Source organism: Callorhinchus milii, unplaced genomic scaffold (genome assembly GCF_018977255.1).
Source record: "Callorhinchus milii isolate IMCB2004 unplaced genomic scaffold, IMCB_Cmil_1.0 Scaffold14, whole genome shotgun sequence".
NCBI lineage: Eukaryota > Metazoa > Chordata > Chondrichthyes > Chimaeriformes > Callorhinchidae > Callorhinchus > Callorhinchus milii.
Window position 1 is genome coordinate 2334927 of NW_024704755.1, and position 60948 is coordinate 2395874.

At 48.3% G+C, this 60948-nt stretch overlaps 1 protein-coding gene across 1 annotated transcript; it reads left to right on the plus strand.

Moving 5' to 3' along the window:
* Positions 1 to 17880: 17880 nt before the first annotated feature.
* gse1b (Gse1 coiled-coil protein b) lies at positions 17881 to 60327 on the plus strand. Its single transcript, XM_042340290.1, has 16 exons — positions 17881 to 18181; positions 41163 to 41381; positions 45149 to 45348; positions 46767 to 46933; positions 47456 to 47641; positions 48160 to 48333; positions 49016 to 49347; positions 51854 to 52166; positions 54212 to 54819; positions 55428 to 55540; positions 56194 to 56464; positions 56884 to 57000; positions 57416 to 57784; positions 58708 to 58980; positions 59150 to 59253; positions 59594 to 60327. Exons 1-16 carry the CDS (start codon positions 18145 to 18147, stop codon positions 59726 to 59728), a joined length of 3618 nt encoding a protein of 1205 aa, XP_042196224.1. The 5' UTR covers positions 17881 to 18144; the 3' UTR covers positions 59729 to 60327.
* The last annotated feature ends 621 nt before the right edge of the window (positions 60328 to 60948 follow it).

The window sequence follows — 60948 nt, forward strand, 5'->3', positions numbered from 1 at the left end:
CCTGGGCCCTTAAATTCTTTTAATAAAAATAATAATAATAATAATGATAATAATAATAGGACACTGCTGTGTGCCGCGTTTTGCCCACAAAATCCACAATCAATTCACTTTACAATATATCCTGTGAAACGCTTTGAGACGTCTCAAGAACGTGATGAGGCGCTATATCAAATGCAAGGATTATTATGATTATTATTACGGTTATTGTATTCACTCCCTCTTGCATGAGCCTAAACACGTGCATTTCTCACAGCGCCTCATCTCAAAGTGCTTCATTCTTTCCTTTTCAGCTATTAGTCTAAAGTCCTTTTTTCTTAAAAAAACAAAAAAACTCTCGGTTGATTTCTGCTTTAGTCAAGGAATTCCAGTTCCTAATAACGCTCGAGAGAGAGAGAGAGAGAGAGAGATATACATACAGTATATATTATATATAGATAAACTATTGTCTTAACCTCCGCCTTAGTGTTTTGTTTGGGAATTTATTCGGAGTTGAGGTACAGATCAGCCATGATCTAACAGAATGGGGAACCGGCTCGAGGGGCTGAATGGCCTCCTCCTGTCCCTATATGATCCAGCTCAGCTTTACATCCCCGTGGGTTAAAACAACACTGGGCGTCTGTTTGGCTGATGTTGAGTGTCAACCGTCCCTTTAAAATCTCAGGCTTCGAGTCTGGTTTCCCGGGAGCCCAGGGTGAAGAATGCTAGCGATTGGCGAGCACTTGATGTGTCTTCAATGGGTGGCTCTTATGTGTTACACAGCGGAACGACAAGCTCCTCACGCTTAAAACACTATAAAATACACCTTCAAAGCTTCGCTCAGCCTCCCTGTTATTGCAGCCGAGGGATTTTTTTTGTTTAATTTTATCATTTCTTTTTTTCTTTTTAGGCAAATGGCTGATTTATTGTCTTTCATCTCTGGCTTTGAGTAGCTGTAAGAGGTGCTTTTTTCAAACATCAATTACAGCTCAGCAATAAATCAGGGCCACTTACACTCAGCCATTAGAGTCCCCTTCGATATCAAAGCTCAGGCATCAAATATGAAATGGAAAAAATGTGTGTTTTTTTTTTACTGACGTTCACTGAGATCATTACAATTGCATCGCCAACACAAAGGATAAAAATTAAAAAACGTTTAATTATGCCCTCTTGAAAACCAAACTTGATCTGGGTGGAGTTCTGTGCACGCGAGGCTCAATCTCTCTTCTTTCCCCCCTTCTGAACATCCCCGTGGGTTAAAACAACACTGGGCGGCTGTTTGGCTGATGTTGAGTGTCAACCGACCCGTGAGTTTTTACCGGACACCGTCCTGTTACGGCTCAGACCCTTGGGACATCCTCCCGACATGAAAGACGCTAAACAAATGTAATTTGACGTTCTCGTTGCTCGCACCTGAGCTGTGCTTTCTGCCCAATTCCCAATCTCTTGCCCCCTGAAGGTAGTGAGTGGGACTTGACTTGTCCACTGCACACAGAGGGGTGGCGAGAAAAAAAGCCGCGGTTGAAGGAAAAAGCATTTTAAGATCTATTTTAAGAGAAAACATGACGCAGCGTTGAGGGACAGGGGAATAGGAGAGGGTGGCGGCTTGTGTGGATTATGAACACTTTCGCGGACCAGCTGGGTAGAATGGCTCTTTTCCGTGTTGCTCTCATTCAAGCGCTCTGGGACGCTACCCTGCGTGAAGAGCGTTAAATAAATGAATGCGAGTTGTTGTCATTTAACTCTGCGTAACTCTTATGTAAATCAGATTGGCAAAGAAAGTCGATCATCAGTGGGGGAAAGTTGGCACGTCAAAGCCCAGCCTGAAGTGTCCTAATATTTGCCTGCAAAAACGTGCTATAAATGGACGTCTGTGTGAGTGTGGTTAGAATCCCACACAGCTCCTGTGTGTGGGCCTGGCCTGGCCTGTGTGGGCGGGCGGGCAGGCAGGCGGTCGGTTGGTCCCCCGGACAACTAACTATTTGTTGCCTGGGGTTTTATCTCCCATCAGTCGAGGATGTGGTGCCCTCTCTCTGTGTATCTTTTGGTTTTCTGCTTGGTTTCGCTGTCGCTTCCTGTTCCTCTCCTCGTTCAAGCAACACCACGACGCTTTGCAAGTAAAACGCACTGACAGACACTATTAACGTCTTGCCCAACACATCTTCCAGCTGCCGGGCTTGTTTATCTCTGCTCGGCAGAGTGCGGTTATCAAGTTACCACTTTGTTGTCATGTCTCTGTCATTTTCTTCAGCTGATCTTCATGATTTCCTGTCCTGGGTATTACAGCTTGGGTCAGTGCATGTCAAGATAGTTAACTCCATTTCTTGCTACATTAAGCTGCTTTGCCTTTGTCCTGTCATAGAGGGAAAAAAACGCAAGTTTTTTTTTCCCACCCTGGTATTTTCTCCTTCATTGCTTCCTCTCTCTCTCTCTCTCTCTCTCTCTCTCTCACTGCCTCCTCTACGTTGCTCGCTCCTCTCTCCCCCCCAATTCTGCTGAAGGACCCTTTACTCACCACCAAACACAGTGTGGGGTGAAGGTGGGGGTGACTGGCTTGTGCCCTCGGGGCAAAAGCTGCTTTAGTATTAACGACTGGAAGTGAATAAATACAGGGATTTAACGCTGTTTTCAGATTCCTCCTGGATAAAACGGTCACTCACTTCATGGCTGTTGCTGCGTGTGGATTGTCTGCCGAGTTCGCCTTCAGCTAAAACAGTCACCGCACTTGACAGAGACCGACTGCCTGTCCAGAGCTTGGAGACGTCCGGATGTGCCGGGGACGTTGTACGAAACGACAACAACTTGGCGTTTCAGAAGCGAGCTTCACACGGGACAGCGTCTCAGAGCGCTTGAACGCTCTCGTGATGACGTCCTTCGGGCCGGCACAAACATGTGGCCTATTACCCCGTTTCTGATCCAGATAAAACGGGGGTTAAGCCCCTGCCTGCCCACAACCTCTTCCTTTCCTGTTAGTTGGGCCCTGCTGTTGCTGTGTAAATGAAAGGAGGGAGGATTTGGGTTGGGATTGAAGCTGGAGTCGGGCGGCGTGTGAAACCCATTTACAGGTTGTCTCTCTCCCCCATTCCGCTTGTCCTTTGACTTTTTCCCATTTCCCAAAGCGTCGCTTTTGCCGCTTCAGTGCCCCTCTGTGCCTCCTGAGCGGGCAATAAATTTCGCACAAAAGCCTACGGAAATCGTGTGGGGGGAAACACCACAGCTTTCACTGCAACCTTTTCTACGTAAAAATGCTGCACTTTCACTGTAATAATTCATCTGCAGTGAGAAAGATTACAGGCTGATTATTAAGAAACGTGTTTAATTTTAACTTGCTATTTCGGGGGGTTGGGGGTTGGGGTTGGAGCAAAACCTATTTACTTATCAATGAGCAACAGAGCAGGATATGTATATGCAGCCTGCAGGCTATAATCTCCCTAAACGTGGGGTAAGAGACTGAAATCAGCTTCAAACTGTGCTGATTGTCAGTGCTCCTAACATGCGACGCCATGTGTAAAGCTCTAATACAAATGCAAGATGTTGTTGGCTGTTGAAATATATCCATAATAATATAATAATCTCTCAGGAGCATCACTCAGGCCAGTGTTCAGTGCAACCAGATTACGGCAGATATTATATTACAGCCTCATTAACCTCTGTTGATAAATATTACAACGATTCTTCCATTGGATGAAGCACCTTTAATGTCCGAAGGTCTCTCGGAGTTTTGAGGTCAAGTGTAGTGACTGTGAACGTTTGCACCCAGCGAGTAGGCAGCAAGTGAATGATGAATGAATTCAATGTGGAGGGTTATTAGCCAGGATACACCGAGACGATCTGAAAGAAGCCGGATTAAGTACAAGTTGTCGACGTCTTCTGGGAGGGAGAGGAACGAGTGGGTTTTTAACGTCACTTCAGCTAACAGCCGCGCTTCCGGGAGGGAAAATCCTTGTGGGTAATCGCGGATTTCCCACGTGGCTGAATGTGGGAATCGATCACTTTTGAACGTTATCACCGTCGGCGATCTCACCGTTTATTATTGCTCTTGCCGAGCGGGAGAGTCGGGAGGGAGTGAACCACAGAGCGCTGCCTTTAACAGATTACCTGTGGGGAGGGAAGCTCGGCAAATGTGTGCTGGTTAGCGAGGGGTCAGAAGGGAGTCTCTGGGGGTGGGGTGGGTGGTGGGGGGAACCGTGTCATTTCACGCTGAGGCTTTTACTCGCTGGAGCGATGATAAATGAAGACAGGCGTAGTCTGAGTGGAGGAAGGGGGGGGGAAGCAGGGTGAGATGGGGGCGCGGGTTGGGGGGGTGGGGGTTCAGAGATCACTATGTAAATGAGCGGCTGTCGGCGCAGTGGTGTCCTGGTCTAATGAGAACAGTTTGTGTAATTAGCTTCAACAGGGCCTTTGAGCTGGAGGCTGGCCTGTGAATTGGGGGCAGCAGAGAGATCGGCTCAACTTATTCTATACCTATATGAAATTCCACCTGGCCTTCGCCGTGAGACCGTTTGCCCAGTTGCGGAAAATGGCTTCACTATGCTTTTTTGGAAAAAGCCTGGCGTTTGATACCTAAAGGGGTCAGCCTTGCGTTTTGATGGGTCTCAGCACACATCCCTCTCCTCTCCTGCTGTATTCTAGGACGGCAGAGAACGCATTAAACTAAAGTGAGATCATTGCATTTCCTCAGACCAGTCAGCCTGCTCTTTGGAACAAAGGAGAACAATATTCCTTTGTTAAATCTACAGCTGCTGGAGTTTTTTTTTAAAAAAAATCTCATCTCGACCTTTTTTTTAAAAATGTTGTCACAGTGATAAGCACTGGGCCACAAAACCAGCTGTTAGTTGGAGACTCAGAATATTGTACTCCAGGATTCAGAGTTTTTTTTATACATACATACATACATCACATACATACACACAACAACACCCCCCCCCCCCCACCACCCTCCCCTCACACATACACACACATATCCCCAAAGGCATTTCATTTAACCTGTTGAATGCTCAACGTTCTTTGCAGCCATCAACATATGGTTGCCATCATATGATATCTTTGAAACAAAAAGTGCCAGAAATTCCGTGTGGGATGTGTTAGGAAACGGGAGCAGCGAATCTTTCGTCTGCGGAACCGACCGGCCAAAGTGGCTTTGCTCTCTCTCCCCCCCTCTCTCTCTCTCGCTCACTCGCCTTGCGGGGGACGGCTGGTTTCAGATTGAGTGGGACAGTCGAACGTTTCAGGAATCTATTGTGGGACGGTGGGTTTTGAGCTGATCCGGAACTGAAAGGTAACACAATGAACAGTTCAATCCAACTCTCGGGTTTGGTTCTCCTTAAACCAAATTGCAGCGTGCAAACTACTCGCCATAAATAACGGGATCTCTGTGTCATGTCTTGCCTGCGAGCACCTCTTGACATTACTGTAGCTCAGTGGTTAGAGCAGTCGCCTCGCAAGCGAGAGGACCCGGGTTCAATTCTGGGCGGGGGCGAAACCTTAGGCAAATTTCCTTACTCCGCACGCCTCTGTTTCCCTGGGAGTAAGTAGGAACCCATTTGGTTAGGCGATTGGCGTATTGCTTTCCGAGGATAATCATGCCTCCCTCCCCAAAAATTTGGTTACTGAATCCACGACTGTTTGTGGGACACCGCTGTGCGCAATTGACTAGGGCGTTTCTCCCATAAAATATGCAGTCGATGCAATAAGGCACTATATCAAATGCAAGGAATATTATTGTATTATTTTTATTATTGCAGTGAGCTCCTCCTCTCCTCAACCCTGTGTCGTATCGGACTGTGAGCTCAAGTCCCGATGTAGGGGCTCGAACCCACGACCTGCTGACCCAGAGGTGAGAGTGCTGCCTTGGAGACAGGCTGCCGCGCTGCTGTTTTTATTGAAAGACCCAGGTGAAGGGTCAAGGCCCACATCACTGCGCGGTGCAGAGCAGCAACAACAGGGCTAAAAGGAACAGGAGAAAATACGGACCAAACAGGGAGACAGGGCTGTGGTGATGCCAAGTCTACATCCTTTAGAAGTTCATAGAGATTGCAGGAGGGAAGAAAGACTGATTCCCTGAGCGGAAATGTCTGTCGTCATCAGGAGCGGGGAGAATCGCGATTGAGGTCCATTTGGGGGGAGATTATATTATAATAATCCTCCCAGTTTCGCCCACAGTCAGTTAACTTTACAGTGTATCCTGTGACGCGCTTTGAGACGTCTCGATGACGTGATGAGGCGCCAGATCAAATGCAAGGATTATTATTGTTATTATCTGAAATGGCTCCCTATCACCTCGGGAAGATGTCTCAAACCACTTGAGAGGATTTTACAGTCAAGTGTGGCGACGTGTGTTTTTTTTAGGCAATGCGTGTGGGTGCATATGTGTGTTGTGAACGATATCCATTGCCAATTGTTACGGTATCCACACACACTCTGGCATTCTGGACCCAAAAATAACACGCTGCCTAATTGTTGCACAACAGCGTTTTAAATCTTTCCCGTCTGAAGTCAAACTTAATTATTTCGCATTTAGTCTGAATTATCTCTGAGCAGCTTTCCCTCGGGACGTCCCATTAAAAGCATTTGCTTTATATCTGGCTCCAAGGGTCCAGCGGTTAATGACATTGTGCGTTTCAGGGACGAGGTTGATGGTTTTTAACACGTATGTCACTTACCGGCAACCACGCATGGGTGGGGGGGAATGTGTTCACAGAAAGAGAGCGTGGGATTCGGAACAGGATTCGTGTTTGGTCGTGTGTGGGAGCTTGACACATCCTTGAAAGCCACCAAACCTCTTGAGATGTCTGGTTTCTGTTCACCTTGTACAGGAGTGAAGCGAGAGGACCGAGGTTCGAGTCTAGCACGGCGCGAAACCTTAGGCAAGCTTCCTTGACGCCACACGACTCTGTTTACCTAGCAGTAAATAGGAACCCAGTTGTTAGTTGATTGGCAGATTGCTTTCTGAGTTTAATAATCCCTCAAAAAAAATGCGGTCACTCAATCCATGACTGTTTGTGGGACGCTGCTATGCACAATTGGCTGCTACTTTTCACCCACAAAATACACAGTCAATTCACTTTACAGTATATTCTGTGACGCGCTTTGACACGATTCAACAATGTGATAAAATGCTTTATCGAATGCAAAGGTTACTATTATTATTGGGCAATGCAGGATGAGGAGAATTTCACACGCGCAGGGCTTGTGAGCAGTGGGCAGTATCTCTATATCAGTGTGTGACAGGAGATGGGTGGGGGTGGGGAAGTACTGATATGAGCAGTTCCTGAAATAAGGAAGTTTGTTCCTGGAAGAGAAAAAGAGAACTCTAAAGAAATCAGCTTCTCCTCTCCCTCCCCACCAACTCACCAGCCATTAACAGACGTGGCCAGGGAGGACTACATGACTAGATTCAGACAGAGTTTGATATTTGATATCGCGCCTTATCAGGTCGTTGAGACATTCTCAAAACGCAACCTAGAATATACTGTAATAAGGTGAGTGCTCTAACCACTAAGCTACAGGACTCCAAATCAGGACGTTTGTGGAAAAAATGCGGGATTTCAGTCTGTGAAGGAGCAGCTTGGCATCGCCCTCGGATGATGCCTGCTCACTGACTGTGTAATAAAGTGAAGAAAAATCCCAGGGCAGAAGAACACATTGCCTTTAAGCAGCTGCTCATTGCAGTCGTGATTGGTCTTAGCTGGCTTACGCTGCTCATCTCTCCCCCAGTGGGTCAGTGAGTTAAATACATATTCTCAGTGTGCTTCAGAGCAGCACAGGCACAGAAGGAAAGATTGCAGGCTTGATCTCTAGTCCGTGACCACTGAGCCCACCCTAGCCGGGGAGGTGCGAGTGAGGGGTGGGGGGGATTTGGGGGGAGAGAGAGTCAGTTTCCGGTTTATATAGCATCTTTTCAGTTAGGGCCATCAATACACAGCTAAGGTTCCCAGTCCTGAGTAATGTAGAGTCACCCAAGCTAGAGTTAGTGTGTGAGTGTATGTGTGTGTGTGCCTCTTTAATGTATGTGTTTGTACATGTGTGTACTTGCGGGCGTTTGAGGGTTGTGTGTGACTCTGGCCGTGTGCCTCTTGTGTGTGTGTATACGTGTCTATGCGTGTGCGGCGAAGTGCGTGAGTGTGTCTACATGTTTATGCACTGGGTGAGGACAGCATGGACAGGACTTGACATGAATAAGGCCCGCACGGTTTGCTGACCATCTCGCTTCACCATGAGGACTGAATAAAGGGCTCGACCACGGAACCCTCTCCCGATAACCTTTTGGGGGGAGAAAGGCAGGGAGGGGGGAGAGCGGAAGACTCTTAAAAGTATCCCAAACACTGTGATGCAAAAGGAAAGGGTAGTTAGAGCCATCCCAAGACTATAGTCGACCCTAACCCTAACCCTCACAAATGATCTCAAAAATGATTTATGGAACAATTAGCCATGACAGACCCTGTGCACTTTGATGAGATCAAATGCTTGTTAAAGCTCACAAATCTATTATTATAATGTCGCCTCATTCCTGGCTGAGGTCACACGTTAGTTAGCACTCGCTGCCCAGCCCGTCACCACGGTAGAATCAGAACCGTGTGTCAATTTGGCTCGGTTGGTAGAACTCTCGTCTCTGAGGTCAGAGGGTTGCGAGTTCGAACCCCGCATCAAGCCTTGAGATCACAAACCGGGCCGGCATACTCGGTGCTTAATTTTTAAGGAGCTCTTCCCCACGTTAAATCGAGGTCGCGGCTCTGAAGGGGTTAAGGTCTGACCAGGAGGTTAGATAAACACACGTTATTTCCTGGTTTGCTACATATCAAAGGGTGCGCCAAGAGATTTTAAAGTGTACCTCATTAGGATGGCTTAAGAAGCTGCTTGCAAGCTATAAAATTATATGGTAGCCAGAGGCCATTGGCCAGTGCTGTAGCCCTGGATCAAACAATTTTTACGTGCGGGGCAGATTTCCCATTGTGCCCTGTGTACAGAAACTCGCTGTTTCATATTTAAAGTAATGGACTCAATATTACAGGGATGGTAATAGAGTGATTTCAGAGGCGATCACTGCAGGCTATAATGAGGTGGCACATTATTTTCCTGCAGCGAGTTATTTTTATTTGGGGTGGGGGTGAGAGAGAGAGAGAGCGAGAGTGTTTTTTTTATGTGTTGTACTATAAGGCTACGATTGATCTGCAGGAATCTTGAGTCTTAAGCCTGACCCCAACACACATCAAGAATGAAGCATCAAAGGAGATGAGGGAGTGGGGGGCAGAGTGGGGGCGGGGGGGAGTGGTGGTCGAGGGTGCTTTACAAAGAGATTGTGTCGCTTATCTGCCCGCCTCCCAGAATTACTGTACTTTGTCTGTTATTGATTGGGTTGAGCTCAAGAGAAAATGCAGCTGTTTGCCACTAATCCCCTTCATCCACTGCGGGACTTGTTATCGATAACTCGTATGTCATCTCCTCTCTCTCCCACCTTCCCTCGAAGACCACCTGAGTCAGGTACCGCAGAGTACCTGATGCCCCTGGAACCGTAGCCCAGCATCTTGGGAAGAGAGGTTCGGATGAAGAAGGTCAGCTGGCCCTTTTGATCTCATCCTTCCATGAATCTCCTATCGCACCCCTCTCCCATTAAGGAATGAAGCAGTTTCTTAAACGGTTCCCAGCGCCCTCTCTCTCCTCAACCCCTCTTGCTGGTAACCCGTTCCAATTGTACATTACCTTCCATGCAAAGATACGGACGCTAAAGATCTCATGACGAAAAGGGAAGGGAGTTTCTCTCTCCGGTATCCTGGCCAACCATCCCCAAATAATATTGGTCATTTGCTTCATGGCTGTATGTGGGGCAACTACACAGATCCCAGAGATGTAACGTAATTCACTGCAACTTCATCGACCTTATACTGGAACATTAGACAGTATTATGCTGCTGCGTGATGATCTATTTTGACCCGTGCTTTCAATAGATATCAATCCGTCTGTATCTGTTGTCACACAATGCAGGGAAGCCCCTTTCCATTTTAGTGCATTTATCCAGCAGGGAACCTTGACACAGGAGCCTTCATTTGATGCGACTCTAAAAGCATCAGAAGTCCAAAGCTTTCTTGTGCTTAAAAGACGCCCAGATTTGCTTCCAACAGAAATCTGCATAAAAGCAACTGACTGTGGAGTGGGATGGGGGGGGGGGGGGGGTGTGAAAGAGAGGAGAAACACATCTGTGTCTGTCACAAAACATGTACATAAGCAGAGTGCCTGCAGTGCAGTTTATACAGATTGTGCCTCAAAGTGACAGAGGTTTGGGAGAGAAGCGTATTCCAATTTATATTTTGACAGAATTTGCCAGTCAGCGAGTTACCCTGGGTTACTAGCCTTTTCGACTGTGATAATTCCTGGGGTCTCCGTTCTATTGCTGAAAACACAGTGTAAATGCACTTATACAACACAGCCTGCCAGATCGGAAAATGTCTGAAGATGCTGGGGAATTGGTGGGGGGTGTGTGGGCGGGAAGAGGTGGGAGGGGGTGGTGGGGGGCAGCTGTCCAACAACAAAGTGAGAGTGAGGTTTTTGACAAAAAGGCAAGACTCTTTTCTGACGAGACTCACATTTGGCTACAAAATATACAATCACTGTGAAGACAGAAGTCTTGACATTTACTTGATGATGATTTAGGATTGTTATTTTATGTTGCTCTGAAGAGATTCACTTAAGGATGCAAAGAGCGTGCTGTTTTGTATATGAGGTGCCACTGATTCCTGCGATTTACCCCAATAGGTGACCTGCCATTGGGTTAATGGAGAAAATAAATGATACGAAACCAGCTTCTTTTTATAGGTCTGTTTAAACTTTACATTCCTGTCTTTTCCCAGAAATTTCCTCCCCCAAAAAACCCTCTGCGTAGATTTTGTACGAGACCCAGGGCCCATTTTCAAAGCATCATTGAGCGAGTATTTCTTTGGTGCCTTGGGACGTGGGGAATGAAGGGAGGAGGGAAGGACAGGGTGTGTGTGGAGGAGCGGAGGAGGAGAATTAGGAGGGGTGGGGGTGGGTGGGGAGGAGTGTGGCGGGAATGGGGGGGGGTGGAGGCACGGTCTTTTTGAACAGAAAGCTGGTGCACATATTTCAGATGTAGAAAAAAGTTAATTGAGTTTCCTGTAAATTTGCCAAGCAAGGGATTTAAAAGCCCTGTTGTTGTCACAGTGATTTTGCCATCATTTGCACGCTTAGTTATCCATCTGCTGCCTTCCATTCTTTCGCTCCCCTCCTTCCGCGCTCCCCCTCCCTCTTCCAAATCCCACAGGACACAACCTTCCACTTGCCTGCCTCACTTTTCTCCCGTCAGGTGTGATCCTACCCAACAGCAGTCTAATAACCCAGATGGCTTGCTTTTGAGCTTTGATGCCACTTTTCACTCTCTGAATTATTAATGAGTTTGCTCCAATTGCCTGGATGTACTCAGTATCACCTTCGGAGCTATCTCTATCTTGCTGTCCAACTGCTGTTTACAGGCTAGAATGGAGCTGCAGCGCATTGTTGGAACAGATCTCGTTCCCCCCATCTATCCCCTTTCCCTCCCCCCCGCCCCGACTCTACACACACACACACACACGCACACACCACCACTGCCCCAGACAGTAGCTTGCAGATTCTCACAACAATGAAATCCACATGCTCTAGTCTCTGTACCGTCAGTAATATAGATGATAAGATACCCTGGCGCAATTTACAATTTCTTGCCCCAGTGCCTGCCTTCCCTATTCCATCCCTGAAGCTGTTCACACATTGTACTCGCTCCCAGAACCCATGCTGTTTGGGGCAATTCCCCCCCCCCCATCCTTCGGATGAGACATTAAACCCGAGGTCTTGTCTGTGTCTGTTCAGATGGACTATAGGATAAAGAACCCACGGCACAACTCGAAAAGATAAGGGTGTTTCTCTCCCAGTCTCCCAACAATCTCCCAGGTAAACATTGGGTCATTCACTAGGTTCCCTTCACGATTGGGCATGCGTCTAATTTGGCCCAAGTTTGGGTACGGTCAAGGTGAAAGCATTTGAGTCTTTACTTTCCATTTAGAAGAAAATATCTTCCCTCTCCTCGCGCACCTCCCACCTAATATAATGTGTCTGTCACAAAGGCTGCAATGCCTTGTTATCCTCTGAACAAACTCAATGAAAATTGATTTTTGTGTTAAGAAGTGATCCCATTTTCTGGCTCTTTTCACAGCTCTCTGTGAAAGTTACAGCTTTACAACATAAAGTACCTTACCTCGGGAACTGGATTACAACAGCACTGAGATACAGTAAAATCCCTGTTAACTCGTTGCTCCGAGTGAAATGGGCTCAGTGACGAGTTATGAGGAGCTGGCATTTCGCCCACAAAATATACAGTCAATTCACTTTGCAGTATATTCTGTGAAGCGCTTCGAAGACGTAGTAAGGCGCTCTATCAAATGCAAGGATTATTATTATTCACATTAATAAAGAAATGAGACAAGTTAACCCTCGTTACCGCTCCACAGAACATGATTTTTGCAGTAATTGTGTGACCAGTGATTTGAGGGACATTTTGTGCTAATTACTAATAAGTAGGAACTTCCTCTGATTAAATCGTAATGGATTGCAAGCGTAAGATAGAGCTTATTGTTCCAGCCACTTTCGTCTCAATAATAGTCTGTGTGGTGATGGAGATGAATTCTGTTTTCGTTTGTAGGAGATTTTTTATCTTAAAGTAAAATGGAAGATAACTACTCTATAAACCACCCCTTGATAATTATCTTTTGAAATAACAACTTCTCGAGGCAGTGAAAATCCATACATTGTACAATTCTGAGCACAATTCTGAAAATGGACAAATCTCACTCGTGTGCAATCTCTCTCTCTCTCTCTGTTTTCTTTTGGGTGGGTTTAATTTGGGGGCTTTTCGGGTTGTACTTGAAATGACTCGGAAGTATTTCCTCACTAAAGGGTGGAAAGACAAGCTATACCTTCCGCACGTCGCCACAGTGATAACTGTTAGCGATGTGGTACCAGCGGTCAGCCTTGCTCAGCGGGCACTGGCCTGCTCCACGTCCCCTGCCCTGCCTGTCCGCCCACCTGCCTCCATCGGTACAAGCTCCGTTGCTGTGCCACAGATGCCCAACAAGGCAGTGGGTTGGTGGGGAGATCAATGCCAGCATTGCCCTTGCTGTCTCCAGCAAGAGAAAGACAAGGCAGGGTTCCCATTCTTTACAGCTGTATAGTGCCCCCTGCCAGAATGTTTATGTATGTGGATGTTGTGTGAGATAGGGCTCAGCTATTATTTTCTCCTTCCCCGCACCCACCCACCCACATAGAAAAACAACCTTATGTGAAAACCACCCACACTGGGTGGGTGGGTGGGTGGGGGCGGTGGGGTAGTGTCACATCTCTCCACCATGGCTGAAGTGACTAGAAAACTATTGATAGCTTTGCGCATGTGTGCGCGTGTTGGGGGAAGGGGTTTGCCGTATGTCTGGTGTGAAACCACAATGCTGAGGTCTAGGCGAAGCCCAGACACCCTGAAACACTGTTATATCCGGCCACACTGGCTGCTTGCTCCCAAGCTCTACTGCTTTTGACAAGATGCGTCTGTCACTGTCACCAGCCCAGCTCACAAGTAGGCTGGGATCAGCGCTCACTTTTACCATCGGTTACCGTATGATTTTGGAATGAAGTAGTTGTGGGAGGGGGAGGGGGGAAGAACAGGGTTTTTCCTCCTCACACCCAAATTTTTTTAAAAAAAAATAAAATCACACCAGGTTTCTGATCAAAAGTTGTGTGTCATATTTTAATTCTGCTTGTCGATTATGGCGACTTGTCAGTTCAGTTCACTTCACCGGTTGGCTTGTGCAAGCCACAGGCTTCGAACGGTTCACAGAGCGTGGATGGAGCACGTCACCAGCAATGGGGCTGATGGGGCTGCGTGGATTCAAAACAACCACACGCTCGCTCCCTCCCTCCCTCGTTTATTCACTCGCTCGTGGTCTCTTCCTGCATTTGTGAAATTACTAAACTTTTCAGTTAAAGCAGGATCTCAATTTGATACCTTGATAATGGCTTTGGCAATGAGTTATTTAAAGGTATCTGACCCACTGTTTAAATTAACCACTAGGAAGATATGAGAGTGTGTTTAGGAGTCAGCAAAAGTGAAAGCGTTAATTGTGGTAGTGGAGTAGGAGAGGGTGTCTCAACGTATTAAACAACCGGCTAATATGCTGGTTTGGCTGATTAATAAATAATAATCCTCGGCATTTGATACCGCAGCTTTAGTGTTGAACTTGTCTTCCAAGGGTGCTTCAAAGGGAATTGCTATCAAGTGTAGTGATTGGCTATTTTCCTTTCCGGGGGTAATAATTGCTTTTAAAAAACAATTGGTCAGTCAGTCCACGACTGTTTGTGGGACACTGCTGTGCGCAATTGGCTGCCGGATTTTGCCCACAAAATCCAGTCAATTCACTTTACAGTATATTCTGTGAAGTGCTTTGACATGTCTCCATGACCTGATGAGGCGCTAGATCAAATGCAAGGATTATTATTATTACTATTTGCTGGCGTATAGCAAAGTGGGCTTTTTTGTGTGTGGCAGCTTGATTTTTTTTGTGTGTCTTTTTTTAAAAAAAGAATGAAGTCGTGGGGGTGGTAGTGGAGGGGGGGGGCGTGTGGGGAGTGGATCACTGATCTAAAGCCCAGTACTGGAGATGTGTGTGTGTGTTAGTTGTGCACACAACCAACCAGCCATTCTTCGAAGTGGGGAATGCACACACACAGAGCCACACAGGCACAACTCTGCAAACAATGCAAGCCGAGCCACCAAAGTGTAGCAGCTGATAATAGGCTTGGGTCGACCTTCGGGGTCAGAGTCAAATAAATGAGCCAGATGCTTTAGTGCCTTGTGTTTTCACGGCCCCGGAGCAGATAATTTCACTCGATTCCACCCTCTTACTTCGAAACGCGCACACACACACACACACACACACATACATCATCATCCAACGCACACACACACACACGTCCTCCTGCAGCCCAGAGTGCTGAGCCCACAGTGTGTTAGGGAGAGATTAAATGATTGCTTATCCGTTTCCCCTAGCTGTTTGAGCGAGCTGCAGCCCTTATACACCCACTGAACCGTTAGAAACTAAAGTGTCAGAGGGAGGCAGTGTAATAATAATATTAATCCTCGAGTTTGATATGGCGCCTTATTGCGTCTTCGAGCCGTTTCAAAGCGCTTCACAGAGTAAACTGCTAAGTGAATTGACTGGATATTTTGTGGGCGAAACGCGGCAGCCACTTTAACGCTCAGCAGTGCCCCACAAACAGTGGATTGGGTGACCACATTATTATTAGTTTTTGTGTGTGGGGTGGAGGGTTTCTGAATAAGTAGCACTTTCCGCCCAACCGCACCTATATTTGGGATTGTATTTTGTGTGTGTGTGTGTAAACACGTTGCCTTTATATTTCTTTTTTAAAATAATACTAAAGACAAGGCTTTTGATGGAACACAAAATGCTTGCTGGTTGGGTGTCAACTCAAATCTGTTTGCGGAGCGATACATGCCCCAGAGGATGTGGTCGATTTCTTGATGCATTTTATTGCTGGTTATGTACTGGAGCTGCGGTGGGCGAAAAATCAATCGCTTTAGGTTGGGGGTGGGTGGGTATTGTTGTGGTCGTTTGTTTGTGTGTGTCTGTTTGTGTGTATGCTTGTCTCTTACCTGTCTGTGTGTGTTTGTGTGTGTGTCTTTCTCTTTGTGTGTGTGTGTGTGTGTTTGTCTGTGTCTCTCTCTGTCTATCCAGCTGTGTATCTTTTTCTTTATGAGTGTGAGGGTCTGTCTCTTTCTTTCTCTTTCTTTATCTGTCTCTCTATCTCTCTCTTTCTACCTGTCTATGTCTCTCTCTCTCTCTCTCTCTCACTCTGTGTGTGTGTGTGTGTGTGTTTGAGAGTGTGTCTGAGTGGCTGTGTGAGAACTCAACACACGTTTCGGTTTTACAAAGAGTTAAGGAGTAGTTTAAAGGCTCGGGAAAGAGTGCACAATGTTCCAAAAGTTTGTGTGTGATCAGATAACGCCTTGTGTGTGTGTGTATGTGTTGTGTGTGTATCAGACACCTGATTATAATGAACACAACAGGTTCCTAAAGCAGATGCCATCTCCTGGGTATCAGTCAGTCAGTGCAGACACTGAAACCCAGTCTCTAGGTTGCCTGCAATCCTCAGCTCTCTTTCTTTCTTCCTCTCTCTCTCTCTCTCTATCCATCTATCCTTCCCTAGGTTAGCTGCAATCCTCATAACACTAGACCTCCATCCTCTCTATCTCTCTCTCTTGTTTTCTCTCTTTCTCTCTCTTTAGGCTAGTTGCAATTCTCACATCACTCTCTCTCTCTCTCTCTATCTCTAACCAGCCTCCCCCTTTCCTCCCCTCCCTGTTGTTTCTGTCAGTCTTTTTTTTCTGGTCAAGCAGGGTTCCACACTGAGATCTGGAAGCTGATATACTTTGGCCCATTGCCACACACTGTGGGTCCGGCTGTTTCATCCACCTGGTGGTGTGGTGATCAGAGAGAGAGAGAGACACAGACACAGACAGACACCCAGCCACAGACCGCACTGATATACCACCCCCTCTCTCTCTCTTTGCCTCACTTTAATTTTTTTTGGGGGGTGAGCAGGTTGTTTTTATTTCGCTTGCAACAACAAGAAGGGATTTAATAATTCTACGATTTGTGTGCAAATAAAAAAGTGAGAGACGAGAGTGAGAGAATAAAACACCCAGCCACCTACTGACAGATCACACCTGGCACATCCCCTCTCTCACTCTCACTTTAGTGGGGGGTTTTGTTTTTAGGTGGTGGGGGTGGTTTTGCAACAAGAACAAGAAAGGATTTTGTTGTCTTTCTCTGTGGGAAAAAACTCCCTTTTCCTTAAAAAAAAGAGAGAGAAATTGAGCTATAGCAGCAATCGCAGTGAGGTTTTTAAACCCCTGGGCGAAGGAGAAAGAGATGAGTTGTGTGTGCAAACAAAAAAAAGTGAGTTAACAGTAATATTACAGTGAGCGAAACCCTGGGTGGAGAGAGGAGGGAGGGAGGGAGGAAGGAAAATAATCCCAGCAGCTGTCAGATGGGTTTATACCCTTACTCTTTCATTAAGAGTGACAAATCTCCTGTCAGTCAGTCAGCTTTCCAATTTACAGATAATGATTGTTGCATGAAGATTGATTGAGAATTCTGATGCCTGTTCTCTCTCTGTCTCTCTCTCTTTCTCCTGTGTATGTGTGTTGCCTGCCTGTGTTGTAGCCCAGAGGGAGGAGGGTGTGATATATTCTTTCTTTCTCTCCTCCCCCTTTTTTTTTCTTTTCCTCCTTTCTTTCTTTCTCTCTCTCTCTTCAGTCTGTGGTGGGAAGTGGACTTGACACACACACACAGTGTGATTGCCTCTCGCATTCTCTCTCTCTCTCTCTCTCTTTCTCTTTTGCAAACAGAGACACTTTGCCTTATCTCGTTTCGACTCTTGTGTGGTTTTTTTTTTGGGGGGGGGGGGAAGAGAGAGAGAAAAAGAAACTTCTCAACCTAGTGGGCAAAACTCTTCTCTGCCACAGAGGAAAGAAAGGACAACAAAAGGCTGGCGACAACCATTTTATGTCTGTATATGTATATATATAATATAATATATATATACACATATATTTCAACTCTCAACATGCAGAGTGGAGACCGTTCCGCCCACCCTTAACCTTGACATTCAGATTGGTGATTGAGGAAGGAGAAAAGATTGCACTTCGCATATGCCTTTGGGATTTAGCTCTCTCCCTCTCTCTCTCTCTTACCCTCTCTCAAAACAAAGAGGATGTTTCTTGATAATCTCAAGCGAAAGGGCTTTGCCTTTGCCTGTGTTTGAGCACTTTTGCTGACATTCAATGAGGAAGAGAAGGACTCAGGTATGGCAGCTGGTCACTGGCTTCTGAGTGCTGTTGGTAGTCAATTAAGCTCAGTGTGGATCTGGAACTGACACCCAGCGCACAGCCTTCGCTGAATGACAGACAAGAGGAGCTTTGGTGGTGGTTGTGGATTATTTTTTTTTGTTTGTTTGGTTTGTGGTGTTATGTGGGCAGCAGAAAAGGTCTGTGCGACTCGCTCAGTGCCCTCAGATCTGTCCCGGGAAGGAACAATGGCTCTGTAAGTTAGGATCATGTTTGGACTCAAGCCACCGCTGTACTATCTGCCAGGTAAGGTACAAGAGGGGATCTATCCTCGTCCTCCCCCTCTGTCTGTCTCTGACTGTCTGACTGGGTGTCTGCCTTACTTTTACTCTCTCTCTGTCTCTGTCTGTCTCTCTCTGTTTGTCTGTCTGCCTCTCTCTGTCTCTCTGTGTCTATCTGTCTGTTTCTCTGTGTCTATCTGTCTGTCTCTCTGTGTCTATCTGTCTGTCTGCCTCTCTTTCTCTGTCTATCTGTCTGTCTACCTCTCTCTGTCTACCTCTCTCTGTCTCTCTCTATCTGTCTGTCTGTCTCATCTCTCTCTCTGTATTATCTGTCTCTCTGCCTCTCTCTCTCTCTGTCTATCTGTCTGTTTGCCTCTCTCTATCTCTCTCTGTTTGTCTCAATGTAATGCTACATTGCAATTCGAGAAGTCCTGTATTGCTTGCCCCCCAACACCCCCTCCCCCTCCACCTCCCATCGCCTCTCATTCACGTACGAAAAAAAATCTCTCTCTCTTTCTTGTTTCACTCTTTTTTTAAAAAAAAAGCTGCTCTGAAATGCCAGGGGTCGGTTCTGTCTGTTTTATTTAACGCCTAGTTTTCAAAGCACTTAGGTAATCGGGTCGAATAGAGCGCGGTGTGTGTTACCATCACTGGCGCTAACTAAACATTGGCTCATCATGGCTCAGTGGATTGTGATTAGGTTTCAGGGGCCAAAGATGTAGGGCAAATAGAACTCGTTCTAACGTCAACCTCTCGTCCTGAGAGTTGGGGCAGCCCTGGGGTGGGGGGGGGGGGGGGGGAGTCTTGTTTAAGAGGCAGACCAACTAACTAGGTTGCACCCTAAGCATTGTGAGCTTTAGATCCACAGGAGAAAACATACAGTGCCTTTCTCTAAGCTATTATTTAGGAATTAAAAGTATTAGGCTGGCTTCAAGGAGGGAGTTGATCTGGTATCACTCTCCTACTCCCACTCCCTGCCCTCCACCCCTCCTGATCCCGACCTCCAGCTCGGGTGCGAAAACCCTTGACTGTCGAAACGCGCCTTGGGATGTCCTCCTGACGTGAAAGCCGCTATACAAATGCAATTTGTTGCTGTTGTGGTGGTTGTATTACTGCCCCCCCCCACCCCCCTCCTATATAACATATATGATAACATATATATATATAATATGATATGTTATCATATGTGATATGTTATCATATATGATATGATAACATATCAGTCGAGAGTAAGAGGGAGGGAAGCAACTGTACTTTGGAGTTGGAACATTGCAAATCTGTCTTTGCATGAAAAGTTTTGTCGTTTGGGTTCTGGCTGCTTTTCGCTTGAAATTGCTTCCCATTTTCCCCCCTTTTTTTTTGTTAGGGGGGCGTTTTTTTTTAATGAACGCGTCAAGGCAGAATTTTATTTATTTTGTTTTGGAGAGTTGATCCTCACCCGAGTCTGTAAAACTCCCCGGAGTTGTGATTGACGTTGAGATTTTATTTTTGTGGATAGATTTCACTCAAAAGAAATTAGCTCCGATCCACTCTGCGAGTCTTGAGCTGCAGCTGTCATGGCAACAGTCAGACACTCGCCAGGGTCTCGAATGGTTATTTGACAGGAAGAGAGAAAATAGAAGAGAAGGAGAGAGAGAGAGAGAGAAAGAGAGAGAGAATTACCACTTAAGCTGCAAAAGCAGTAATTACAGTATTGCGTGGCTGCCTCTTGACACGGCCTCTGTCTGTGCTTCGTTGGGTGGAGCTGGGAACAAGAATAATAATACTTATTCCTCGCGTTCTGAGACGGCGCCTTTCAGTTTGGGAGAAGGTCTCACGGGATTTTACTGTAAAGTGTAGTGAATGTGTATTTTGTAGGCGGAATGAGGCAGCCAGTTTGCCCGCAACAACGGCCCACGGACAACCTTGGAGCGAACTACCCAATTGTTTTTGTGGTGGGGTGGGGGGGGGGGGGAGGTGGAGAGGGGGAGGATTGACGGCCAGGATACTGGGTGTAACTCTCTTGAATCGAGACTGGAGACAGGAAGCTGGCAACTTGTGTTTTTAAAATATTTTAGTGTTTGAGACCAAATATAAGACGAAGGATGAAATTAACTCCCCCCCCCAAAAAAAAAAACCCTCTATGTTTTAAGTAAAGGGGTTCCCAGATTGGCCTCTTAATACAGTTTCTTTGAATGTCGTGAGTGCCATTAACGGCCCAGGCTTTTAGGAAAAGATCATTTTGTTTAGTCGGAGTAACCTCGATAAGACCTCGTTTTAAACTGCAATCAATAGCAATTGGTGACACCCACACCAGGAGCTGAGGCGATGGATTGGACATGCGATCCCTGGGGAGCGGTGGGGTAAAAGTTTTGTGGCGTTTCATAATGTATTCCTTATATTAATTAATGCAAATGGGGACATGCTGTCAGACTCTGCTGCAATGTTGGACCCATCGATTCCGTCTATATTTCTTTATGCAAAATAAAACTTTGCAGCTCATTTCTTTATCGGAGTGTATCGCGGGTTTCGAGTCTTGTCACCCGTGTCCCAATTTCCTCTCGTCTAACTCGGGATTCTAACATTCAGTATCAAGTCTGCTGGGGGGAGGTGGGGAGCGAAATGCAAAGAGGTTTTGCGTATACTTTGAAAACTGTACTTTATCTGCAGGGAGGGTGGCTCTTTTCAATTAGGTCAAGGAACCAGAAAGATATCTACAGAGGAATCATCTACAGGGGTGTAGAGAGGGAAAAGGCAGGTAAATGGGACTCAATGGATTGCTCTTTCAAAGAGGCGGCACAGACACCATGGGCTGAATGGCCTTTTGTGCTGTGAATTTCTATGGTTCTCGGTGACCTGGTTTACACACAAGTGATGTAATGAGTTTGCAATGTGATATCTCCGTGTTAAATGTTTGGCAAACAAGTAAAAAAGGTTTACCGTGCGCCTTTAAGGCTTTTAATGCTGCATTATTTTGATAATCCTTCGAATAGACCTTCCAAAGTTCAGCAACACATTACTCTGCCTCATTTACCAATGTCTCCGAAGTTTTTCCTTGGGAATAGGAAGCGCTGAAAATCTTGGGGTGGAATTTTGTGAGGCTTCATGGCAAACGCCTTGTGATAACCATTCCTGGCAACGCATTGTGAAATGTCAGCTTTTTAACATAAGAGAATAGTATCTCTAAACCATTAAAGCTTGGCATTAGGGAAACTCACAAAAATGCTAGAGATTTAAAGGGTTACAGTATAAAGCTGATCTGGATTATCCCGAGGATGAATTTTTTCACATACGACCTTATGTGAAGTCAGAAAAGGAATAACATTCAAATACATTGCACATTGGATATGCATCCTGTAAAGCAGCCCTACGTTGTATGTGTGTGTGTGTTGCTTTACAGTAAAAATAATGACATTCAATCCACGATGTTTGTGGGACGCTGCTACGTGCAATCGACTGCCGAGTTTCGCCCACAAAATATACAGTCAATTCACTGCAGTATATTCTATGAAGCGCTTTGAGACGTCTCGAAGATGTGATATGGTGCTATATCAAATGCAAGGATTATTATTATATTACAGTAATACAACACCAAAAATTTACTGAGCGCTGTTTGATAAGTCCACTTTCATCACTAGGATCAGATGATCATCAGTTCCTTAAGGAAAACTTCGAAGAAAACCTTTCCCTTCAATCTGATGCAGTGTATTGTAGTTGTTGACTGCAGTTTAATTCATTGTGGACGGGGGGTGGGGAGAATTTTATTAATAATAATCTTTGCACCTGATATAGTGCTTTATCACATCGAAACAACTTAACAGTAATTGCTGTTGAGTTTACTGATTGTGTGCGTGTCTGTAGGCGAATACAGCAGTAAATTTGTACGTAGAGATGTCCCACAAAACAGTGAGGTGGTGAATGACCAATTCTAAACTGGAGGATTGATGGCCAGGGGATTGGGAGAGAAACTCCCTTCTCTTTTCCGAGTTAGTGTCTCATTTTCGCACCAAAAACACATTGTGAAATGCATCAAATTTCGGACCATAGACTTGGCAAAGCACGAAGGAAGTTTCATTACCCAGACCTCCAGATCGTCTGTCATTTCCGCTCGTTATTTATCTAATTCCTTCGTGGAAAATGAACTTCTGACCATGTTGTGCAGGCAAATAAGTAGCCTTGTATATAATAATAGATAATTCTTACGTTTGATGTACAGTATTACCATATTGTTGAGTCGTCTCAAAGCATTTCACAGCAACAAGATTCTGAATTGTGAGGTGAGCACTTGTTCTTCATTCTAATGTGTTATAATAATTCTTGCATTTGATATAATGCCTTATATCGGCGAGACATCTCAAAAGCGCTTCACAGGATATACTGTAAAGAGAAACAAAAACAGAAGTCGCTGGGAAAACTCAGCAGGTCAGGCAGCATCTTTAGAGAAAGGAAAGTGAGTCAACATTTCGGGTCCACGACCCTTCATCAGAGCTGGGGTATGTTGGAAGGGAGAGGCTTTCAAGGGCTAACAGAGAGCGGGGAGACAGGGCAAGGAAGGCAAAAGGAGAAAATGGGGTAGAGCACAGGGGATGATGGATTAACAGAGGTGTTAATGATGCAAACCAAAGGGGTGTTCATGGAAACACCCCTTTGTTGTTTCAGATTTCCAGCATCTGCAGTATTTTGCATTTTGTTTATAGTGTAAAGTGAATTAACTGTGTATTTTGTGGGCGAAACGCGGCAGCGTGGATTGAGTGGAAGGATTATTACCTATGACTGTGTATGGTGTGGGCAAAATAAATTGGGCTACAAGTCGCTGATGGTTCCAGCTGCCAAATGGGTGTCCGTCACAGCTTCAGGGGCTTGTCTCAGAAGCTGTGGGCGTGCCTGATGGCCTGGCGGTTAAAGGTGCCAATTAATATAGGCCAAAAGGTCAATGGTTCAGGTCCTGGATTTCGCTGATCTCAGCAGCAGCTGAGGTCCTCCATTTGGTCTCCAGTGTCCCTCAGGCAGGGCAGGAAAACATCAACCAGGGATTGCCTGTCCTGATCATTAGCCAGTGACAAACCCCCCACTCTCCATCCCCGATTGCTCTCTATTTAAGATCACACTTGACAGACATTACTGGGGATGGGTATCAGAGGGCAGTGGAGAAAATATAACGCAATGATTGACCTCACAAAGAATCCTGACGTAAATAAAATAAATGTGGTCACTCAATCCACAACTGTATGTGGGACACTATGCGCAATTATAGTGCGCAATACAGTATATTCTGTGACGCGCTTTGAGACGTCTCAATAACATGGAAAGGCGCTATATCAAATGCAAGGATTATCATTAATTAAATACTAATGTACGTTATTTAGGACTTGTCTTGTACTCGCTGTCCCTGGCTCCCACGTAATGGCAGTGACTTCATTGAAGTTGTACCTTGGTATTGCGTTCAGGGAGGGGAGCGTTAAGTAAAGGTGCCAGCCTAGTTACATATATATTACATAGATATCCTGCCCTCAGGATGCTGCTCGTCTGTTGATAGTCGGTGTAACGTGATGTGTCTCTCTGCTATCCCAGCCCTGTTGCTCAATTCCACTGACTGGTACACCCTCCCCCTCGTGCTATAAAGTAAAATAAGCTTTGACGCTTGATCTGCTGCTGTAAATGTCAAGCATGTGATTTGGCTGGAGCACCTCCCTGGGCAGCAAGTGCCAATGGGGTTGGGCTCTCAGAAATAGCCCAGGAATTGAGACTGTCGTGTACAATTTTCAGAGCAGAAAAGAGCATTACAACTTGTCTTAGGAACCGGAGGAAGCCATTGAGCCTATCGACTAGTCACTGGGGCTAGGGAATCATCCCACTCAGCTCTTGTTAACCTTGCAAGCCAAAGCCCTAACCCTAGCTGGACAAGCAGCTTGAAAGCTTGCCAGACAGTGCTATCATTGGCAAGCTATGCAGTTTTAGCTGGTTAAACTCCCAGCAGTTACCCAGTTCCACAACCTGTGGTCCCCAAGCCTTAGCTCTTGTCAACCTGCCCCTAATATTTTCCAGAATTAGGTAAGCAGGATGAGTCCCTCCAGGGAGAAAGAGCGCATTCCATTCCAACAATTTATCTCTGGAATTTCCATGTGTAGGTGGGATGCATGGAAATCTCAGCTTGGTTTGGATACTCTGAAGCCCGGAGATGGGTTTCCACATATGTCAGACACCTGGCTGACCACAAAAAAAAGCCCATCGAGGCTGTTCTGCCAGTTTCGTTGATCATGCCAAGTTTATTAATCCCATTTACCCTCACTTCCTGAGTATCTCTTTCATCGCCTTTTTAATTACTGTTGAGCACTTTGAGACGTTTGACATCCGTGAAGGAGAAGCAAGGGATATGAAGACGATAGCACCTCCGATCCAGGGTCCATTGAAGTCTTGGGACACGATAAGGCTTTAGGAGGGGAAGGAAGGGCGTGCTTCCCAACTGTTTGTATGCTCAACACCTGAGTTGCAGACAGGCTGACCAGCTGTTTGTCCTGCTTTCCTCCCTCTCCAGCCCCCTTGGCTTCAAAGCATCTGTCAGCGGACGGACAGGCGGAGCTAAATGCCATTGTAATCAATGTTTATACTTTACTGCTGTGTAATAACACTGATAACAACAGTGGCATATGGCCCTTGCACTGATAAATACAGTCAGTCCAAAGTGTTTATTGGCTCCATGCACTGTGCACTGTACGGATGGCGTTGACGGGAAGCTGTTACTTAGTGCACTTTAAACATTTATGGCGCTATGTTGTTTTGCTAGCCTGATGCTTTTTATGAACTAGTGGTATGCGCCTATTAAAATTTTATTAGCAGAACAACACAGTTGGCACGCAAAGGCACACAGTCTCCTTTGTACCCTCGCTCCATCGTGTAACCGTCTCCTTTAATCACGGCTGCATTTTGAGAGGAATACCGGCATGTGGCATCGGTGTTTCTGTTCCCCTGCGGTCCTGAGCGCGGGGAACGCTGGCAGAGTTGTGTGTGGATTTTCCGTGCAGCAAGTTCTAGCAAACAGCGGTGAGGGAACCTGTGGTTTATCGGGAATGATTGTTGGCCGGGGAACATTGGGAGAAATTCCCATCCTTGTTTTGAACAGGGGTTTAGAATAATCTTAATGAATTAATAATAATTTTTAATGCGCTGTTTTCGAACAGACAAGCTGGAGCGATGCCAATTAAAGACGCGATGGCGGGGTCAAGTATCGTCAGAGTGTGCGGGTGTGTTGGAGCGCAGGGCTTTCCCCCCTCTCCCCTCGGGTGTTAGTTAACTAATGGAAAGTTAAAATAACCGGTACCTTTTTTTTGTGCCAGAGAGGAATAGGAACACATTCCAGCTGTTTATTCCTGCCCTAATGGAATCTGTCTCCTCTGCCTGCGGTGGCGTGAAGTTTTACTCGTAATACATAATTGATTCATCTTTTGAAGGCTCTGTGGTTGGTCTCTATGCTTCCCCTCTCTCTCCACTCCCCCTCTGCCCCCCTACCCTCACCCCCTCCCCTCGCTCTCCCCAGTTTTGTCATTAAATTGTCATGAGCTCACGATTGGACACCGACAAGCAAATACTGGCAACTTGCTGAGCGTAAAAATTCAATTAATTTTTCCAAGGAGTGGATTGAATATACAGTGAATTTTAATAACCCGCACCGAAGATTTACCACAGGCGAAAAAAAGGTTGAAAGCGATTAGGGTTCCTCCTGCCCTTAGAACAACAAATCCCTCCTCTGGTTATGATTAGTGTGCTACAACTAGAGGCATATTAGCATCAGAGGCAACGAGTCCCAGACAATACCTCTTCCTCTCTCTAATCCAGTAATGGTATGCCATTCGCCTCTGCAGTCTGGTTTATTTTTGGATGACTCCATTTAGCAAGCGCTCCCACCTCCCACCCTCCGCCCCCCCCCCCCACCAACCTAACCCCTCCCCCGGATATATGTGGTGTAGAGAGCGACTTGATTGAATGTGAGAAATCCGTGGCTTTGGTTTGCTGACGACAGAGTTGGTGACGTCTGAGTGTTGATTCTCTCTCTCTTTCTCTCTCTCTCACTTCTTTCCCTCGCTCTGCCAATGCAGCCACTTCTTTCCCTCCAATCCTTCCTTCTCTCGAGAGCCTTTCTTAAACCGTGCCCGGCATTGACCAGCCTTGATACCAACCAACCAACTAACTAATGGAGGTGAATGCCATCTACAGAGCAGGCTTTGATGGCATATGGCAATGGGTGCAACCCAATTCCCTAAATCAATGACTCAGAAAAACACTGGGAAGTTTGACTTTCTGTCGACTCTCTGTCCCACAAACAGTCGTGGATTGAGTGACCACATTTTTTTGAGGGGATTGTTAGAAGCAGAAAGCAATCCACCAATTGACTAACAACTGGATTCCTACTTACTGCGAGGTAAACAGAAGCGTGTGTGTGCAGAGGAAGGAAGCTTGCCTAAGGTTTCGCCCTGCCCCAGGGATCGAACCCGGGTCCTCTTGCTTGCTAAGGGAGCGCTCTATTAACCACTACGCTACAGGACTCCGTTCTCACACCCCACCCTATCCCGTCCCAAGCCGCCAATCACTGACACCAGTCATTCACTCCCCCTCCTTCAGACAGATTCAGTCAGCTCAGCACAGACCATCAGGCTTGTCATTACAACAGCAGGCGAGTCGACTGCTGTGTGTCTCACTCGTCTGGTAGTAATGTGTGCCACATATGTGTACTGCATGTTCCACCTGGCAGTATTCTCACTCGTTCTGTCTTTCTCATGTATAAACTCACTCCTTTTCCCTTAACCCCCCCCCCACTCTCTCCCCTCCCCAATCCTTTTCCTTTCCCCTCTTCTCCCCTCACCCACGCCCCCACCGCCACACATGCCCAATCCTTTCACATTCAAACCACAAGCATGAGATGTGTAACTCTCAGTACATAAATTGGCTCAGAGTCGTTTTAAAAGCACAGTGATGGGTTTCTGCCAGGCACTGGACAGCACACCTGACCGGCTTGTATGTTCTAAGCTAAATTTCTGACTCGATTGGTCTGTTGAAAAATTGAATTAATTAGAAAAGGACAAGGGGAAAATGACCCTGTATTTTTTTTGCGGGGGGAAGGGGGGGGAGCAGTAGCATTCTGCAGCTGGTTGAGTGGGAAAGGATGGCTGTGTGAGCCATCGATTGCCAGCAGATGGCTTTATTATTAGCAAAATCAAAATACAAGCAGGAAGTTTGCAGTTTGCCAGTGTTAATTTCGCAAACCCCAGAGATAAACCCTGCTGGTCGCCTGGTACCATCTGCACGCTCGTAAAAGCACATTAGAACGTGAATTGATTGAGTTCTGTTGCTCGTGGGTTTATAATCTAAACGGAATCGGTTGGGTGAAAGCGCACAATAAAACACACATCGCGCTGCATAGGTGTCCTGTTTGATTGCAAGAGACTTGTCCATTGTCGGAATACTCAATAATATGAATACGACATGATTCACATTGTGCTGCTCTATTCTTTCCTCATATGTGGAGTCCCGTAGGATAGTGGTCAGAGCTCTCACCTCGCAAGCGAGTGGACCCGGGTTCGATTCCCCAGCAACGCAAAACCTGAGTCAAGTTTCCTTACTCCACATGCCTCTGTTTAGTCAGCAGTAAGTAGGAACCCCGGTTGTTAGTCAAGTTGGCAGATTGCTTTCTGGGGGGTAATAATCCCTTCAAAAAATTATGATAATTTGGTCACTCAATCCACAGCTGTTTGTGGGACACCGTTGTGCGCAATTGGCTGCCAAGTTTCGCCCACAAAATGCACACTTTACAGTATATTCTGTGAAGCGCTTTGAGATGGCTCGACGACGTGATAAGGCGCTATATATGAAAAAGCAAAGATTATTATTATATAGCAGCGTCAAGCTGTTTTTTAAATGACCGTCCCTACCTAGCGTCCTGTCTTCAACCCCACCCACCCCGTTCCAGTTGTTAATTGCCCTCTGTTTAAAGGAAAATCCATCCCAATCGGTGTCTCTCTTGAACTTGTGCTCTCTTCTGCTGCCTCGGCGTATCTTAGAAGGGAGGGGGGAAGAGAATAAATAAAACGCTTTGGTTTAAACATCAGTGAAAATCATAGATCTACACAGGCTAAGAGTGCACTGTGGCGTAATCCCACAGTGCCGTGAACGGCTGCATCGAGCACTTACAATGATTTATTATTGAGTCTATTATGTATCGGGTCAGACAGACCCCCAAATAATCAATGGAGAGATTACCAGAGACATGTGGGTTGATATGCGGTCGGCCTTTTAACATCCCCGGTTGATTTGTAGTCTATACGTTTTAATGGCTCTGCAGCTGTCTAGTGTGGTGTGCAGAAAGGCTCTCGCTTCTTTCCCCGCCCCCCCCACACCCTCCCTCGCGCTCTCTTCTCCCCCACCGCTCTCTCACCCCCCCTCGCTCTCTCTCCCCCCCTCGCTCTCTCCCCCCCTCGCTCTCTCCCACCCCCCCCGCTCTCCCACCCCCCCTCTCCCACCCCTCCTCGCTCTCTCCACCTTCCTCGCACTCTCCCTCCCCCCCCTCTTGCTCTCCCTCCCCCCCTCTTGCTCTCTCTCCCCCCCCATTGCTCTCTCTCTCCCCCCCTTTTGCTCTCTCTCCCCCCCCCTTGCTCTCTCTCCCCCCCATTGCTCTCTCTCCCCCCATTGCTCTCTCCCCCCCCCTTTTGCTCTCTCTCCCCCCCCCCTTTTGCTCTCTCCCCCCCCCCTTTTGCTCTCCCCCCCCCCCCTTTTGCTCTCTCCCCCCCCCCTTTTGCTCTCTCCCCCCCCCCCTTGCTCTCTCCCCCCTCCCCTTTCCCCTGGCTCTCCCTCTCCCCTGGCTCTCTGCGCTCCCCGCGCTCTGCGCTCTTATCATTGTGACTTCATGCCCCCCGGCAGCACTGTGAGAGGCTGACAGCAGGGCGCGGATCAGGGTGAAGGTATGATAATTGATGTCCCTGCTAACAGCACACTGCGGCGGGTCAGTCATCCCCAGTGTTTTTCCTGGGCTTGCACTGGGGAGCTCCTGGGTTCTGTGACCCGTTCACTGACAGCTCATCTGTGCACTAAAATTTAATTGCTCTGCTCTGCCCAATTTGCATAATCCACATAATCACACTGATTTTAATTGCCCACAACTCCACCAAGATCATGTGGTTAAGTGGTAAATCATAATTAGATAAATAATTGCTTTGGCCATAGCAAAGCTGCTTTGTTACACCTGCCATCTGCTGGGCACTTTCATTTACTGGGAACAATACACCTCCAAAGGCAGATCATGGAGCTCGGAGCTTATCTACAGAGAGGCTGTGCGTCCTGGAAGTCTGCCTTGATGGCCGGGGTCTGTGGAATGTATCCTGATTTGGCACATTAGCCATTCATCTGTGGAGATCATTCCCCAGCTCTGTTTATTTGACTTCTTCTGCTTCTCACTCCCTTCCTTTGCCTCCTTCTCGCCCCTCCTTCCTCGGGTCAATTAAAAAATAAATTGTTGCCCAATGTCAACCAAATACAAACCCAAAAGCAGCCCAGTATTACACGTGGCTTCCTACATGGGGTAGCAGAGTGACCAGTTCAGTGCTTTTGAATCTGTGTTAAGAAAAAGACTTCAAAGGAAAAATAAACACAGTTTGCGTGTTTAAATTAAAACATTTCGCCCACAAAATACGCAGTCAATTGACTTTAAAGTATATTGTGTGAAGTGCTTTGGGGTGTCTCGATGACGTGATAAGGCGCTGTATCAAATGCAAGGATTATTATTTCTGTACGTTCTGAAATTAACTTTTGATTGGGTTGTAACCTCCTATAATAACCAGACACAAAATAGCACAATTTCTTCCTTAGTACTCAGTTGAATTTGGACTTTCTCTCTTCCCATGTTATCAATGTTCTGGTATTTATTTGGAGGGGGTGGTGGGCAGTGCTGGCAGGAATCAGAGTTGAGCTTCCTGCCTGTTGTCAACTGGCATCCACAACACACAGAGACTATCAAGTGGTGTAGAGGGGTTGGGGGAAGAGAGTCAAGAGAACAGCAATCGGGAAAGGGACCCCTGGCTCATTCATCTCCTCTGTCACTAGCCCAGCCCACTGGGACGTTACTTTGCCATCTGAGCCCTCGCTCCCTCTTCATTAGGTCTCCCCGCTGATAAATGAAGTGTAAATTAATGGGTTGGATTGAAACCTGGTGTTGCAACGCGGAGTGGAACCCGGTGATAAAACGAGAGAGGCTGTAAGGGTTTGAGATGACAGGGGGTTGCTTTGAGTGACCGAATTCTTTTTGCACTGTTTGTCCGAACGCTATAGAGCTTAAGAGGAGAGAACTTTCAAGTTGTGCAGTTTGCAGTTGATATCAGGCTTTGTTGGCGCATGACACGAACAGTGCTTAAAGGCTGTGTGTCAGCCTGGCTCAGTTGGGAGCACTCTCGCCTCTGAGTCAGAGGATTATGAGTTCAAATCTCACGTCGGGGTCTCTGAGCTCACAGTCCAGGCTGACACTCCAGTGAGATGCTAAACTGACGTCCTGTCTGTGCCTGCTTAAAGATCCCATGGTGTTCTATGCGTCTCTCCCAGTGTCCTGGCCGACAATCTCCCGAACAAAATCAGTCATTCACTTCATAGCTGTTTGTGGGACATTGCTGTGTGCAAATTGGCTGCAGGGTTCACCAACACATTCACTACATTTTGCACTGTGAAGCACTTTGAGACATCCTCCTGATCTGAAAGGGCTGTATCAAATGTAGGGATTATTGTCAAATGATTTGGTTGTGAATGGAAATTGGCCATGGGGTGAGGTCCCGGGGGCGTCTGTTTAACTGAACCAAAGCAATAATGATAGTCTTTGTAACAATAACCTATAACAATATAGCATGCATAATGGCAGTATATCTCAAAGCATTTAATGGCAATAATTGTGCGTTTGTGTGGGCAAAATGCGGCAGCCAATTTGCACACAGCAACGTCCTACAAACGGCCATGAAGATTTTCTAGGGGATTGTCAGACACTGGGGACTCTGGGGAGAAACTCCCTTCTCCCTTTTGAATAGTGTCTCGGGATCTTTTAATGCCCAGCTGAACGGCAAGGCCGGGATCTTGGTTTAATGCCTCTTCTGAAGGACGGCACCTTCCAACAATGCAGTGCCCTGTTACCACAATTTGGGAACGTGGGAACTGTGTTGTAAAACTCCAAAGTACTGCTATGGAAATGTGAAGGAGCCAAACTCCTTCAGGAGTGGAAAATGGGGCGAGAGAAGGGCTGTTGTCCTGCTGAACACAATTGGAAAGGACGGGGTTCGTGCCTCCATTTTTTTAATTCTGTACGCAGCCCTGGTCGGTGCTGCCAGTGAGGAAAAAGAAGCTTCTGGAAAAGCCGGTCGGCCGACTGGCTTTGGGAGTGGGAGCCTTGCCCCCGTCGTCACTGCTCTCTTGACTGCCATCCAAGTTGGCTGCAGCGAGGGGGGAAAAAAACTGCGGAGAACAAGTGGTAGGGGAAATAAATCGTAACTTTGTTTAGCAACAATGAGGACGATTTATTAAAAAGCAAATTGTGTTCATTCAGCGAGCGGCTCGCCCAACAATGGGCCAGTGTTGTTGAAAGTGCCCTATGACATGTCTCGCGCAGTTTACACCCAGCTCCCGGGCAGCAGCGCTGGTACATGGGGGGAGAGGGGGGCGGGCGAAGGCTGGGAGAAATGGTCAAAGGTTATCCGTGAGGACGCTGAGGATTGCTCAGCACCGGCACTGCAGAACCACACAGCTGTGGTTAAAGCCAAGTTGTTTTCTAAAGACACCGCCATTTTTTTATTCTACCGGTTACCTAGCCTACCATCCTCCGGGTTAATCGGCCGCCCACCTAACGGCTATTCGAGGGAGCTTCGCTGCACGCAAATCGGCTGTGGCTTTTGCCTAACCCAAAAAAGAAACAGTTACTACACTTGACAGTAATTACCGTGGAGCACTTTGAGACGTTCGGATAAGGAGCTGTAACAAGGCGAAGGTTTCTGTAGAGCGGGAGCAGGGTGGGGGGGGGCGGGGTGCGGTGGTGAGGGCAAGCGTTTCGTACAGAAAACGGGAAGGAAGGAAGCAACTCTTGTGTGCCGTAGTCTGGAAAAGTGGGAATTATTCCCATAACAGCCAGCACCCTGGTAGCCACGACTGACGGCAACACCCATCAGCCCTCCCCCCACCCCCCTCCCCTCCCCGATTTCTTTCCATTCCGCAGCCCTGAAGCTGAAACGAGCTATTGTGTTACATTCAGCCATTTGCCTAATCGATGATCTGTATCCGTCTGATCGATGAAAGGGTCTATGAAATGTGACCGAGCTAATGGGGTTGGTTGGACGCTTTGTTAATGCTGAGCAGTTCCGAGCCGCTGCTGTAATGCACACTGCAGGGTGTGCTGCATATGCTGCGGCTGCCTTCGATTTGTCGCACGCCAGATGTTAAGCCCTCGCTAGTTAATAACTTCTTTTATTAACCCGCCGTGAACTTTTACCTCGGGGCTGAAGGAATTCATTCCGCCAAATTCTGCAGTTATTTTACGTGAATCTGCTCGAGTTCTTTCCCCCCTCAACCGCCCCTCTCCTTTCTCTCTCCCTTCCACCCACCTCCTCTCCCCCCTCCGCCCACCCACCTCCAATTCCTTCTCTCACTCTTGTGTACAGAGGGTGAAAACAAGACACTTCATAAGCTTTTATGAAGAGATTTTGGCTGTGCAACAACAGATTTTGGCTGTGCTAATATACCCAATTTCATCTTAAAGCTTATCACAGACCGACGTGGGGGTGGGGGGAGGGAGGGTGCGATTATTTCCTTCCGGCCACCCCGCGATTTAATTGACACCAGGCACCGTCTGAAGGCAGACCCCAAATTTTTGGGGGTCGAATGGGTGGGGGGCATTCCCTCATGTCAAGTCTGTGCCAATTTTTCTTCATTTTCTAATTGCAGCGAAATGCAAACGGTCCTCTTTTTGTTTTGTTTGTTTCGGTGCCGTAACCAAATCTTGAGACAGACTGTCGCTATAATCCCTGATGCAAACCAAACCCGTGTCTAGTCTGGGTGTAGGAGTAAGTCGGTAGATATCCGAGATCTGGAGGCTGAACCCAACAGGCTCTAAGTAGATGGCACTAAATAAATTGTTGTGTGAAAGCTCATAGATACGAATGGTTTTATTGCATTCCTTCAGCATTGTGTAGGATTGTCTAATGACGAGTTGAGGAAACCTCAGAGGTTTGACCACCAGCGCACTGCCGTCGAATTTAAACACTAGCGGAGTGACCTCTGAATTGATTTTACATAACGTCAAATCAACACCCAACGCTACCGGGTAACTAGGCCTCTCTTGCATCAGTAATTGTCCCTTGATGCTCTCAGGTTGCTCTCCGTCACTAACCTGCTATACATGAGGTAGTGCTGGACGTGCGGAGATGAAGACCGATGGCAACAAGAGATTCTGGCTGTATGTTTTAGCGTTAACTCGAGTTGGCGTCACTAATGTTACTGGAGATAATCCTTTTTAATTACAAGAGACTTGCGATTATCCGAGTCACTCCGGAGACCTGGATTTAATTGGATAACGGGGAGCCCTGGAGAACCAGGAAGTCTGAGTAGGGAGTGGGGTTCCATGCATCAACTCAACTATCCTTGTAATAATAATAATAGTAATCCTTGCCTTTGATACTGTGTCTTATCACGTCGTTATTATTAATATTGTTTTGTCCACAGATATACAGTCAATTCACTCTGCAGTATATTCTCAGTGCAGCGTTTTGAGACGTCTCAAAGACGTGATAAGGCGCTATATCAAATGCAAGGATTATTATTATTATTACTAAAGCACCTCACTTCTTCCTGGCGAGCATCATTGGGCAAGGTGAGGAGTGAAGAGAAGGGATGAAGAAAAAAAATTATTCGACAAAAAAAGCAAAGCTAAAAGAGGCTTAAGATCAGTCGGATCCGATTTCTCTGTTGGAAGTGGATTGTACGCTGAGTTTTAGTACCATAATTAGTATCCTGGGACATCTCGCAGTTCAATTGTAAAGTACCTTCTGAGCAAGACTGCTTCTTTTTCAAGTCTGAAGGAAACCTTTTGCACACTGGATGATCAAACACAGTGCAGTCTCTTTATCTTGGAGGTTTGACTGTTTCACAAACCTATCCTGCTCCACAAAGGAACCCTAGCTTTGCATTGCGTTGTCGAGTCAGTGTCTAGTTTGAGTCTGTGGTGTTGTTGTAACTGAGGTGTTACCTGGACTGATGCTGGTTTGGGGTGGGGGTACAAGTCGGAAAGGAGGGACTTGGGAACAGTTTGGAGGGGAAAGCTTTTCAATGGTTTCAGCTATTCCAATTGCAACCCCCCCCCCCACCTCCCTGCCCCAACCAATTCAGTCCGCAAAATATCCAGTCGATTTGCTTTACAGTATATTCTGTAAAGCGCTTTGAGAAGTTTCGATGACCTGATAAGGCGCTGTATTGAATGCAAGGATTATTATTATCCCAGTTACCCCCCGCCCCCACTGCTCCAATCCCAAATCCCCCCCAAGCCCTCCCGAGCGCAGTATCCTATAACGTGTCTCTCCACCCACCACCACTGTCGGCCGCGCCACGCAGAACAATTAGAATTCAAAATCTATGTAGAGCAGCCGTTAAATGATTGTAAAGGAGTGCAGCTGCCCATTAGCTGGGGGGAGGCAGGGGTAACGTGGGTCAGGCTGAGTTAAGTAGCAAAGTGCAGTAATGAAATCAGATGGATTGTGCTTTCATTGTCATTCTGCGTGCGGCCCAAAAATAATCAATGAATAACATCACTCTAATTCCTAACCCCCTAATTGATTTATTTCATCTTGCCATTAATGCCCAACATCGCTCTCTCTCTCTCCCTCTCTCGCTCTCTCTCTTGAAAGCTGAGGATAAATCATTCTTTCACGCAGATAAGTCTTGAGCGAGCAGACTTTCAAAGGAGTGTGGTTGCACACGGGTCAGTCAGTGCTGGGGGTTCATTGTCGGGATGAGAGCAAGCAAAGAGCTACATGAAGGGCGTGTGGCTGCGGGGATGGGGCAGAGAGGAGCCGAAGGGGAGGGGAGACTGAGCCAATAGTTTCAGGTGGTTTCAGTGGCCCATTAACTGTTTAAGGTCAATCTCTCCCCCGGTCAGAGCCAGTCTTGTTGTGTTGGTTATTCATACAAGAATAATAATAATTATCCTTGCTTATGATATAGGCCCTTATCACATCGTTGAGACGTCTCAAAGCACTTCACAGAATATACTGTCAGCCTTGCATTTGATGCAGTCACGTCCTCGAGACTTTTCACCGCATTTTACCCAGGATGGTTCTAGACATTCTCTGCTCTTGATGGGAAGCCAGTGGTGATAGATTTACACCAGGGTACTGCTTATCAAGGAGCCAGCTAAACCTCTTGAGTTTCCATATTGGCCCAGAACTGACCCAGAACTCACCACAAAGTGTAATACACAGCAGCTGTTCGACCCGTTGAGCTGGTGAAACATTGGCCGAGGTACCGGACAGCAGATGTCAATTGCGGAGCAGTTGATAGACTGTGATTATGTGATCCCTTGTTGCTGTGTGTGTGTGTGCGTGCGTACGTGTGTGTGTGTGTATGTGTGCGCGCGCGCAATAAAAAAAATGGTAACAATGCCCGCTGCATTCTGTGTGTACCATAAGGAAGGGGCTTAGGGGAACCATCAATCATCCACTACAGGAGCTATCATACCCGGAATGAGGCTGTTGGTAGCTCTCAGCAAGTACTGTATCTCTGGATACTTCCCCAACCCCTGTCCCTAACCCAGTGGCACTGAGGCCTCAATGAGATCAGGTAACTCAGTCCAGATCGAGAATCGTGTGTGTTTGTGCACCTGTGTGTGTATGCATGTTGGATGGTGTACGAGTATACTGGAGTGTCAGAGCTCAAAAGTCTTGCTGTTCGGTTTGAACCCAGAAAACAACAATAACAACTTGCATTTATATAGTGGCTTTTACGAGGGGGCAGTGTCTCAGAGCGCTAGAAACCTTTGCCCCAAGTGGCGAGAGTGCCATTGACCGACTTAATTGATTAAACAGCGAGCAAGAGAGAGAGACAGAGAACAAAAAAAGCCCTGAACCGTCTAATATTCCAACATCCTTCTCCCTCTGCCGTGTTGTTGGCTGCTGGCTGATGTTTGACTGGACAAAGTTAATGTAACCGGTTGAGCTCCAGCTGCATTGGTAACACACAGCGCTGAGTACGCCTGGGGGTAAACAGTGCATTGACTGTTAATAATGTTTGGCCTGTTCCAGTGCACAAGTAGCCTTCTGGAGCTATTGCAATTACAGAGTGCACGTTAGCGAGGAGGGCCAAGCGTGCCCAACGTAAAGTGTTCCGAAATCCTTTCACAGCCTAATTGACTCTTCCACTAGTGCCTGTTCCTCAATGGCCCATCTGGGATTGCATGTGTGTCAGGGCAGGGGGTGGGGAGCAACAGCTCTTCCAATGACAACAATAATCCACGTGTTCGATTTACAAACCGGGAACATCTCAAAGCGCTTTAAAGGGGAACTTGCTGCCAAGTGTAGTGACTATGTTTTTGGGAAACCGTTCTTGCGTGTAGCGAAGGTCCCACAAACGGATGTGAAGTGAATGACTTATTTGTATGTGTGTGTATAGGATTGTAGACCAAGAAACTGGGAGAAACTCCCTTCTCTTTTCTAAATGGAATCTTTCACTTCCGCTGAACAGCCTGGCGAGAGCTTGGTTTAACCTCTCATCTGAAATTTGGGGCCTCTGACAATGCAGCGACTTTCTCTCCCTCTCCAGTACTGCAGTGGAGTGTCAGCCTGGACTGTGAGCTCAAAAGTCCCAGATTGAGGCAGTACATTTGCAGTCTTCAGGCCCTCGGCTGTGTCAGTGACCCGTTTTGCTGGAATAATTGGAGCTATCAGCAGTCTGAGAGTTCACCACAGTGCACATTACAATTGCTGTCCTCTGGCTTAAATGGCAATAAAATTTTTAATGCACAGCGATAAGGAGCTCGGAAAATTTCATATATCGTTGCGTTAGATGGATGGGAGATGGATAGAACAGCAGTTTTTTTTTTCCAGCACCTCAGTCCTGCAATCTCTTCGCCTTCTTTTTCCACCTTCTTTCCCTCCCTCTCTCTCTCCCTCCCTCCCTCCCCTAAACCCTCGCCAGCGACCTCAGTTAAAATGCTCTGGGACCCTCTATTATGGCTCTAAACCTTTTTTGCTGTGTCTTATGAGACGTTGATGAGTTGTGAAAGGAGTGCATTCCGTGAGAGGATGCCAGTATAAACTGAGCTGCTTTGGCAGAGGTGAGGCCGCTAATGTCTTTTAAAAGGAGCTTCGTCAGTCACGCGATGGGGAGACTCACAATCTGCATCCTCGGGAGACAGAGAAAACGGAGCTCAGTGAAAGCGTGCCTTAAAAGCAACTGCATGTTTCCCAAATTGTTCACTTCAAACAGCAGGTTGCTCCCAAGAGCTTCATTACAAGAGGCATAAAAATACAGTAAATACCACAGGTCCAAAATTCTCAGTGGTCTCAGCCTGAAGACCACACGCACTGTCTTAAAAATGTTAAGACCAGGCAGATTTTTGGACAGTTCATTTTGTTTCAGGCTTCATTGTGTTAGTCTGTCAGATTGTAGTACTTTGGCCTCCGAGTCTAAAGATTGTGGGTTATAACTTTTATTATACTTTGGAAGTGGCTTTCTGTACGTTGCCAAAGGTGCTGAGTCTCTAGTAAACCACCAACGGAGCCTGTGGCCCCAGATTTAATAATAATAATCCTTGAGTTTGGTACAGCGCCTTATCACGTTGTTGAGACGTCTCAAAGCGCTTCACAAGATATATTGTAAAGTGGAGTGACTGTGTATTTTGTGTTCCAAACACGGCAGACAATTGCTCACAGCAAACTCTTAACTTCAGCCTCCCGTACCGATGGGGCCTGTGCGTCTGTCACCAAATTCACAGTCACTACACTTCAGCAGAAATTACACACAAGGAGCTTTTGAGACGTCCCAGTCACTGCATCAAACGCAAGGATTGTCATAAGTTCCAATTTGCAAATACTCAGATCCGGCAAATGCTGATCGCAGAGCGCAGCAGTACCGGACAGAGCGGATAATGAACGCTTCAGGTAAAAGAGCCAACCTTGCAGTAGCTTGGGTTGGTTTCTGGGTTCTGAAGGCAATTCCCAAGGGTTACGTGGCAAGGAATTTGAGGAGGGAAGGTTTTGAAAAGCCCAGCAGTCATGTAAGAAACCCAACTGTACTTTTATTCTCAGCGTCTTCAAATCCCTGGCGTCTGGTACCGACATCAGCTGAATGTCATGTGCTCTGATGTGTGCCCGCCCGCACACATCGACCCGTGACTCTCTCAGTGTAAAGTGATGAAGCACTCATCCCCCAGGGTGTGGTGAGGGTGAGGTTGATGGGAGAAGGAGTGCGAGGAGATGGGAGGAGCAGGCACGGGATAGGCAGCGAAATAATAACTATTTATTTGTTCAACATTCTTGTGATTGTGGTGGAAATTGTCAGGAGAGATTATCACACAGAGATGGACATAAGCGCGAGCCTGGGAATAAGTAGCTGTCTAGCTGCCCTAGCTACCTAAGGTGTAATTATTCAAGCTGGGGTGGATGGGGGTGAGGAGTGGTGGGGGGGTTTCTGCCAGGATCTAGCAGAACATGTAGCTGAACCATTAGTTTCCAATTACACTATGTGACGGTTCTCAGAGATCTCAAAGTCAGCGTCTTGCCAGGGGATGCGATACGCAACAAGGCAACTGCGGGAAATGGCAGGCCTGTGACTTGTATTGGCTTGTGTGCCGTTATTGGAAGAAGAAATAAGATATTTTGAGCGAGGCAAACGGAGCCAAGAGACCTGCACATCAACGGGAGCAACGGGAAACAGGGAGTTGCATTCCAATCGCTCATGCAAATGATTGGACTTTTCTTGCCCTAATGAGCCTCAACGCTCTCCTCGGTCTTAATCCCAGTTCATCCTCGCTCGCGCATCCATTTTCCCTTTCCCCCGCCAGATCTTCGAAGCTCATCAGTGGCGCGCAACGTGCAATGCAATTTGTTCCCCAAATGTTGCCCTTTAGTGCGTGATTGTGAATTGGCGATGCGGAGGAGGATTTATTCCCTTGTTTTAGGGGGAGTTTGGGGGCAGCTTATCAAAGGAACAAATTGGTATTTTGAGAACGATCCTCTCTTGCTAAAGCGATGGCGTTGTTCTTCGAATGACTGAATAACGCGCAGTCCTGGCAGAGGAGCAATTTAAACACAAACTCACAGGGTGTTTAATTAATTTTCCCTTCGTAATGTCTTTAAAATTGGATTCCTGCCTTCCCCCTCAGTGTGAATTATTCCACTGTTTTAAGAGCCCATTTTTTTTTCCCGGAGGAACATACGAACAGGATTAGTCCACTCAGCCCCTCAAGCCTGTTCTGCCCTTCTGTTAGACCATGATACCTCAACTCCTAATTTGCCCCATAGCCCTTGATACCCTTACCTAACAAAAATTGATCCACCTCAGTCTTGAATATTTCAATGGATCTAACATCCAGGCTGAACGAACGCAGCTGCATTGTCTAACGCCCCTCTCCCCCACCCATCTCCCTCCATTCAAATCTATGGCAAATTGAGAGTGATCATCCAAAGCCATTGTTCTTACATTTGAAATGATGACATCTTTGAGAAACGGGACAATAGGGTGAAACTTGGGGTGTTCCATCTGTCATAATGTTCTGTCGTTCTCGGTCATATTAATAATCCTTGCATTTGATATCGTGCCTTATCACATCGTTGAGACATCTCAAAGAGCTTCACGGAATATATTGTATCTTGGGGTGAAACACAGCAGCCAATTGCACATTTCCCCCTGTTGCTACATGAGTAGTTAATTCTCTTAAAGAGGAATTGGGCTTTTGAGCAATTCCGTTTGAGTGGCTTCCCACCGTGACATCAGAACCTCAGCGTAGTATAGTGGTAAAGCTATCAGACAGGTGGTACTTCACTAGAATAGACACGGCGACCTGACCCAGCCCGACCAGTCAGGGCAGTGATGAGATCAAGGGTCCAGTTAATTTACGAGCCATAATTACATTCTGCGCAGTGGTACATGATGACCTGGCACTGAGCTCGGAACGTTATATTGGAAAGACTGAACTGTAATTTATGGACATAGGCCCCACATAGTTGGGTACAAGCCAGTGGGAAATTTGGGTGGGCTCCCATTGAATGGCCTCTCCTATCCAGTGACAGAACACAACCTGTCCTAGGATCCTGGGGAGAGTGGGATCAGCGTCATAGTAAATAGAATGGTAATAATAATAATAATCCTTACACTTTTGTATAGTACCTTCTCACGTCGGGAGAATGTCCCAAAGTGCTTCACATGGTTTATTTGTGATGTGCAGTGACTGTGTATTTTGTGAGCGAATGCGGCGCACAGCAATGTCTTACAAACAGCCACGATGTGAGCGACCGATTTTATCTAGTTTCAGCTTCTTGAACCGGACACCGGGGGAGAGAGAGAGACTCACTCCCTTCTCTTTTCCAATAGCACTGCGGGATCTTGCTTGTGTTTTCTATGTAGACCGGCTCCTCCAACTTGTCAGAGGGCCAAGATATAGTTGGCCAGAAATTGGCGATGAGCTGTATTGGCAAATATCAGAGTATTTGCTTGCTTGGGACTGGAGGTGTGTGTCAGTATGTGAGGTAGAGGTGTGTGTATGCGTATATGTTTTAGGGGGGTAGGGGTGTGTGTGCGTGCGTCTGTCCAGCGTATTTGTTTCCCAGCTCTGTGGTAACCTCACCTGATAGAAGAAACCACCCCCCCCCACCCCCCCGGGGCATCTCATAGGTTACTACTTTGGCGAGAGAAGGAAAAAAAGAGAGAGAGATGGATGGTTACAAGTAGAATTTACTGCTGTACAGTGGAGAGCTTTCAGTGGAGGGATTGAACTGTTCTATCTAAAGCCTTTGTTCCTGTGTTTCTCCCAGGTATGAGCCATGAGCCGAAGTCGCCCTCACTAGGAATGCTCTCCACTGCGACCCGGACCACGGCTACCGTCACCCCGCTCAACCCTTCCTCCCTCAACGGCACCATCGTGGCCAATGGCAGCCTGGCGCCCAGCAGCGCCCTGTCCGTGCCATCGGCCCAGTCTGCCAGTTTTGCCGCTGCCCTCCGCAAGCTCGCCAAACAAGTCGAGGAGCCCAGAGGTGAGTGGGGACGAGCGCAAGAGAGAGAGAGAAGAGCAAAGAATAATAATAATGATAATAATAATTATAATCGTTGCATTCGGTACAGCAACTTATCACGTCGGGAGGACGTCTCAAAGCGCTTCACGGGAATTGTTTTGAAATGGAGTGACTGTGTATTTGTAGGCGAATGCTGCAGCAACAATTTCGCACCGCAAAAGAATAATCCTCGCACTTGATATTGCGTTGTCGAGACGTTTCAAAAGACCAATTTTATTATGGGGGGGATAGTTGGCCAGGACACCGGGAGAAACTCTCTCCTCTTTTTCAGTAGCGCCATTTAACATCCACCTGAACAGGCATAGATAGACCGGCCCTTTGTTTAATGCTCATCCCAACGGCACCTCTTCGACAGAGCAGCACTTCTCCAGGACTGCACTGGGAGTGGTCTAAAAGCAAGTGTCGTGGCCTATAAGGGTAGCCAGGTTATATCAAGTGGTGCACCATTCACTCTTCCAATGGCCAAATGTGGGGGTGGGAGTGGGGGAGGTGGAGGGAGACATCCAGCTTTTGCTGAATTTCCATCCTGTTATGAGCTCCGGCTTTGCCAGATTCGCAACAGACATATGTAGATTCTATTACCAGAAAGACTTCAAAATACTTTTATCTGGAAGGCACAGTTTGAAATTCAATTCATCCTAAGTAATCTAAATGCCATATCGTTTGTTGTACCCTCAAGAGCTTGTTTGAATAAAAAAAAAGCTGTCCTTTTCAATATAGTTACATTCTGATATGCTTCATTGATATTTCATCTGTCCCTAGGCTTTACAATGTGTTGTTCTAGCACTGAGCATCACGCTGCTCCAATAATGAATCTCTTTCCGTTCCTTTGCGCGAGGTTGAAATGAACTCGTCGGTCATGTAAGTTAGGGGGCAGGGATTTTCACACGTGTTGTGTTGTGCTCTGTAGCGTGTCTTGTCCTAAACTGACCGTGTCTAGCCGGGCAAGCGCAAAATATCGTCTGGAATAAAACCTGGCGAGACCGAGCTTGCAATCGCTTTGGGTCGGATGTGGGACGTGTACTGCCCTTTCAACAAATAACCAACCACTGTTAAAAATCGTTCTGCGCTGTATATGCTTTGTGGAGTCATGTAGCGCCGTGGTTAGCGTGCTCGCCTCACTGAGCAAGAGGACCCGGGTTCGATTCCCAGGTGGGGCGAAACCTCAGGCAAGTTTCCTTATTCCACACACGCTCTGTTTACTTAGCAGTAAGTGGAAACCCGGTTGTTAGTCGATTGGCGGATTCCTTTCTGGGGGCAATAATATCTCCCCGCCCCCCCAAAAAAAAAAATCCATAACAGTTTATGAAGCACTGCCGTGCGCAATTGGCCTGCCCCCCCCACTCCCCTTATGCCGCACAGTGTATATAATCCACGTGGAAGCTGAGCCATTCTTCCCCCCTCTTCCCCCCCCCCCGTTAATTAGAATTGTAGATTGAATTATTCTGCGCCTCCTAATTTGCACACTGACATCAGATTGTGGCTCGCCTCTCGCTTTGCATATTTTCACGCTCCATCTGTTTGCGAGGGGCCTGCCAAGGCTTCGTCACTGCTGCTCTGCTTTCCAAATAAAGCAACCCACACACGCGAGCAACTCTGAAACGCGGCTGTGACTGAGAGCCCAGGATTCCCCTCCCCCCCCCCCCCCCCCCCCCCCCCCCCCCCCCCCCCCCCCCCCACCCCCCCCCCTCCCCCCCTTTTGAAGCGTGTCGTTTTTTAAAAATGATACGGAAACCTTCTAGCTCGCTTTAAATTACTTTTTTTTCCCCCAGAAAACCATTTTACTCCCCCCAACCACCCCCCCCACCCCACGCCCCAAATTTAGCGCGTCGTCAAAGCTGCTTGCGGCGTTAAAAGGCGAGTAGAGTTTCTCCCCAGGTGTCCTGGCCGACAATCCCCCCACTCCCTCCCCCACCCCTCAGCCACTGGATTAGATAGGTCATCCGCTCGATTGTGGGACGTAGCTGCGCGCAAGTTGTCTGCCACGTTACGCCTACAAAACACACAGTCCCTGCACTTTACAATAAAATCCTGTTAGAGACGCGAAATGGAGGCAGCCTCGGCTCGATGTCGCCGCCGCTGATTGCCTGTTGTTGAGAGACCCAAAGGCTCGAGACACCAGACCGTGCGTGATTTTCAAGGCGTTTAAAATGGCGGAGTGATTCGCTCCCGGAGTCATCAACGTGGGCCTGGGCTTTCCAGGCCGACTCCTCGTGTTTTTTGTGCAACTGGGCGGCAGAGCGTGAAGATAAAGCTCCCGCTTTCATGCTCGCAGATGGCAGGATGTCAACAATGTGCCTCTGTGCTCTGGCGCCCTGCCCTGTACAATGATCCATTTTGACTCTTGAATAGTCACCTCGCAACACATTCACAGCACTTTTATTTGATTGCTTGTCGAGCGGAGGGGCAGTGCTGCAGAGGGGAAGAGGAAGGAGTGGAGGTGGGGGGGTTCGGGGGGGGGGGGGTGTTGTAAAGTGCTCAATGTGCCGGGACCTCGTCCTGAACACAGACACCGAGCAGTAAATAACCAGGATTAACCGGGCGTTGACGAAGTGACTGCCTCTCTTGCCTGCCTGGCTCTCAGTGTGAGCCAGAGCCGGGTGACGGGCATCACCCAGACATGTCGCTCTCAATCGAAACATGTTCAATTAGCCGCCTGGATTTCCAACCACCAAAAGCAGGTCAATTAAGCGGGCGCACGTGTCCTTTCCAACCGCATGGGGGTGAGAATTAAACTTCTAAACTAAGACCTTTGAATCATTTAAATTCTGCTCTCATTTTAATGGTATTGATTAGCTTGCTATCACAGACTGAATTATGCCTCCAACTAACCCCGGGGATTAGTCTGCTAATTGTTGTTGGCCTAGCGCTGACAAGATACATTTCCCTGCTTTTGAACTGAAGTGAGCTCCTTTCTTTTTAACATGTACGTACATATATATATATATATATATACACACACACATATATATATATTATGTGGGACGTGTATTTTTTTCTCTGCTTTGAAACCTCTCTGAGGAAGCTCGCTCAACCTGCCTTCCGTTCAGAGATCTCGTGTCTCAGTGAATTTAAAAGCTTTTAAACCTATCCTCAGGGGAAGCTCATCTGTCTCCAGGTAGGCCCCGAATCACAGGTGCATTAAGGCATGTGTTTGATATTCCGCCTCATTAACTGTCTGCAGCTCGCTAACCGTGCTGTGCCCATATTTTTCCCTTGCCTTTGCGCTCGGCTAAAAGTTCTTTCTTGTTTTTTCTCTCTTCCCCCCACTCCCCTTTTTTTTTTAACCTGTGGAGTCCTGTAGTATAGAGGTTAGCGCTCTCGCCTTGCAAGCGAGAGGACCCGGGTTCGATTCCCGGGAGGGGCGAAACCTTAAGGCAAGTTTCCTTACTCCACAAGTCTCTGTTTTTCCAGTGGTAAGTAGGAAGCTGGTTGTTAGTCGATTGGCAGATCACTTTCTGAGGGTCGACCGCTTGTGGGACACTGTTGTGGCAATTGGCTACCAAGTTTTACCTACAAAATACACAGTCAATCCACTTTACAATATATTGTGTGAAGCGCTTTGAGACATCTCAACGATATGATAAGGTGCTATATGAAATGCAAGGATTTTTACTGTTAATAAATTATTCTCGGGTCATTGCTATGTGCAAAATGTGACAAAAATCATCAGAAGTCCAACCTTGCCTTCGCCTCGTTGGTGAAAAATGTGTTTTTTCTTCTTCCAGGTTCTTCGATAAGCAGCGAATCTTCACCGGTCTCTTCTCCGGCCACCAACCACAGCTCTCCGGCCAGCACACCCAAGCGAGGCCCGAATGGGCCCATCCGCGTGGCCCCCAGCTCTCACAGTGTCCCCAGCACTACCCCCGTGGTGACCATTGCTCCCACCAAAACTGTCAATGGGCTTTGGAGAAGTGAAAGCCGACAGGTGAGTACGCAGAGAACAAGGCCAGTGACACAGACAAACCCATGGACTCCATTAACAATAACAACAACAACTTGCATGTTTCTAGCGCCCACCCCCCCCCGACGCAGGCTAGTGTCCCCGAGTGCTCTACAATACATTCTGTGAACAATAAGCCATAGGTTTGAGGCGGCACCTTTCATACGAGGAGGACATCTCAAAGCCTTTCACACACACGATCGATTCACTGACAGACAGAGGGTGAGGGAGGGGACGAGGTGTGGGGAAGGGAATGGAGCCCCCGGTGCATTCATTCCAGACAGAATCTGCCACTCATTCTCCATTCTCTGCGACTCGGAATGGGTGAGAAGCCATTCGTGTGACTCTCTTTCCCCGCCAGCTCCTCCATGATTTGTTGTGGTCGTGTTTTGTAAACAGAGACGGCCGAGTTATTACTTCCCCTCCGCAAAAAAAAAAAATCCTCCCTTGTTCTGGCTGGGTTTTGTGCTCATTGCCTCTGAACTTTGATTTTGACTTATCTTGACGTTTTTGAACCACTTTTACGCATCGCCAGACATCTAGGGTGCGAGGCAAGATGAAGGGACTCATCCCCGTGCATGAAAAATGCATTAGAACCATTTTATCCTTTTAGAAAGGAAAGGGGGCCTGGGAGAGATTGTGCTGACTGGAGCATTGCCGAGAGAGAGAGAGAGAGACAGAGAGACAGAGAGAGAGAGAGAGCTCAAATGAGGTGGAGCAACATACTGGCTCCGAAATAACATTACTGACATTTAATATTACATGTTAGCACAGCCCGGTCACAGAGGGTCACCAATTATGAGCCTGCAAGCCTCCTCTCAGCTCGTCAGTCTCGGAGACAAGAAATGGTTCATAAAATGTGATCTGCTTCAAATGTGAGCACACCACCCCCCCCACACACACACACACCAACACATACTTACAATCCACCTCCTTCTTTCCTTCCCCCGTCCGTCAAATTGCTTGTCAGCAGTAAGAAGTAATTTTGATTTAACCAGGGCACAGCTGATGACAGCGGAACCCAGCCTGGCTCAACGGCAGGACCTGGAGGGGCAGATTGGTCACTGGGGGCAGGGAATTCTCCCACTCAGTTCCTGCTAACCCTGCAAGCCAAAAACCCTAATGGGTAGGGTGTTCCCGGCTGGACAAGCAGCGGGAAGGCTTGCCCGTAGTGCGATCAATGGGAAGCTGAGCATTTTTAGCTGGTTATAGACTCCCAGCAGTTACCCCAACGCACACTCCGGCAATACTTTCTGGAATCAGCTAAGCAGGATCGAAAAGCGGGGGTCTTGAGACGGGCCTTGAAGGAGGCCAAGGGAATGGAGTGAGGGAGGGGAGGGGGCGAGGCAGGTGAACAAGGTTTGAGGGTTTGGGTTTAATGTGGGGGTTTTTGCCTTTCGCAGCCCGAGCCAACGCCCAGGGGTCCCAGCAGAGACCGAATGCACGTGGAATCCCAGCACCAGCAGGAGAAGGGGGGTCCATCAGTCACTTCCCACCTCCTGGGCCCTCACTACGCGTTCAGCCTGACGCCCAGCGCCATGGTGCAGGACTCCCGGTTCCCTCATCTCAGGTGAGACACAGCAGAGGATTGCGGTTACAAGGGACTTGCGATAAAATAAGAGAGGGTCGGGTCACTGGTTAGCAAAACGACAACAACTTGCATTTATATAGCGGCCCCTCATGCAGGCTAGCGTCCCGCAGCGCCTGAGAGGGGGGGAGGAAGGGGAGAGGTGACCGTAAACTTTAATGTGGGCAACACAAATATTAACCGCAGCCCCAAAAAAAACACTGGATAAGATCAGTCCTATTTGTAGGGCATGGGGTGATTTCTAGGGTCAAAGGGAATGTATATTGTTTTTAAAACAGAAAAGATAAGAGATCGATAGAAGGTTTCAAAAGGAAAGATTTGCAGGGCTATTGGGGTAAGAGTGGGGGAAGTGGGACTTAGTCGGTAGCTCTTTCAAAGAGCCGAGACAGGCACAGGATGGGCCGAATGGCCTCCTTCTGTGCTGTAAGATGCTAAGATTCTCTGAAGGTGATGTGTAACAGTGTATCAGCAAAGGCTTATGCTTTTTTTTTTTGATTCTGCCAGTCTCCAGCGTCCGGTTCCTCACATGGTAGCTCCTGGCAGCGTTCCGGAAGAATACCTCCGCGGCTTCCGGCCTTACCACACGGGAGAGGAGCTTCGCATGCCCGCTCTGCCGCCCCTGGGTCTCGACCCGGCCACGGCCGCCTATTATCACTCGAGTTACATGGCTCACCACCCGTTCCCTTTCAGGTAAGAGACACACCTGCAGCCCACAACGGGGAGCGAGCCATTCAGCCCCTCGAGCCCATCACGCCACGGCTGATCCAATTACCTGCCCTTGCCCCGGATCCCTTGATACCATGACCTAACAAATATCTATCCACTTTGGTGTGAAACTTTGAATGGATCCAACATCCACAGCCATTTGGTGGGGTTGGGGGGGGAGGGGTGGAGCAGAGTTCCAGATTTCCACGACCCTGTTGTCTTTTTTTTGTTCTAAAAAAAAATCTTTGTCTGAAAATATAGTTCATTCACCAGAATGATACCAGGGTTAAATTACGAGGACAGGTGGCATAAAATTGCCCTGTGTTCCCCTTGGGTTTACAAGGTTTGAGGGGGTGAGCTGATTGAGGTGTTTAAAATGATAAAGGGGATTCGATGGGGTAGCTGCAGAGAAACTCTCTCCTCAGAAAGGGGGTCAGTTCTGTAAGCGCAACCAAGTTGAAGCATCGTTTTTGTCTGATTACCATTGGTTCTCGGTCTCGCAGGATGGAAGACTCCTACTGCCTCTCAACCTTACGGTCACCTTTCTACCCCATCGCCACGCCTGCCTCTCTGCCACCTCTGCACCCATCCACCATGCACCTCCACCTGCCCGGGATGAGGTTCCCGACTGACCTGTCTCACGCTGCCATGCAGTCCGAGCGCCTGTCCGCTGAGAGGTAAACCCACTCTTTCTTTGTGTCTTTTCTAAAGCCTTGTTTCCAGCAGTTACCCCGCCCTCTCCCCCCCTCCCACCCCCACAACTCCCCCAAACCACATTCTGGGGATTCTCCCAAGCCTTGGCTCTCGCCAACTCGCGCCTAATGTCTCAGCCTGGCTCAGCCGGTAGCTGCGCACTCTCACCTCGGAGTCAGAAGGTTGTGGGTTCAAGCCCCACGTTTGGATATGAGGTGAACGTATCCTTTTGGATTGTTATGTTGAGACCACATCGAGACCCGTAGCTCAGTGGTTAGAGCGCTCGCTTCGCACGCGAGAGGACCCGGGTTCGATTCCCGGGCGGGAAGAAACCTTAGGCAAGTTTCTTTACTCCACACACCTCCTCTGTTTACCTAGCAATAAGTAGGTTGTTGTTAGTCGAATGGCGGATCGCTTTCCGGGGGCATTAATCTCTCCAAAAGAAAAAAAAATGCGGTCACGCAATCCGCAACTGTTTATGGGACACTGCTGTGCGCAATTGGCTGTCGTGTTTCGCCCACAGTCAATTACATTATATTCTGTGAAGCGCTTTGAGACGTCTCAACAACGTGATAAGGCGCTGTATCAAATGTAAGGATTGTTATTGATATCATTATTATTATTACATTACAGCCGTGACTCGTCTGTCCGTTATCTTTCCCTCAGGCTTCAAATAGACGAGGAGCTCCGCAGGGAGCGGGAAAGAGAGAGGGAGCGCGAGCGAGAAAAGGAGAGGGAGAGGGAGCGAGAGGCAGAGAAGGAGAGGGAAAGAGAACTGGAGCGGGAGAAGGAACTTGAAAGGGAGCGGGAGAAGGAGCGGGAGAGGGAACGGGAGCGAGAGCTGGAGAGAGACCGGGAAAGGACCAGGGAGAAGGAAATGAACGCGGCCAAAGCGCTGGAGAGTCACTTCCTGCAGGTCCCGGAGATTCCCAGCCTGCGCAGCCAGCAACTGGAGGAGAGAATAAAAGCCACAGAGAGACTGACACCAAATCGCACAGGTAAACAGCACCACTTTCCTACCTCTCAACACCCACCCCCCACATAGCCCAAGGCCGCCTGTCTGTATTGCCTTAAAAGAATGTTAAGTGTGGCCCCCTCCCAACCCCCCACCCCACCCCCACTATTCTACAGGACTGGTGGATTTGTGTGGCATCGTGGTTAGTTCACTCGCCTCACATGCGAGAGGACTCAGGTTCGATTCCCGGGCAGGACGAAAGCGTATGCAGGTTTCCTTGCTCCACACCTCTGTTTAGCTATCAGTAACTAAGAACTTAGTTGTCAGCCAATTACTGGATCACTTTCTGGGGGTAATAATCCCTCACAAAGAAAGTTTGCTTACTTAATCCACGACTGTTTGAGGGACACTGCTGTGCACAATTGGCTGCCGCCAATTTGTTCACAAAAAACACAGTCGCTCCAGTTTACAGTATATTCTCTGAAAGGCTTTGAAACGTCTTGACGACGTGATAAGGCGCTCCATCGAATACAAGGTTATTACTGTTGTACACTGACCTCGGGCTCCATCACTGCGAGGTGGTCCAGACCAGAAGTCATGAGTCTGATCTGAGCAGAAACTCCATTTAGTAAGGCCTGAGTGCTGTCAAGTATTTGATATCCTTGAACTTTACTTGCACGTTAATCACCTTTCAGTTTGCAATCTTCTCCTGTCTGTGTGTCGGGGGTGGGGGGCGGGGGGGCGTAGGCTGAGCACTATCCCTGCACATCTCCAGCGCCGATGCCTGACATTTCCCGAAAGGTCACTCCACGAGTGTGTACAAACAGATCTCGTTGTTCCACTGGTGTCTTTAAACCCAGCACAAAGGGCCCGTTATCCTGTCCTCGCTGTGTGGTAATCTGCGTAACAGTGGGGGAAGTGATGGCAGTGTGTGGTTCAGTACACTGGGAGCAAACGTGGACCATTCATTCATGCGGGCAAAACAAGTCGACACTGTGGTCCCATTCATGGAGTATTGCTTACAATCTGCCATTGTCTGTAATGAGTACATATTAACGTGTAAACCACTAACGGAATTAAAGTCTGGACCACACCGACGCCCCAGGCTGTACGTAGCCTTTGGACTTAATGCCTCTGATCAGCTGAATTTCTGACTCCTGCCGCCTGGTTTGAATTTATAATCGGAGGCACAGAATTTCTCTTTCTCTCTCTCGCTGTCGGCCCTTAATCTTCAGGCGTGTCGGTTTGTCCTTGCACTTGTTACAGCGCCTTTCAGGCTGGATGGATATCTCGAAGCGCTTCACAAGATTTACTGTAAGCTGTAGTGACTGTGTGTTGTGCAGGCATCCAATTTGCGCACGGCGACGTTCCACAGGCGGATGTCTCAACAACGTGATAAGGCACAATATCAAATGCAAAGATTATTATTATTATCAATCTAGATTGAGGTTCAATTCCTCCCCAAGTGTTACTAAATGTAAGACGATAAGGAATTTTAGGTCCTTCAGTGCTTCTGAAGAGTTACGTCCCCAGGGTTGACCTTAGTTTGCCCGTCACTGGGAGTGAGCTGTCATATGTCTCATTGGCATTGTCTACTCTTTAGGCCCGACTTCCACACTTTCTCTCTTTCCCTCTGTTAATTGGCTTTCTGGAAGCTTTTTGCTAACAGTCGCGATAAAGTGGCCGCTGATCATTTATCAAAGAGCACATTTGCTCCGTTTGACACCAGGCTGCAGTTGCCTCGGAGATTGCCGAGTGGGAAAGCGACATTTTTTTTCCTTTAATGAATGGAGAAACTCCAGGCAGATAACCCAGCGAGTCGATCAGTAAATCCTCCTCTGTCCTCGAGTGTCCAGCACAAAACCCGGGGTTTGAAATGGAATTTCGGATCTTTCTCTCTGTCGCCACAACTAACTCACCGAAGCTCACCAGAGACACTGTGCGCCACTTTGGAATTAATTAGCTTGTGGTTTCATCGTTGATTGTCGTGCTGTGATTTCACATTGGTGCCTCTTACCCATGTTCCCATGCCGGTACATGAACACAGAGACACATGAACACAAGTGCAGAGGGATTCACACATACACACACAATACGTTCACACATACACACACAATACAAAGGCACATGACTCACTTACACACACAGAGACACACACACGGGTGCATGAACACACACACACACACACACACACATACACAGGCAAGACACCTACACACATAGCTAGATATGTATAAGTCTGACCGCACACATACGTCACAGAATAAGAACAACAAATTGCATTTATATCGCGCATTTCACGTCGGGAGGATATCCCAAGACACTGGACAGTGAAGGGTTTGCACCCGACATGTGGGGTTCGGAGCCAAGAGGGGGTGGAGGACAAAAGGTGGGGGGGAGTGGGGGGGGGGGCATGGGTGGAGGTGGGGGGGTGACCGCAGGCGTGGTCAAAGAGGAAAGTCTAGAGACGGATCTTGGGTTGTGGGGGACGAAAGAGCAGTGTTTGCTTGACGTAATGGAAACCAATAACATTGCCCCTTCGCTTGCAGACAAGCCCAAGGATTTTGCACTGACGGGGCCCAAGGTGGTCCACCCGACCCTGCAGCAGTCCCCGGTCAGCCACCACTCGGTCCCCTGTCTGATTTCCAGCCACAGCAGCTTCCTGCTGCCCGGTGGCCCCACCATGCTGCTGCAGAGGACCAACGAGGAGGAGAAGTGGATGGCCAAACAGCGGCAGCTCCGCCAGGAGAAGGAGGACCGGCAATACCAGGTGTCCGAGTTCCGGCAGCAGGTTCTGGAGCAGCACCTGGACATCAGCCGGCCGGGACTTCCCAGCGAGGCCGAGCTTCGTGACAGCTTCAGGTAAGGCTTGTCACTGATCATCTTCCGCCAGTGAGGAGACAGGCTTCACACAGTGCTACACCACATATACACACACATATATACACCGTACACATATACACACCCACATGAACACACACACACACATACACATACCATACACCACATGCCCACCTATGCCACACCAACTTGCATCTATATAGCGCCCTACACACGGAGCAGCTTCTCGGAGCGCTTAACAGGGACGGAGCCTGACACCGAACCAGTGAGAGATGACCATAAGCACAGTCGAAGAGGTCTTCTGTCGTGATCTAAAAGAGGGACAGGAGGAAGCAAGGCGGATGGGATTGAGGGAGAGAGTTCCAAAAGCTTCGGGGAATAGTGGCTGAAAGTGCGGTGGCTGACAGTGGAGCGGAGGGGGTGAGGGACAAGTAGGAGGCCAGAGCCAGCCGAGTGGAAGCAGTGGGTAGTGGAGGGGGGAGAAAACAGGTAATATACACAGTACACACACTCACACACACAATACACACACTCACACACACAATACACATACACCAAGACAATAGCCTGAAAGTATAATCATGCTGCTGTTATTAAGATCACCTTTTAAATGAAATCTCTTTGCATTTGCATTCGCTTCCACTTTTTGAAATTGCATTCGCTGGTCTTTGAATGCTTTCTGCTGGTTTATGTTGATCGCACAGTTTCCCTTTCCCATTATATGTGTCAAAGCAGCTCTGCATCACCTCATTTTAGTAACTGGTAATAAACACGTGTCCTCGGCTATAGTTCTCTTCATGGGACTCAGATGTGACACTTGAGCAACGCAGAGCAAACAGGACCCAGGTTCTAACCCAGATATGTGCTAACAAGAGTGATCTCAGCTAAAGGCAATGTAGTAATTGGCTTCAGTGTCCCTGGGCTATAGAGATGGTGGGTAGGGAAGGAAGGGGGGAAGAAACAGAATCCAGTTCCTCGATCGAACAACAACAACAAGTACAAATTGCATTTTTGCAGCACCTTTCACGTCGGGAGGACGTCCCAGGGCGCTGACAATGAAAGGTTTGCACCTCGAGCTGCGGGTTGGAATCGAGGGGTGGAGAGCGGGGGTGGGGGTGAGGATGACCGAAGGTGAGGTCAAACAGGCTGTGAGGAGCAGGATTTGTGGGTGGGATTGTTATGGGGAGGGGGCGAGAGAGAGGAGGGGCTTTGGCGTGGATGTGCGGGTCCGCCTGACTGGAGAGCGGTGTGGGGGGAGCGATCGGAGGGAAGAGGATGGAAGAAGCGAGCTGACAGGCTTTTACCGCTTCTCTGGGGAGCGAAGTAATGCTTTCAGCCTTCAAGAAGAGCAGGAGGTTAATCTGCTGCTTATTAAAGCCCGGCGTTCATCCTAATCAAATACAGCGTTGCACAATAATGATGTGATCTGATAATTGCAGGCCGATTGGAGATCAGATGAAGGTAGCAGGTTTAAGGAGATGGTAGCACAGCCATGTAGAGAGGTTAGACTAGTGCAGAGCCTAACAGGTCTGTTACACTCTGGCCATTAAAAGCCCCCTCCACCCCCCCTGCGATGTCGTCTTATTTGAGTGAGCAACTGTAATTAGATACACTTGTAATCCATCTTGTGAGAACTTGGGGAGATTTGTCAACTGCTCTGTTTGGGTTCAGAAGTAGAGCGGATAGGAATGTTAATAATATAATTCAATAACGATGGGTATAATCCTTGCATCCATCCTTTGGATGCGACGCTATAAGATGAGTTCCCGTTTGCCTGTTCAGTTGGACGTTAAAACATCCAGCGGTGCTATTCCAAAAGAGAAGGGAGTTCCCCTCTCCCCGTGTCCTGGCTGACAATCCCCTTCAAATAAAATTCAGTCTCTCACTTCATGGCTGTGTTGGCCACTGCTGTGTGTGCAACTGAGAGCATATCCTGTGAAGCGCTTCGAGAGGTCTCCCATTTGACGTGCTTCAGGCGCCGTATCGAACGCGAGGATTAGTATGATTAATGTTTCTTCTCCTGAAAGCTGACGTCTTCTTTCTCGTTGCCCTTCTCCCCTGGCCAGATCGGGACCCAGCAATCACGAACACGGCGTCCGAGAGCAGCCCCCTCACCTGGGGGCCCCCCCTCCCCTCATCTCCCCCAAGCCCCAGCACAGGGAGTTCCACTCGACCGCCCTGTGGAACCCCATCACCTTGATGGACAGCCACAGCGAAGCCCGCCGGAGCCACGCGTTCAACAACCACCACCCAACCGGCCACTACGAGCCTCACCGGCAGCTGGCCAACGCCGTCAAGACCGAGAGACTCAACCACCACGAGGAGCATGGCAAGCGACGGGACCCGGCGGAGAAATACCAGCCCCTCCGAGGCCCCGGCTCCTTGGAGCCTGGAGCCGGCTACTCCTACGGACCCCCCTTTGCCGAACTGGAGAAGTCGGCTCAGTCCATCCTCCACCAGCAGAGGCTGTCGCTGCCTCAGTGCAGCCAATACAGCGACATGAACCTCCTGCGCACGCCCCCCTCCCCGTACCGTCACCAGCACGGACCCCCGCAGGCCCCCGCCCCCATCCCCGACCGGACCTACGTCTACGATGAGTTTCTGCAGCAGTACCGCAGGCTGGTGAGCAAACTGGACCTGGAGGAGAGGAAGCGGAAAGAGGCCAAGGAGAAAGGTGGGTCATCACAGTGTTGTACCGGAGGGGGAGGTGGGGGGGCTCCTGACCAGACTATCTCCGTCCACTAGGTGGCGTGTCCGCGCTCGCTCAGTAAAAACATAGAGGCGGGCAGGAGCGTTATTTACCGCAGTTTTGGACATTCTAAACATTTTTATTTCAAGATGCGTGAAATGCTCTGTGCGCTTGGCTTCGATTTCAATCAGAACCAATGCCGATGCCGCCTTATCGCCGCTTCCTCTTGTCTGTTTGATCGCGCACGAGAGCGCCACCTAGCGGCGACCATCTGGACTCGCATACGTGAGTTCATGTCGCACACTCCCGACATGTGTGGAGGGGTGGGGGGGCGCGGGGGGGGTTGGGGGGGCTTGAACCCGCAATCTTCTGTGACTCGGAGGAGGCGAGAGCGCTGGCGACTGAGCCTGGGATTGGGAGGGTGGTGGGGGGGGAATGCGGGTTCTGGTTCGTTAATTGGGGGATTGAGGTGAATTAATTGGGCGCTGAAGGGATGTGCTGATGCTGGAACAGCAACGTCTTCTGCCGCGTGCTGCCAAGAGCCATTTGTCACTTCGCCTGACGCTTTGCTTCCACACTCTCCTCCTAATTAGGTTATTACTACGACTTTGATGACTCGTACGATGAGAGTGATGAAGAGGACATTCGGGCTCATCTGCACCGAGTGTCTGAGCAGCCGCCTCTGAAACTCGACGACTCCTCTGAAGTAGGTAACACTTTACACTGTGCCGTCGCTGGCTGCGGCTAAAAATAGGCTCTGTCATGAGAGCCTTTTCAGAGTTGTGAGGTTTTTCTTTATTTTCGGCTGCATTTTTAATTTGATGTCCTTGAATATTTCACTATGTACGTGTGTGTAGGACCACAGGCCTTTTGGGGGAGAAAATTTCAGATTTCTTCCCCCCCCCCCCCCCCGCCTTGAGTGAAAAAATGCTTTCTGATTTCACTCTTAAATGGCCTATATAATAATAATAATAATCCTTGCATTTGCATTTTGACACCTATATTATTCAGTAAACCTGACACAAGCAGTTTTATTTGGGACCATACATTTATCGTGACTTACGCAAAGTATGAGTTGTGTCAAACTTGCATAGATTATAAACTGTTGAACGGGACTAGGGCAGATGTACGATTATATGACTTGTACAGATCAGTCTTACAACAGTACTCCTTCCATTTTATGTAGCGCCTTATCACATCGTCGAGATGTCTCAAAGCGCTTTGCAGAATATACTGTCAAGTAAATTGACTGTGTATTTTGGGGGCGAAACAATAGATAATGGTGTTTAAAAGCACATGAATTAAATGTATTCGGTGCAAGTGTTAACCTTTGTTCTTCTTGTCGAACCCGCCCTTTAGAAGCTGGACTTCCTGAGGATGTTTAGCCTGACCACGAGGGGCAGGAAGGAGGAGCTGTTGGCCCAGAAGCGAAGGAAGAGGAGGAGGATGCTGATGGAGCGAAGCCCATCCCCTCCCCCCATCCCCAGCAAACGCCCCAACCCCTCCTCCCAGCGCCCCCTGCACAGCAAGTACAGCTCGGACGAAATGAACAATACCCCCGACCTGGCCGAGAAGAAAAAATTCCTGACGGCCTTCAACCTATCACACGTCCTCCCCGACAGGAGAAAGGGTACGGGGCACTTGTCCTGATTTACTACTAATGTCTTTCACTGAGACAGGCGCACGTCGGGGGCTTTGAGCTCACGGTCCAGACTCACGCCCCAATACGTTACCAAGCGAGGCAAGGGGTGGGCCACCAATCCAGATGCCGTCCCCCCCACCCCATTGGATGAGATGTTGAGGGAACCTCAGAAGTATCCCATGGCACTGTTGATAAAGAGAAGGGAGTTCCTCTCTCATGGTGTCCCAGCAAATGCCCCAATCCTCTGGACCATGTTTTTAAAAGAAGTTGGACAATGGGAGTTAACTAGTAGAGAGAACCTTATCTGGGGTGGGGCGGGGTGGGGGAGATGGGGAGGGTGAGGGGTGTGTGAACCAGATGGAGATCAAGAACGGTGACTAAACTCTGCACCTTGTTCTCCCCAACAGAAAAGGAAGACCTTGCAGTAATGATCCAGTCCCTGAGGCACAAGCCTTTGCCGTCGGAAACGCCTTCGAAGCAACTCCTGCTTCCTGCGTGCCGGAGCTCCAGCTCGTCACAAGCCGGTGAGCCCACATCGGGGAGGGGGGGTGGGTGGGGGGGGGAAGAGGAGGTGTGGCGCATGATGTGGGGAGGGGCGGTGACAGAGTCATTGTGTCAGCTTGGCGCAGTGGTGTGTTTTGATATAGCCCATCATGTCCAATCATGTCGTTGAGACGTTTCAAGGGGCTTCACAGAATACACCGTAAAGGGATATTGACCGCGTACTTTTTGGGCGAAAAAAACGCGGCAGCCAATTGCGCAGAGAGAGCAGCTTGCGTTTAAAAATAGAACCCATGCACGTGGGTAAAGCCTCGGGAGCGTTGCAGGCTTGTCCTGGCGAACGGGATTCCACAATATTAAGGACGAGGATTTTTTATTTATTTTTTGTTTTGTTCCCTTTTTCACGCTCGCATGACTTCTCCTTCTCTTCGTTTAAAGACGCGTCGAACGTTCCTCCTCCGGCATCGGACACGTCCGACGGGCCGCCGGTGGCCGCCGCCCCTTCCTATTCCCAGCCGGAACGCCACCACAGGCCGGAGCCAGCCAAACCCTCGGAGCCGGTCAGGCCGAAGGAAGCCGCGCACAACGCCGAGAAGAGCCGGTCGAACGAGACGCACCACGGGAAGAGGACTCTGAGCCTGCTCGGCAACGTGCCGGCCCGGCGGCAGAAGGACTTGCCGGCCGGAGGGCTGCACAGCGCGGCCGAGAGGAGCAGGGCCTGGCAGGGCATCCTGGCTGAGGACTTTGCCCATCAGTTCCATGAGTCCGTGCTCCAGTCCACCCAGCGGGCGCTACAGAAACAGAAAGGTAAACACAGCCAGGCCAACAACAAAAAAAACATAAACCCAGGCCCTGGCTTAGAGACAAGAGAGCGCAGATGTCAGCTGTGATTCCCACTGCTAAAGCTCTCCCCCCTCCTCCCCCGGCCTCTCCTCCCCCCCCCCCCCCACATTCCGTTACCCGATTTTAAGTTCTCAGTCTGGTTTTGACGCTCTTCAGGCATGGTCAAGGGTTTCCACATGTGATTTTCCCCCTCGGGGGACAGGGTGCTGTGCGTTAGCAACATATCTCGCTGACAGGCAATCATGGAGCCGATTCATACATAGGTACACACTCTCGTGCCCTCTGTCACACACACCCACACACACACACACTCTTGCAAGCACTCACATGCTTTCACTCACGCACACACACTCATGCACACACACTCACGCGCACACACACGCGCAAACGCGAGTCCCATCGCTGTACTCTGCTCAGTGTGTTTGGAGTCCTTGTTGCCCATTATTGTGGAATATGAGGCAGGGGCAGGGAGTTATCCCCCGCTGTGTGTAAACCTGCTCCAGGCTGGAGCTCCCTTGCAAAGCATCCAGTTAAGGAGCGGAGCCTCGGACTAACTGAATTCCTCGCTCGGTTCCCTGTGGGAATTACACATGAGTGTTTGTTCGTCTTTCATTAGTTTGGGTTGAAACTCAAACCCTGGCGAAAATATTGCAGGCTCTTGTCAAGGGGTGATTGGGGTGCGCGGGGGGGAAGCGAGGGGCTGGAGAACTCAAGTTGACTTGTGACTGGTGCGGTGTGTAGAGGTGGCGTCGTCTGTAGCCAGTGAGGTTGTGTTTGGCTCTGCGGGTCTGTGCAGTGGTGGACAACCAAGCTTTGTTGTTGTTGTTGTTGATATTGACGCTCTTGATGGTCACCACCCTGCCCTTCTTGTCCGATCCCCGCTCCAGGCTCCGCGGCAGCCGAGCAGAAGCACAAGTTGGACGCAGCCGTCCACTACAACATTCCAGAGATGCACTCCTCGCCCCGGGCGCTGTTCACACATCAGAACGGGCAGCACTCGGCCACGCAGACGAGGAAAGGGACGCCGGTGGAGCGGGAGGAGGGCACGGATGTGGAAGACGAGGAGGAGGAGGAGGAGGAGGACGAGGAGCTGAGACCTTCCCATTCCAAGTGGCAGGGCATCGAGGCGGTCTTCGCCGCGTACCAGGAATACGTGGAAGGTACGGGCACGCCGACGTTCCTTGTCTCGGGATCGGCGCTCTAATGTTCTCCATGAATCTGTCTGTCCGGTGGACTCAGTCCTTTGCGCTGGGGCGCAGGTTGCGTGACGGGATTTGGGCTTCTCAGAATGACAGGGTTTGTGTGCGTGTGTGTGTTTTTTTAAAACAGAACAAAACATGGAGCGACAGGTCCTACAGACGCAGTGTCGACGGCTGGAGAACTTTCACTATAATCTCAGTCTCACAGCCGAGCAGCTTTCCCTCAGCATGTCGGTGAGTGTGAGCAACGAACTCTGTTGTGCCGAACGAGCCCTTGAGCAGAGTGAGGGGTTTGTGCCCCCAAAAGATGGCCAACAATCCTCCAAAATAAAATTGGTCGCTCGCTCACTCACTCACTCCACGGCTGGTTTGTGGGACATTGCAGGGTGCAATTATCTGCCGTGTTTCGCCCACAAACGTATACGCAGTCAATTCACTTCACAGTATATCTCGTGAAGCTCTTTGAGACGTCACAATAGCGCGATAAGGCTCTGTATCAAATGCGAGGATTATTCTTATTATTAATAACGTGACCCACTGGCACTAACTCTCTGATTCTCTCTGAAACACACAGGAGCTGTTGTCACAGAAACAGAAACTGGCCTCTGAGCGGGAGCAGCTCCAGTCACAACTGGAGCATTTAAGAAAGTGCCTTGCACTGCCTGCGATCCACTGGCATAGGAGCAACTGCAAGTCCTACCCAAGGTGACACGCCTGTCAGCTCGGGCCACACCATAGAGAAAATATTTTATTATCCCGATATTTAATATTCCCATTGAAATCGACCCTGTAGATAAAGACCTAAAGGAAACGTGCCACATGTGAAGCGAAGGGTTAAAACGAAACCAGGAAATGAATGAACTTTGCAATGCAACTAAAAACATGACTTCTGCATCTCTCTATTTTTGCATAAATTGGCCTAAAGGAAACGTGTTTCCCCCTCCCCCTCCTCCCACCCCCCCCCAATCTTGTTTGAGTTTCTGATCATTTTATTTGCTCGGCCCCTGTACACAGTGACTTTTGCTTTGTGGAGAAGGCAAGTGGGGTTTAGGGCTGAACTCCAGAGTCAACACCACTGAAGGCCTGGGGACAGCTAGCGCGTGTGTGTGGGTGCGTGCGTGCGTGCGCGCATGTGTGTGTGTGTGCATGCGGCTTTCATTCCCACGTCCTGTGCTCGGGCGCTGGCATGTTCGGTGACTCAGGCGCGAGACGGGAAGATTCGCAAAGTGCTGGGGGAAACGCCAACCGAAGAACCTCTCCCTCATTCTTTATTTCTTTCTCTTTTTCTCTCTCTCTCTCTCTCTCTCTCTATATATCCCCTTTCTCGCCCCCGAAATCTTTGATGCTTGGTGGAAATACCAGCTCGTTCTACCCTCCCTCTCTCCCTCTCTCCCTGCCTCGCTCATTCGCTGTCTTGCCTTTTTGCTCCACAGCCTGAACCAGCCTCGCACAAGACAATGTGAGACCCACTGATACATTAAGGCCCTTTACAGCAAATGCACTTAAAAAGCTCATTGAAGGCGTCTTCTCAAAGTAGTGTCTTTTTTGGAGGGCTTGGTTGATCTGTTTCTTGTCCGATTATACGAAAAAGGTGCTTGACGTGAAGCCAAGAGTGTGAGCGAGCGTGTGCGTGCGTGTGTGGGTGTGCATGCGTGTGTGGGTGCGTGGAATCAAAAGGTAAAGTGTCGACATTCATCCCAAGGGCGTTGTGTTTTTTTTCTATCTTATCTGACGAAGTTTTAAACAAAAAAAGGAATTTTTTCACATTTTAAAAAAAAAAGAAACAAAGGTGCTGAAGCCTTGCACTGTATATAGGAGAAAACAGAATTTTTGTATGTTTTTATTACCTTTAATTATTATTAAAAGCTTGCCATTTTTAAAGATGTCCCATTCCCGTTAACTCCCTTGCTTTCTGCTCTCAGCCCACCC

What these genes read in the sequence shown, in the direction of transcription:
- gse1b (XM_042340290.1), top strand. Translation starts at nt 18,145, where the DNA reads ATGTTTGGACTCAAGCCACCGCTGTACTATCTGCCAG. An exon ending in CCTCCCCGACAGGAGAAAGG is followed by an intron (nt 56,465 to 56,883) that starts GTACGGGGCACT and finishes TCTCCCCAACAG; the next exon opens with AAAAGGAAGACCTTGCAGTA. An exon ending in GTACCAGGAATACGTGGAAG is followed by an intron (nt 58,981 to 59,149) that starts GTACGGGCACGC and finishes TTTTTAAAACAG; the next exon opens with AACAAAACATGGAGCGACAG.